Genomic DNA, 71,545 nt, shown 5'->3' on the forward strand with positions numbered 1-71,545 from the left:
TAGTTAAATATAAAACAGAAAAAGATAGTTGATTTACTAAAAAAAACCTACTAAAAATAGAAAAGAAGAATGTAATTTTGAAATACTAAAATAAAAAGGAAGAATATAATTTAGGGACGGAGGGAGTATGGAGTATCATGATCTATAGTACTCCAGCAGTATATAATACTAATTGCAATAAACACAACATCAAATATCAAACACACATTTCTATAATTTTATAATGGTGCTTACTATGTCAATGGCATCTTTGCTAACTCCATCTCCCACTTTTCCTCTTCCAAATAAGGTAATACTCTTATCTAAACTCATTAGTGATTATTATAATGTGCTAATTTTGTGTATATTTTTTTTATTTTTATTTTTGATGTTCCCTAATTGATGAATCCAAGTATCCAAATTTAAATACTTGCTTGCGATTCTGAAAAAAATTATAGATTAAAATTTGGATTTTCGAAAATTTCTTTTCAATTTTTATCTAGTTGCTGAAAAGCCATCAGCTTGAAATTGTAATTATAAGCCCCAATTGTTCCAATTAGGTATAATTGTTGGTTAGGGTTAATGATTGGGATAGTTTAATTTCTGGGTTTACTCCTGCTTATGAAATTTGTTGCGGAATTATATGCTAATGAGAACTTGAGAAGGTTATTCAAAAAATTCGAACAATTCAGTTTATCCAGGAATTAATTTCAAGAATTATTTGTTGTAATCTTACCTGTGATAGGTTTTTTGAGATATTATGCTTAGTACACTAAATTTGGCCCAACACCAAACTTTAAACCTTTATTTGCAAAACTTTAGATAATTAGTTCGAGTTTGGAAAACATCTTAGAAAGTTAGAAGTAAATGTATTATTCAATCACCTCTGTGTCTCCTCTTATCCCATATCAATTTACTCCAGCTAGCACGTCGAATTTCCGATTGTTTTTCCATGCTAAAAGTTGCCAATGCAAGTTTGGATTCTTAAGCTGAATTTGACTAGTATAGCTGGGCATTAATTCTTCGCAAATGTGCAATGATCAGAATAATCAAATTGATTGAAATGTGCAATGATGGGAAGTGTTAAATGATTAAATGATTGAAATGGTTTGGATTCTTAAGCTGAATTTGACTAGTATAGCTGGGTATTAATTCTTCGCAAATGTGCAATGATCAGAATAATCAAATTGATTGAAATGTGCAATGATGGGAAGTGTTAAATGATTAAAGGATTGTTGATGATTCTGGGAAAAACATTTTTAATTTGTGGACTTGTCTAGTGATGGTTCGGCTTTTCTTGATAAATTATTACTACCACTTGATTTATGTGTTTTTTTGCTTATCGTTGATTTCTCCATATCAGAGAATATATCACGGTGAGAAATATCCACTCACTATCTTATCAGTATCAATTTCAAGCCCATCTATCGTAAGAAGGGGTAGAGGCTTTGGGAAATGTTCAGTATCAAGAGCTACTTCCATTGAAAACGATGTTATTCAAAGGGATGCCCATGGGGTTGATAAAAAGGATGGTATGTCTTCCTACTAGCATGCACAGATAGTGGAATATATACACCAGAGTCCGGTAGGCATTGTCATGTCATTTACATAAGTATAAGCATGCAGGCACACGTCTGAAGAAGTGTAGGTTCAAATTTTATCATACACTACAATTCAAAATTGTGTTCTTTATCCTCTTCCTTCAGGATTTTATATTGGAAATTTACACAGTATACTAGTATAGTGAATACGACCATAGGTTTGAAGTTTGCGGTTAGTTATTCAGCAAAGTTCATGATATCTCTAGCCTGTTAAACCTTATTATAATGGGATTGTCGAGCTAGGTTTTCCTTTTCTTTTCCTTTTCCCCCCTTTGGGTGATGAGGAAGCGAATTGGCACTTTCCCTTAGAAAATCTCCTTTCTTTCAAAACATTGTTTGTCTATCAACAATTAATTTTCCTTTGCTTCAAACTGTGTCATAGTCAGATGAAGCGTTTTGTAAATCGAATCAAATTGCCTTTGGTTTGCTGTAGTTTCTTAAACAGTTTTCTTTTTCGGTGTTGCCTCATCTGTACTGAGTTGGAGCTATTGATACAGATTTTGGAGTAGTTGGTATGCACCATGTTGGCATTCTTTGTGAAAACCTTGAAAGATCACTTGATTTTTACCAGAACATACTAGGTACGTATATTGCTATATTTCCAAGGAATATTTTCATGTCTCATTTTCATTTCAATGCTTTAATACGCCCATATCTTGGCAGGTCTAGAGATAAATGAGGCTAGGCCACACGACAAGCTTCCCTATAGGGGTGCATGGCTGTGGGTTGGCTTGGAGATGATTCATTTGATGGAGCTTCCAAATCCTGACCCATCGACTGGGAGGCCTGAACATGGCGGCCGTGATCGTCATACTTGTATTGCTATTCGGGATTTGTCAAAGCTTAAGGATATCCTCGACCGAGCAGGTAGCTATATACTTTCTCTTTTGATTCAGGAATATGCCTAAATGATATTAAACTTTTAGCCTCTGCTGCGATCAAGGGAAACAATTTTACTGATTGTAAGTATTCAATCTGGCAGGTATACCATATACCCTCAGTCGATCTGGAAGACCTGCAATTTTCACTAGGGATCCAGATACTAATGCACTAGAATTCACGCAAGTCTAGTTGTGAATTATACATAATTTTCTGTTTTGATTACTTGATATACAGGTTGTAAATAAGTTAAACGATCAGTTGTATTTAGAATACCTGGGTTTTTAAGTTGATATACTAAACAGAACAACACTATAGCGACAGTACTCGTGTTTCAACTATTTCTGTTTAAGGTAGAGTTTAGATCAAGCTGGGTTTATCCCATCAAGTTGGCATAACTTTATAGAATTGGTGTTCATTTAAAACATTTTTCAACTTTTCAAGCATCAATAATGCCAACTTCTTGTATGCAGGATTGCAGGTACTCTGCAGTAATCAGGATTGTTTATTGTCACAATATAATTAGTCCAAAGTGCTTTATAAACTAATCCATTAATCTGGATTGATTTTTATATAAAAAAATTGGGTTAGACTTGAACCCAATTCTTTCAAAAACGGATTTTTGTACTAGAGTTTACTTGAGAGTGTTGAGTTACCAAAAAAAAAAAAAAAAAAAAAATTAAATTAAATAAAATTAAAAAAAAAAAAAAAAAATGCAAATGGCCCAAACTAAAGTAGGCCCAACTCATCAGCTCCCAACTTCAAATAGCCAACTTATCAATGGCATAATATTAAAACAGTAAAACAGACATCATGAATAACACGTGTCATTTTCTGGTATTATTTTATCTCTCCATATTTTTTTTTTAAATTTACTTTGTAAAAAAAAAAAAGTTCATTTCTGTATATAACTAGATGAAGCCCGTGCGATGCACGGTTCGATCTATTTTTTTTTAAAAAAATATTTTTCATATTTATGTAATTACATTTGTTATTTTATTAGTTGTACGTAATATATTATTTTCTCCGTATTTGTTTTAAAATATTAGATAAAATTCCTAATCTCAAAAGATAATATTTCGTATTTAATTAATGTAACCATTAAAATCTCATTGGTCAATTATGCTTATGTGGCACTTGAATTATTTATTGGATATAACTATAATTTATAATCCTACGTGGCACGTTAACTATTGAATAATCTCAATTTTAGTGGGTACTAGATGAAGCCCGTGCGATGCACGGGTTGATCTATTTTTTTTAAAAAAATATTTTTCATATTTATATGATTACATTTGTTATTTTATTAGTTGTACATAATATATATATATATATATATATCATTTTCTCCATATTTGTTTTAAAATTCCTAATCTCTAAAGATAAAAATATTAATCCTATGTGGCGCTCTAATAATTTTTTAAAAATTAAAATCCTACGTGGCGCTCTAAAATCTCGAGAAAAAACTCCCATATATATATATATATTAGATTAGTTGTACATAATATATCATTTTCTCCGTATTTGTTTTAAAATATTAGATAAAATTCCTAATCTCAAAAGATAGTATTTCGTATTTAATTAATGTAACCATTAAAATCTCATTGGTCAATAATGCTTATGTGGCACTTGAATTATTTATTGGATAAACTATAATTTATAATCCTACGTGGCACGTTAACTAATCGTATATTAGGTGGCATAATCCTATTGTAGCATTTTAAAAATATTAAGAGAAAAAACTCCCCTTTATATATATATATATTAGATTGTGATTCATTTCCTTTAAAAGAATATTCACCAAATCACATGATTGTAATTCACTTCCTAAAAAAATTATGCACATATTTTTCATATCTTTTATTGTATAAAATATTATTCTATTTCTTTTTTGAGGGGTATTTCTCCTGGTTCATCCTTTGGCTAATTCAGATTTGGGGCTCAGTTTTGAATACAAATTTAGATTCAAACTTTTTTTAATTTTATATAAAAATTTAAGGATTATCTTTTGATAGACTTTGAAACTAACATTATAAGTCGTGACAAAATTTTGTAAAACCCGTGCGTGGCTCGGGGCTTAATCTAGTCCTTAGTCTAAAGAAGAGTCCAAAGCATAGTCTTGGCCTCTTGGGAGAGACTCTAGTAATAGTGGCTATACTGATTAACACCAAGTTTGATATACGGTTATAACTTGTGGGAATGGTGATGAATCTATGTGTAAATTTGTGAAAAATAAAATGTGTATGCCATTACCAATGGTAACAATTGGTTATGTGTGAGGAGTGAGGGGATGGAGGGATGGTTAGTCCCTCCATCTCCCCCCCCCCCCTCCTGTGATGGGGGTTCGACTCCTCATAGCCCCTATTCTTGTGATAGGGTGGGGGCCCCTCCCTCGTAGGTTACCATTTTAAGAAAAAAAAAAAAAACAAAATAAAACAATTGGTAATGTGTGGTCATGTCTATACCCTCATTTTCTTTGTAAACTTTTGTTACCATCTATTACCATTTACATGATGGTATTGAGTGGTAATGAAAATTTATGAAGACATTCATATGTATGAGGTTGGAGACATAAAATATAGTGAACATAAAAAATAAAAAAAATAAAAATTTACCCATAAATTCATTACTATTCCCATGATTTATGTCAATGTCAAACACACATTTTAGAGGTGCTATTAGTTTGGTTATGAAGATTTAGGATCAAAAATACAAGTTTATTGGTGGAATTTCATTGACAATTTGACTTGGTAATGATCATATGATTTCCTTGTAACGTCAAAACTTTGAGAATAGAATGAGTCACATGTGATTTGGTGATTTATTTCATCAAACTAATAGCTCATTTAACCTAATCTAACATCAACTTGTACCCGATTTGACTTGATATCTAAGTCCCTAGATTTGATCTACGACCTAAACACAACTCGACATGTAATAGACACGACTTACAAACAACCCACCCAGGCACCCACTATCAACTAATTAACCTAACATTGATTTAACACAAGAAATAATTGATGACTTGTCATGGCTACTAATGGACCCAATTTCACCCAATTTGTTACAAGCTTACAAGTTACAACTTGATCTGTCACAAGACATGACCTACTACAACCTGACTTAGGGCCGTTCACTTCAGCTTAATTTCAGTTCTGTTCAGTTAAGCTCCAATCAGTTCAATTCAGTTCAGCTCCTAATTTCATCCTCTCATAAAATATTCATTTATGCTCTATTCAGTTCAATCTAGTTCAGCTCAATTTAGTAAATGTGAACATACCCTTATGTATATGATTTGGGGCCTGTTCTCATTGACTGAATATTTTATAAGAGAAGGAAATTAAGAACTGAACTGGATTGGACTGAAAATAATCGTATGAGAACAAGCCATTGATCCAAACAGCCAAATTTAATTACCATGACTAGAAAAAGTAGAAAATAACCAACTTAATGTGCTAATGAGTCGACACATAAGACCAAAACTGTCCCAATTGTGGGTCAACTTAATACCAATTAAGGATCCGAATTATCACCTTTTTTTGGAAGAAAATTAACATCACTTCCAAATTTAAAAGTGATTAAATAAAAATAAAATATAAAAATTAAGTTAAAAATTAAACCACCTACGAACTAACAGAGTCAAAGTAGGCAAATCCCAAATTCAGAAATTCTCTATTTTCTCTCTTTCTACGGTTTTGCCAAATCATATCATCGACCAAACTGCAAATTCGACTTTGCAAAATCGCTACAAATTTTGAATTCATCAACTGTAGGTTAGTTGATCTGATTTTTTTTTTTCCTTTTTTTTTTTCTGTTTTCAATTTCAATTTTTTGTTTGATTTTTTCTGTAATTTTCCTTTTTTTTTTCGAAAATTTCTTGCAACCTCTGTTTCTAACAGCATTAAATCATCCTTTATCTCTTTATTAGGTGAAAACGGTTTCTCCCTAGAAAAAAAATTGCATGAAAAAAGGCCAAGTATTGCGCTTTTCCAGGTCAGTTTTATAGTTCAATTGCTAATTAAATTAAAATTCTATTTTGTTATATTATTTTCCTTTTTTCTTAAAAAAATCGCATGAATTTATTGTGTGATGGGTTGTAGAAATGATCAATGTTTTGTGATTAATTGATTATTATTAGAAGTACTACCCTTTTGAAGGTTTAATGAATTTACTTGGTAATTGGTGTGGTTATTCAAGAAATTGTTCTGTTATTATAACTATGCTTTAGATGTTTAGTGAATCAGTGGGTGGATAATGTGGTAAAATAAGCTTGAATTTGGCCTCAACGAAATCGAAATTCAAGGGAAGTGTGTTAGACTAAGCAATTTGGGTTAAGATTAAGAATGTCTTACATGAGCTTATCTATATTTTATAAAATTTGATAGGTTTTCTATTTGATGCTTTGTTGGTACTAGGAGAAAGTTATAAGATTTGTGGTCATTCGGTTGGTTAGTTAAGTGAATACTTTGGTCCTTTCGATTTGATGTTGTATTGTTTACTAGTGCAAAAGTAAAATACGAAGAATTTCATATGTCATTAAGATTGGTTAGTTACGAATCCCCCGGTTCCATGAATTACTTAGTATATCATTAAGGTTAGTTACGAAGTACATAGTATCTCATTAAGGTTTGTTTGATTATTGCCTTCTATGTGAAGGTGCTACATTGAGTTATTGTCATACCTTTGTGTTTGGTTGGGTCCTTGGGTATGTGATGTTGGGGAATTGATTGATAGGGTCACAAAAATGGACAAATTTAACACTTTGAAGTGTGAACAAAATCACTATCTCAAAGTAATATTTTAACTCTAATTTACACACTAGGTATCACGAAATTACTAGGAGATACAACGAATACAATCACAACAGTGTGTGCAGTATGTTTGTGATCTAATATAATCAAAATTTTGGTAAATTATGATGATGGTAACTAGAAGCCTAAAGGTTTTCAAGGGTAAATAAAAATGGATTTTCTCTAAATGTGTGTTCATCATATGTGATTAACATATTTTTTATCAAGAGCAAAAAAACACCAAATAACATGAAAAAAACGGTCGCCCTACCGAGCATATGAATTAAATGAAATTTGTGACAAGAGTTACCTTGATTGTCTTGGGATTGACTAACATCGCCTTTCCCTCCCACCTTTAGTCTTTTTCTTGCTTAATATCTACTTCCAGATTGTATAATCCTTCTTAAAATGACCAATATTCCACAAACCCATCAAGCACGTGATTTTTGACCGTCACCACTTACATTAGGCTTTTTGCCCTTTTGTTTGTTTCAGTCATATCCCCTCTTCCTCTCATTGGACTTACCATCCTTCATCGGGTTAACGGTGGTAGAATTAGGATTTACCTCCTTTTGTTCTTCTTGAATTCGGATTAATCGATTCGAATGTGAGAACTTAATCCATCAAGATTAATATCATCTTTTTTGTTCTTTAGGGCATTTTTAAAGTCTTTCCCCGAGGAAAGTAATTTGTCTATTATAGAAGATACTGTAGAGGTCTCATCAATATTTATTTCATGTTGCCTAAGACTCCCTAAAATCCTTTGAACCTCATGATATTGATCCATGATCGGCCTACTATCAACAAACTTAAAATTGTTACATAAATTAACAAGGAATTTCTTGCTAAATGCATCATCGACCATATATTTAGACTTCAAGTCATCCCACAGCATATTAGAGAAATCATGAAACAAATAATATCAAACAACTCATTTGACATACAATTAAGGATGTGCCACCAACAAATGTAGTCATCATTCTCCCACTTGTTCCGTTTCCTAGTAGCCTCCAATGTCTCGTTTTCCTCCTCTGTTGGCTTCGAGAATATGAGGAGAAGGAGAAGGAGAAGATTGAGAACATATGTCATTACAAGTGATGTCAATAGAAAGTGTATCTTTTTGTGCCATCTTTGAATATCTAATCCTTTAAACTTGTCGAATTTGTCGTATTTGAGTGTGAAAGAATTGACATCAAATTTTCAAAAAGTGGACAAGTTTAAAGGAGTATATTTTTGAAGATGGATGTTTTTGTTGACAATTTGACATCACTTGTTGTGGCATATGTTCTCACATTCCTGAAGAGGAGGAAAACGAGACCTTGGAGGCTACTAGGAAAAAGAACAAGTGGGAGAATAATGACTACATTTGTCGTGGGCACATCCTTAATTGTATGTCAAATGAGTTGTTTGATATTATTTGTTTCATGATTCGCTAAAATGCTTTGGGATGACTTATAGTCTAAATATATGGCCAAGGATGCATCTAGTAAGAAATTCCTTGTTAGTGAATTTAACAATTTAAGTTTGTTGATAGTATGCCACTCTGGAACAATATCATGAGGTTCAAAGGATTTTAGGTTGTCTTGTGCAACATGAAATTAATCTTGACGAGACCTTTATAGTATCTTCTATAATAGACAAATTACCATCCTCTTAGAAAGACTTTAGGAATGCCTTAAAGCATAGAAATGATGATATTAATCTTGATGGATTATGTTCCCACATTCGAATTAATGAAGAAATTCGAATTCAAGAAGGACAAAAGGAGGTAAATCTTACTTCTACTACCGTTAACATGGTGGAGGATGGTAAGTCCAATGAGAAGAAAAGGGGATATAACTCATATAAACAAAAAAGGAAAAAGCCTAAATTAAGTGGTGATAGTCAAATATCATGTGCTTCTTAGGTTTGTGGAAAATCCAATCATTTTAAGAAGGATCCTACAATCTGGAAGAAGAAATTGAGCAAGAAAAAGACTCAAAGTGGGAAAGACAATAATAGCCAATCCCAAGGTAACTCTTGTGCACAAATTTCATTTAATTCATTTATGGAGTATGTGTGTATGATTTCGTAAATCAATTGTGTACTAGCTAGTACATTGATTCATGAGCATTGAGGCATGTATGCAAAGATAGATCATTGTACAAGACTTTCATGGAGGTTGATGATGGAGAGATTCTCTATATGGGCAATGACTCTACAGCTAAGGTGCTAAGCAAGGGACAAGTTTAGTTTTTAGTTTAGCCAAATCTCTTAATTTCACATTCCTTATCTATAACAATAATTTTCTGAAACAAACCTCAAAAAAAGATTTAAACATGAGACAAGAAAGCAAACCTTAAAATATTACTTGACATAGTGTTGTGCCAATGCACCATATGTTGGAGAATTAAATCATCATTTGACATAAAATACAACTTTTTATAATTAACATGACCAAGTCTTAAATGCCATAGTGAGAAATTGTCATTAACAACATACACAGTATCTTTAAAAGCATTACAAATACTTAATTTAAACATAACATCACACATATTTCCAAGTCTTACAAATTGACCAGAACATAGGTGAAATTTAGTGTCCGGTGCTTTCTTGAATCGTTTAGGATTTTAAATGGTGTTTGAGTCGAATAAGTTTAATTTGTCTAAAGGTGGTCAGTTTCACAATTTGTAAGACTTGGATATTTGTGTGATGTTATGTTTAAATTAAGTATTTGTAATGCTTTTAAAGATACTGTGTATGTTGTTAATGACAACTCTTCACTATGGCTTTAAGACTTGGTCATGTTAATTATAAAAAGTTGTATTTTATGTCAAATGATGATTTAGGTCCCCAACATATGGTGCATTGGCACAACACTATGTCAAGTAATATTTTAAGGTTTGCTTTCTTGTCTCGGGATTTAAATCTTTTTTTGAGGTTTGTTTCAGAAATTATTGCTGTAGATAAGGAATGTACACCTGACTCAATTGATAGCTCTATATGTGAGGATTTTCTTAGTTTTTTCTGTTTCCTTCCATCTTTTTTTTTGGTTGTTGTTGTTGTTGTTGTTGTTGTTGTTTTTGTTGTTGTTGTTGTTGTTTCCTTTGTGTTTTGTAATTTAGTGTTTTTGCGCTGAAGTGTGTGTATCTCCAATATCAGATCTAATTTTAGAAAAGATTGTTGTAATCAGGCTTTCTTATGAACTATTAAGGCACTGATTTAACATAAAAACGAATGGCAGAAAAAGAAAACTATATGGAGTAGCCACTGAGTAGGATGTTTGAAGCAAGTTGTTAGTTGTCAATCAAATTCCATAGTCTTGAATTTTTTTTAACCAAAAGTTGCAAAGTCATTTCTAGTTTGTGATGACATGGCCCTAGATTGTTGTGATTTTCTTTTTCTAGTTAGGACAAAATTATTTGAAACTAAGTGTATTCGATTATTCTAGCTCATCATCTTAGTTTTGGTTTCTTCTAATATTGCCTTAGGTTGTGCTCTCTTCACTTGAAATTCACTTATCTTATCTTAGTGGCCTTGAACATATCTTATTACTCATAAAACTTTTTGGCTCTTATTTTATCTAAACTTATTAACTCTTGTTTGAACTTATTAGCCCTTGTCTTATCGTCTATCGTATTATTCTCTTTTTGGGCATTATTAGACCTTATTGGAACATATTAGCTCTTGCCTTATCTTAGCTTATTTGAACTTATCAACCATTATACCTTCCCTTGCCCCCCTAATATTGCAACAAGGGAGGTGTGTATTGACATTAAGATGAGGAGAGAGATAGAGAGAAACAAAGACATAGACCCATTTGATGAGGAAAAAGGCTAAAGGCGCCCAGGCATTTCAGAGTTCCATGCACTTAAGGAGCGCCTTACTAGCATGTAATAAACAATAAATTTTTTTTTTGAAAAAAATCTTTGTGTGCCTCTAGGGTGTGCCTTAGTACGCCTGTGCAACTTAGCTGTGGATCATCAAAACCGCCTCGCCCAGATCACAAAAGACGCATGACCCCTAACTCCTAGGTGTGTCTTTTCAGATTCTAGTTGTAATATTTGCGTAACATCCTAGAATAGTAATTGTTGCAATATTAGGGGAACGGAGGAAGTATTTATCTTATTTTAAGTTATTAGCCTTATTATATGCTGAAATTATTATCACTTATCTTATTATATCTTATCTTATCTAAACTTAAGAGACTTGAAATAAGTGAAAATAAGGTTAGGAGAGCATAATCTTAATACCTCTATTTTCCTTGTGCCTAAAATTGAAATTTTCTTACAAGATCTCAGAGTATCTTCTTATTGGTTAGTAAAATATTGGCACGTGTGTGACGTAAAACATACTTGCCAAGTTGCAATTTTGAGTAAGAAGATTAAACTTTTAATGCTTGTCTGATGAAGTAGTTTATTAAGTTCGCTAAATAAATTGTTAAGCTGTTATGCGTGTAGTGATCAAATAGTTAATGCTTAGGCTACTAAAATCATGCTTTTATTGTCGGGATTTGATACTAAAAATATGAGATTCTAGAATCATAATAGAAGTCTATGCATAAAGATCCAAGTGTGATTTTTTTACTTGCTCCACACTACATCAGATCTTGTTAGATTGAATGTTGAAGATAAATATTCTCCTCACCCTCACTTAAAGAGGTGCATGGTTTTTGGGATACTTTTGGTTTTAATGGTTTATGATGTATCCCATTAAGCAGGATTTTGATTTCTTTTTAAGCTCAACTATCCATTATAGAAGTGTGGATGTAATGGTCCCAAACCCATTAGTCTATCTTGATTTGACCAAACATCCTGTGTGTCTATACGTTTAATTATTATTCTGTACTTAGAAGTAAGCCCAATATCTTAATTGGTATTAGCTGAATTTTATAATTACCCCAAACAATCGAGTAAAATCTATTATATGAGTACTGGATACATGATTGTAGGACATCTCCAACTTTTATAGCAGGTGTGCTATATATATAGTGTGCACTGAGGTGGATATATTACTCCGGGCTAAGTCTAGTCTTTGGTATCATACTTTAGAATTTTAGAGTAGTTTGGGAGTGTTTGGACTTTGATTAATTTCCTGCAAGGAATTTAGGAGCTAGGTGTAAGTAGTGGCTTCATCCTTTGTTTCTAGTTAGTCCTGGAATCAAGTATTGATAAGAAGCATCTATGTAAATGAAAAAAAAAAGAAGGAATAAATAAATTTAAAGTGCATGGATGCTCCTTGGTTGAAATTATGTAAATTTATTGAGTTTTGTTAGGTAATACTCCTGCTGTTCCAAAATAAATGCATTACTTGCTTTATTTGTCTATTTCAAAATACATGTATTATTACTAAATTGGGTAACTTCAAGTCTTCAACCATTTGTTTTCAATTGTTTCTCTCTTTCCATTTTTTTTTTTTTTTTGGACAGAATTCTCTCTCTTTCTATAATCCCTACTTATTACTTAATATTGTATAAATTCTTTCTCAAGGTCGTCACTTAAATTACTATATAAAATAATTGACACTCTCTCACATTCTCTCTTTCATAGTCATCATTTTTTTTTATTAAAATAAATAAGCTCCACTTTACCACTTATACAATATAATATTATTACAAATAAACTCTTCTAAAACTCTTTGCAGTCCCAAATAATTCCATCCCTTATTTTTCACGTATTGTTGGTTAGCAAGTCCCAATTTTTGTTCAACCAATATGTAAAGTAGCTTGATTTGTTGTTTTATGGATTGTTTAGTAGGTTGTAATAAAAGTTGAGAAAATGATTTTGTATGTAGATGTAATCCCATGCCAATGCCCATGTTAATGGTACTTACCCCATAATATTTTTCATCATGAATTTTCATTACTATTGATAACCAATTACCACTTGGGACGTGGTATTTGGTGTTAATAACATTTTATGAAGAAGCATGTAAGGGATGATCCCAATTTTTGTTCAACCAATATGTAAAGTAGCTTGATTTGTTGTTTTATGGATTGTTTAGTAGGTTGTAATAAAAGTTGAGAAAATGATTTTGTATGTAGATGTAATCCCATGCCAATGCCCATGTTAATGGTACTTACCCCATAATATTTTTCATCATGAATTTTCATTACTATTGATAACCAATTACCACTTGGGACGTGGTATTTGGTGTTAATAACATTTTATGAAGAAGCATGTAAGGGATGAGATTGCATTACCAAGAACATTGACATGATACTTTCTTTCATACTCACATTTAAAAAGTTTATTGCCACCTACCAAAACCATATGCCCATGAGGGTAATACTTGAGTAGAATGATGTGTGTGTGTGTGTGTGTGTGTGTTTTTTTTTTTTCAATAGAGGGCATGAATGGATTCCACCAAATATCTAGATTTTGTTATTCATGTTTGCTAAGTGTTTTTGCTTCATAATTGCATTCTTGTGGTATATTGGAGCTTTCCTTACTTCTATTGTTGCTTTAGTAACTTTCTCATCTGACTTTTAAAAGCTACTCCCTATGTCCCCATTTGTTATTTACGTTTTCATTTTGGGTATTCCTATTTATTCTTTACATTTAAGATTTTTCTATTTTAAGACATAAAATTTGGACAAGTTTACCCTTGCTTTATTTTTTAATATCCCATGTTGTCCTCAATTTTGCATGTGATAGTGTACTTTTTTCCAATTTTATAGTGGATGAAGTACTAATTTCAATGTTAATTATTACTTTCGCTCTGCTCTTCAACCTTTTCTTTTTCATTCTTTGGTAGTAATAGTCCCTTTTACCATCTCCCGATGAATTACGATGACAAAAATGATTGAATGTACTCACTTTATCAATTTTCCTAAATAACCGCACATAATTTTAAACGTAAAGAACAAAAGGGAACGGAGGGAGTAGTAACTTATACCATAAAAAAATTATGTGGCCGTGTGATAGATTACATGTGATTTTTGTTTTTGTTTTTTTTAAAGAAAGGACATGTTAAATGTGTTTTGTATCTTATCTAAACTTAGATGGCATCGAAGAAGAAAAGAGACAATGAAGTTGGGGGCAAAGATTTGAGTCGGGCTAATTGGTCCAAAGAAAATTTACACCTATTTTGTGATTTGTGTATCAAATATGCTGAAAGAGGAAAGGGAAAACATGGTGCTATGATGTGTCGAAGAATGCCATGGAAAACACTCGAGGTAGAGTTTCGAAAAAGGACAAACTTAGCCTACGATAGAAACAAACTTAAAAACAAGTGGGATTGGATGAGAAGTAGATGGAGCCTTTGGAAAGCATTGAAAGGAGAAGAAATGGGTTTGGACTGGGATCATGAAAAAGGAACTATAACTGCTAGTGAGGATTGGTGGAAGAAAAAGATTGAGGTTAGTTCCTTTACCATTACTTATTTAATTTCATCACTTCAATTTTAGAAAATTGGTGAAATAAGTTTAATTTAGCTCCTAGTAGAAAAAAAGTTTGATTCCATTAACCTTTCTTTATAGGAAAATATGCATTTCAGAGCATTTAAAGATGAAGGGATTGAACCCGAACTTGAAAACAAGATGGAACAACTATTTGGAGTTTCAGTTGATCAAGGATTGTATAGTCATACTCCGGTCATCGATTGTTCACAAGGTGTTCAATGTGAAAAGGAAGCAGTTTCTATCCCTTCACCCCCAAGTTTGAATGTCGGTGATGCACCATACAACTGTGATGATGAAATAAGTGAGAATACTGCTTTTAACTGCAGCCTAGATGATATGGAACAACAAGAGCCTCATAATGACCATACCCCAATTCCTTCTCCAACTCCCCTTCAATGTAGAGGACAGGGAAGTGGAAGTGGTAGCAAAAGAGCTTTCGAGAATGGTGCTTCAGAAAGTCTTAAGAGCTGTAGGACTGAACTTGCCACAGCAGTAGGTGCTAGAATGCTGATGGAGAAGCTTGATTCTATGGGGAAAGCTGTTACTGATAGGAATATCAAAGTTATGGAGTTAATGACTCTTGAAGCACGTAAGTTGGTTGATTCTTCTCATACACTCGTTGAATCTCTAGCAAAGATAGTGTCTATGCCCGGGTTAGTCCCTGGTAGCCCTGAATTCTGTTTTGCATGCACCTTAATTGAGGATCCTCAAAAGAGGACAATTCTTCATGGCATACCGGATGACTACTCAAGACTTCAATGGATAAAGTTCTTATACGAGGAGCATAGGAATAAATAAAAATCCAACCAAATTTATTTGACTTAATAATTAGTTCTTTTCTTATATATAGTTAGTATAGTCAATTGTTAAACTGATTCATGAAGATTGAAGTCATGGATTCATTGTTCGCCGCTCACTTAAGAGCTGTGGTAATTTTGATTACAGTTAGCTTGTCCAAATTATAGATTGTAAATCAGAAGTAGAAGATGACTATCAGTTGTGTTAATACAACTTTATGATTGTTGCGAGTATATAGTATAGTTTGGCTGTCAAATGTTCTCTTAAGATTCTGATGTAGGGTAATTTCATGCCTACTGTATTGTGTGTAATCATGTTTGAAGAGCAATGAAGTCCTTTGTAGGCACCGAGATGACAATGAATTTTCGGACTTGGTTGTTTGTGCATTGAGTTATACGAGTACGTCTTATTTATATGTCATTTTACACTAGAGAAATTTTAGTTACTGTATTAGCTATGTTTTACCAAACTTAGTTTATAAATTTTGAACTGATCAAATTGGTTAACTATACAACTAATGCAATCATGCCTTGTACTAGGGGGTTGAAAAGAAAGCGCCATTATTTTTGATTTTTTTTTTAATCTGAGGGATGGTTTCCTCGTATAATTTAGATGATTCAACACCGTTAAAACGCAACTATTAGTGGTCAGGTAAACATAAACCCTACTTAGAGTACTTACAGTCTATGATAGTCTGAATTCTTAAACTGTTTGTATGATAAAATGATGCAACCTTTGAAGTTAGACATAACTAGTTACTCTCTGCAAATGCTTTCTTTTCATAGTGCAAAGACTTAGCATAACAAAAAAAATCGAAGCATAAGTCAAGTGATTGCTTCAAACTCGTTCAATACTTGTAAATGTACAAAGTATGTATATACACTCATTAAAAGTTCTGTAAGAAGAGCAGCTGGACATGGAGATTTTTCTCCGAATTATGTGATACAACTACTATTGCGGTTCAACCAGCTACTCGTATATACATTAAGGTATGTATATAAATGAGGATGAAAGTAAAAAAAAAAGTTGATGGTAGAAAAGGAAACCCAAAGAATAAAACTCAAATCTTTGCGAAAGCTATACAGTCATTAACGGGTTCACCTTCTTCGTCAGGGATGTGTAGAAGCCAAACGAGATTTCCACTCTTGTATGGCGGTAAGCAAGGTCATGTTGGGAGTAAGATTAAAATGAGTCATTTTTTGCTTAGTCACTGGAGAAATGTCATGCCTTTCGAGCCATGCTTCTATTGCTCTACGCTCATATGTAAATCCGTCTGCTGCAACATGTGGATCATCCATGATTTCCTGCAACATGACACAGAAGGCTCAATGATGATCTAATACGGAGTTTATAGCTGTTTTGTTAAAGTGCTTGTGCTTGAAAATGTTTCTGTTTAAGCTATTAGCTCGTTGCTCTTGTCAATGGATGCTGTTGAGAATACAGAAGACTACTGTCTCAGACCATTTTACAGTTAGAGCCCCAATTAAGGGCGCTTTCATGCAGAGTTTTCTATCAAAATTTTGCTAAGTATGTAGCATTCATCAAAGCTTTTATGTCAACTAGCAAAAAAGAAGGAGAATTCGGAGAATGAAACTTACATGAAGAATAGGGCAGAAGTAGTGACTGGGTGCAAAAATGCTGTTTCGTTCGACTTTCATACTAGCATCAGCAACATCAGCAAGTTTCCTCAGAACCGGAAGAACAACTGTTTCAAGGTCTGGTCTATCTCTGCATCTGAGCTTACAACATTCTAATGCAAGCTTAGTCAACTCCTCTACCTCTGCAAGTGGCCAGTCCTTAATGGAATCATCTAGTATATACGGCAAGGAACCACTAGCAATCGCGTTCTCCATGACCAATAAAAGCCCATTTGGACTTCGAGCTGTTAATAACTGAAGAAGTATTATCCCAAAAGAATACAGGTCTGATTTTGGTCTGACAGTACCAGTTCTTTGATATTCTGGATCGATATAGTATAGGGTTCCGGCAAGCAAGGAGTTACCAAACATTGTAACTGAATCTGGAATGTTATCAGATACAAGTTTGGCTAACCCAACATCACTGATTTTAGTCACATAGTTTCTTCCTAACAGGATATTCCCTGGTTTGAGATCACGGTGTACAATGGGTTCAGGTTTTCTGCGATGTAAGAATGCAAGGCCACAAGCAATTTCAAAGGCTATACGGAATCTGGCAAACCAAGGAAGAGGTGATCTTCCTTTTTGGCGGAATATAAGCTCTTCTAAGCTTCCGTTTTCCATGTACTCGTACACAAGGCAGCCCATTTCAGAACATACTCCAAGTAGTAACACAATGTTTGGATGGCATAGTTGGCTCAAAATTCTGATCTGCAGAAGATTATGCAGAACATCATGAGACTTTGCAGGGGCAACCGGTATATAGAAAGGAGTTGATGCAAACACATTCGAAAATTTTAAGTTATTGAGAAAATATGAAAATGGGTCTGTGCAATCTATGAAGGTGGAAATTTTGACCTTTTACAAACCCAAAAAAAGCTTATAAGGTGGTTATTTTCTCTCGTCTTTTGTAATATGGGGCGAAACAAAAGGGGAGACGTACCTCTCTGAGAAACTCTTCCTTCTTGTCTGTTGCATCATGCTCAAGCACCTTTATTGCAACCGGTGTGTGATCAAGCGTACCTCTATAAACTTTACCATAGCCACCTTCACCAATAATTTTCTTCTCCGAAAAGTCTTCTGTTGCCACTCTAATTTCATCTGGTGTGTACCTTCTAATTCTCCTTTCATTTGAAATGAGTGCGTCAACAATTTTTTGTCTCTCCTTGAACTCTTTCAAAGCATTGAGTTCTGCTACCTGCCTTTCATAAGATTCTTTGGCTAGTAAATTTTTAGCTGCTTGAGCATCTTTTTCAGCTCGCAATAGCTTCATTTTTTCTTGCTCAGCAATTTTCTTCATGGTTTCTTCTCGTTCTGTAGCAGCATTTATCTTCTCTGCTTCCACAACACATTCCGAGGAAAGAATTCGTACCTGCAAATTTTAGCACATAATCATTTTCCCCTGATGCTGATAAGTGCAGTAGACTTCAGCTTTTTAACACGGCGTGTAATTTAGTAGTGCAAAGTTAAATATATATGATGGAAAAGTATGTAACTGCTGTGTCAAAAATCAGACTCCTACCTTCTTTTGAGCATGGACTAGATCTTCACAAGCTCGATTATACAAAGCAAGGGTAGTTTGTAACTCTAATCGCAGTTGTTCTACATCATTATGCAAGTCAAACTGCAACAAATTGACAGTAAAATATACAGTATGAGAACAGTTCAGAACAATCTTGAGAACAAAAGGTGCAGAAGAAAGACGAGTAACAACTATCCTGAGAAGAATCACAAAAAAAACACACCTGCTCATAAGACACAAGAGTATCAGCAGTGGACATTTGTCCGATTGAGGAAGCATCTGTGTAGGCAGAAGTCGTGGAGCTATGACTAGTATTGCTTCGAGCATTGATTTCATTACTGTTAGACCCTCGACGTACATCTGATAAAGAGATTGATTGACTAAATTCTGATTGTGAGTATCCTGTACTAGGCTCAACTGATGAGGAAGAGTGTAGAGGTGTCTGCCCTGTCGTCACCACTATAGGTAATTTATTCCCACCGGTTTCTGTTGACACAGTCTGATGTCAGTTAAATTTACCTCTGGAGGATTACAGATGCAGCAAGATCACCCTAGCATTTTCGTAAGAAAAAGAAGTAAAACACATACCGTTTGTGGTCATTGAACTAGCAACTTTAGTCTTCACTCTTCGTTTAGATACAACAAATATGTCACAAATATCAGGTGCATTTTTTAGCACAAGTTGTGGTATTCCATGGCCTTTTATCCTCCTGACAATCAAAATGCTCGAAACTGTTAGCTTACAGAACATACAGACATTGATGACAGGAAAACTGCAATCAAATGCTATAACTCTGGACCTCAGTAGTAACCATTTGATCAATAAAGAGTGTAATATGAGCTAAGATCACTAACTAATAATTAGTTCTGAAGCCGTGTTTACCTCCAAAAGCGATTCAGTGATTCAGACCCCAGAACTAAGCTTCTGACATTCGCCTTCAGTATATAGTCGACAAGTCCAGCAGCAATGTTGTCATACTCTATCAGCAAAGTCTCAAACTGCATCTGAAAAATATATGAGTTCAACATTTTAATGCTAATGGATATGTCACAACTTCACATTTACTACAATAATGGAATGATTATCATCTACTTCCTCCGTTTGGAAATAATCAGACATCAGAAGGAGACTAAGCTAGGAAACACTACCTCGCCTGGTTTATAGAGTCTTCTGTATTGCAGGAACACTGCTTGAGATTTTTCTCTAACATCCTCCATGTACTTTGCCACAACTTTTGTGTCTAACTCTGTGATTGGGATACTATTTCCGGCTGAAATATGAGATAAAATAATCAGCAAGAGATTAAGAAATACTTCTAGTTTTTTTCAAGTGCAAGTGTTAGAATTTGGGATTCCAAATGCATTGTATAAGAATTCAATCGATCCATAGCTTTTCTAGAATTTTCGAGTACTTTATCTGTTCCTTTTTATTTGCGACATTTTTCTTTTAAGCCTTTTCTCTTTCTTATTTACCACATTTTCATACGAGCAATAAGTTTTCATCTTTACTTTTTCTCTAAAATTTGAACTCACATTCACCCACTCATTTTCCCTTTTCTCATGAGTCTTGTGGGGGATTTTTTTGTGATTTCAGTTGATGTAGCAAATAAAACGGGACAGAGAGTTTTTTTAATACAAAAAAGTTCGAAAATGCCAATTACAACAATGCCCCCTTACAACATATCCATGTGAAATGCGTCATTGTATGTGATGCGGGGAGAAAAAAAAATGACTAACACACACAAAATAGAAAAAAAAAAAATAAAAAAAATCAAAACATCCCAAAGAGGAAAAAACATTATATTTTAAAAAAATAAAATAAAATAAAATAAAAAAACAGAGGAAATGCTCTATAGTCTTCGATCAACCAACTCTTCATAATATGAAAAGCTATGAATAGAAAGTATAATTTATGTAAGATATAATGAAAATGTATTGATCACAAATACACATATTACAATATTTAGTTTACATATCAAAAGCCAAGTTTGAGAAAGAAATAGTCAACAATAAGGATTTTAACAATATTTTGGTTTTGTAAGGAAATTCTCAAATGATCTACAAATTATGATGCATAGCTAAAAAAAGTTTGATTAAATTTTGGTACAAAAATTAGTTTGGATCATATTGACATAAACCCATCAACCACATAAATCCAATTTTCTTTTCTTTTCTAAATGATGAATAATAATATTGGTAGATTAAGATAAAACTAAATAAAAAAATGTTCATTTCATGAGAGGAAGAGAGGCATTACATGGAGTTGGTATGTGGGTGATGGTAGGCATGACATGAACTAGGACAAAGTGATCAGCTTGAGACAAGAGATTTTCGACCGCCCATTTAACGGCGCGTTTGCTTCCATTGCCACCTCCATTACCACCGATGTCAACAGCCACCGCGATGGTGGTCATCGGCGCTAGCTAGCTTATCTCTTTGCCTGTAAAAGGATGACTATATATGGTGGCCGATTTTCTTCAGCCTTGAGGTGACCCTTTTAAATAAGAGCTCACTCTTTTTATTTACAAAAAATGCAATGAACATACAAGTTTTGTTTAGAGACGAAATGTGGGATGAGAGGGGCACGTAATAATAATGCAATAGGGGTCGTTTGACTTTTATGAAATGGACATATATGATATATCACAAATATAAAGATTTGGGATTTTGGCTCAAGGATATAAAAGCTTTGAGGATTTTGGCTCATGGTCTAATTGGTCTTATGATTCGTTTCCTTTATATATTAGTGCTTGAAAAACAGTTTTAATTAGGTAAGGTAGACTTGCAATAATTTATGTAAATCGGTTTTAAAAATATAAAAAATCGCATCTTAAGTTTATTAAGGAAGACTTGAAATAATTTTATGTAAGTCGATTTCAAAAATATAGAGAATCGCATCTTAAGTTTAATCAAATGTATTAGTTTCACAAAAAATGTAGTTGACTTCTAAAAATCTCACATTAAGAATTTTAAGGTAATGGATGGAATGGAAACCTATGAGAAAATAAGTTGACTTTATTTTTTCGTTGGCTCTTCTTCTTTTAGTAAGGCAAGGGATTATCTGTCTAAAGGGAATGGGGAAGAGGAAGTGATCTTTTGATTTTCCAATTAACCTTGCTAAAAATTGGGGATCTTAAAAAAAAAATGTGAACCAAACCGGATGACCCACCTCAGACCAGACCGATTTTTTTTAGTCTGGTCTTCGGTTGAGAAATTAAAAAACTGTCTTTAATCCGATCCGATTCAAAACTCCTTAAAAATCGGTCTTGGACCGGAACGGTTTAATTATTTATAATTTTGAATAAAAGCTATATAATGCTTATTTTATACCTTTAATATGATAGAAATAGTATATTTTATGTTAAACATTCAAAATTGTTAATTACTAATCATTTTTTTTATTATGTTAATGTTTTTCACATTTTTTTTTTTTTTTTTTTTTTTTTTTTGGTTTTCACTTTCACTTTTTCATAATGCTATAAAAACATTTGAAAAATATAGTATTGTTTGGTATTGAACAAGTACGGGCAAATTACTTTCCTGCAGAGATTTAATTTCCTCGTGTGTGTACTATCAGACTCTTTATCCCTTGATTAATGGATTAGCTTGACTTTTTCCTCAAAAAATAAAATAAATAAATAAGGGCTTGTTTGACATTGTTTTTTGTTTTCAGTTTTCTATATACATATATATTTTTTTTTAAATTGAAAACCAAAAACATAAAACAAAAAAAATGTGTTTCCACTTTTCTATTGTCAGTTTTCAAAATTATCATGATTTTAATAAGTTTAAATAATTTTTAATTCATTATGTGACATATATTTTATGATTTATAAAATAAAAAACCATAAAAGAGAAAACCACAGTGATACCAAACAAATCCTAAATAAAGCGATTTTTTTCACTAGGATAAGGCGGCATAATTAAATACAAGTAGATACCTTTTGTATATAATTTAGTGCATCATACATCCCTGATTTTTACAATATTTGCAGAAGTATGATGTAAAGAGAAATATTAGACAATAGTATTTGCCGGTATTGCCTAGACCTGGCAAATGGGTCATTTGGTCGGGTTTGGGTCGGGTCACTTTCGGGTAAGCTCATTTCGGGTCAGCTAACATTCGGTCGGGTCGATTCGGGTTTCGGGTCAACTTTGGGTTAGGTATCAGGTCGAGGCCGAGTCGGGTCAATTTTTGGGTCGGATTTGTTCGAGTCGGGTCAATTTTGGGTCAAGTATATTCGGGTCATGGTCGGGTTGTTTCATTTTTGGATCAAGTTCAAATCAATAATTTTATGGAGAGCAAATTTTAGCTTATGAGCTTAGCTACGGTTGAAAATGAACAATTTGAGTTATTTTTGGCACAAGACAGTTTTTGTTCAATTATAAGGTAATTTTAGGCCGGGGCATTTCTGGTATTTGGTCTGTTCGGGTCAATATCGGGTCAGTTCGGGTCAATTTCGGGTATCAGGTCTATTCGGGTCAAACACTTTGGGTCAATTTCGGGTCGGGTCAACTTCGGGTCGGGTCAGTTCGGGTGTCGGGTCAGGATTGGGTCAACTCCATTTTCGGGTCGGGTATAGGTCGGGTCGGGTCAACTCGGGTTTTGGGTCATTTTCGGGTCAACGTTTTTGTGTCTATTTCGGGTCATGGGTCGGGTCATTCGAGTCGGGTCAACGGGTCAGGGTCAGGATTGCCAGGTCTAGTATTGCCACAAATTAACACATATATTTTGAGAAAGTAGTTTTGTAAATAACATAAACTTTAATAGGATTAACTTATATATAGTTAAATGATTTTTTATTTTTTTACTATATAGTTGTACTCTCAGTCTTACCTTCCCCCCCCCCCCCCCCCCAAAAAAAAAAAAAAAAAAAAAAAAAAAAAAAAAAAAAAAAAAAGGGAGATACTCTCAGTCTTACCTTGGATAATATGCAGTTTGCTAACAAAGTAACAAGCTAGGTAAAAAGATAGTACCATTTCCTCAAAAAAAAAGAAAAAAAAAAAAGATAGTACCATTAGATAGTTTATTCGTATTATTAAACCTTGTAATGGTATTATTAAGCCTTCTAATGACACACATATATTGTTCTAAGTTTCTATTAATACACTTAAATATGTAGATGATACACTGTACTCTACTCTATGGTCTAATTGTGTCAACAATTTTTCAATGGTACTGTACAAAATACTCCATCCGTCCCCTTTTGATAGTCCCTTATAGATAAATTTTAGTCCCAAAATATTCACCCCATTTGTTTTTTCCAACAACCATTATTATTAATTTTTACCAAAATTCCCTTCAATTTGCAACAATACTTGTGGAAATTTAAATTTCTCATATAAATTTTGTTTTCCCATGTATTTTTATTACTTTCTCTCTCAACTTTTTTGCATACCCAATGTCAATTTACTTTTTTAATGTAATTTAACTATTCTTATATGTGTTTATTAATTCCCGTGAAAAATGCCCATAAGGGACTATCAAATGGGGACGGAGGGAGATCTTTATTGTATCAAAAAAAATACCGTTAGAATATTCAATGACCTCTTTCAATCTCTCATTTTTGTCAATAATTTCTTCAAAACATCGTGTGAAAAGACAGCACTAAACGATATCTATGATGCTCAAACATGTTGAGTATGTAACTTGAATTACTCTCGATATTATGGAGTAAATTGCATGCATTGCATTTTGCATCAAAACTAGTTTTTGGCCCGGGCGATGCCCCGGGTCATTGTTTGTATATTAAAAATTATAACAATATAAAGATATAAATTATACACCTAGTTAATTTCAGTAAACTACACTATCATGGTATCATTAATCGACAATTGATTTTGAGATGTAACATCAATAAATCTTGTAATCACGTAGTGTAACTTTCTAATTTTTTTTTTCCATTTTATGCATGTGCCTAATTAAGCGTGTGACATTTTGAACCATCTCACTTTTGAAAGTTTCATGTAAATACTACTCCGTACTTTAGCTACTACTCCCTCCGTCCTCAAATGATAGTCCCTTATGGCCTATTTTTAGTCCCAAATTGATAGTCCTATTTGCTTTTTTCAAGTACCATTAATATCAATTTTTTATCAAAATTCTCTCTAATTACAACAATATTTGTGCAAATTTATCTTTCCTATATAAATTTTGCTTTTCAATGTACTTTTATTACTTTCTCTCTCCATTATTTTACATACCCAATGTAAATTAATCTTTCCAATGTAATTTTACTACCTTTATTTAAGTTTCTTAATTCTCGTGATTTTTGTCCATAAGGGACTATCAAAAGGGGACGGAGGGAGTATAAATTTTTGGCCTTATGTGAGATTATTACGCCGCAATGTATTGAGGTGGAAAATAAAATTATTATTACATATAAAATTGTCCTACCATACTTATATTAAGTGCTTAAGTCCAAAAAAATAAAATAAAAATAAAAAATTAAGTGCCTAATAATGTTGTTAATTATATTAAATTATGTCATTTTTGTGGTATTTCCCCTGAAAAGTTCTAGTATTGATTCAACATTAAACCTCCAAATATATAGAGAACTTTAGAAAATAAACTCTAAGTAGGTCCAAGATATTATTTAATTATAGGTTGATGCAATGGACCAAGAATATACGTATATTATTAGTATAATTTAATAGTTTAATACTCATAATTAATTAAGATTTTATTTAGGCTGCAGGCTTCATAGAATCCCGAATCGAGCATGAAGAATGCGGGGAATATGCTGTGGATGGAGATTATCCTCGAAAGCTACCATCTTTTTTAACTCATTTTTGGGTCTATTAATCATTTTGTTTGATTTTATTTATTTATTGTGCTTAGGGCATATGAAATTGACACATACAAGGCCTTTACATCTTCGGCTGTTAAACGCGGGTCTGGGCCGCACCCGCAAACCAAGAGAGAGAGTTCACTTCACAAGATCAAAGAAGATTCCATCCCAAAACCATATGACAATAGGAGAAGTAGCCTTTTAGCCTTATAAAGTGTTTAACTCTCTCTTCTTTAATCAATGTGGGACTCTTACATGTGTTACTTGGTGGGATATACTTCAACATCGGCTAAAGCTTGATTATCCTCACATTATGGGTATTACTTCTTTTTGTTAAAATCTGAACAAATTATGAAGTATAGATCTCAAACTGCACCTAATTTTTTCAAACCGCACTAAACCGCACCGTAAAATGTGGTTTGGTGTGGTACGCTGCGGTTTACAGTTTAACCATATTTTTTTAAATTATAATTATTCTTTTTAAAACAAAACTATTATTTTATATTGTAATTACTAATTTATAATTCAAATATTAAACTCTTTTTTTAAACTTTAAGTAACTAATAGTCAAAGATTAGCTCATATATTTTAGTTCTTTTATATATTTTTTTAAATAAAAATACAGTATAATTAAAAACCGCAAACCGTATTAAAGTGCGGTTTGGTCTAAATATTTTTGTAAACCGCACCAAACCGCAAATCGCAGTTTGGTCATTTTAAATCCGCACCTCAATTTTGAAATCGCAAACCGCACCAAACCGCAAATTGAGGTTTTGTGCGGCCTAAACCGCACACTGTATAGCCCTAGACATACATACATGTATCATAGCATACTAGTAAAATTCAAATAAAAAAGACTAAATAATTAATAAGGGCATGTTCATATATATTTATTGAATTGAGCTGAATTAAACTGAATTGAACTGGAATGAGATGAACTGAACTGAACTAATTTGTATATGATGTAAGGAAATTAGAAATTGAACTGAGCTGAATTTAAGATGAAATGAACATGCCCTAAGTCCCGAAAGATTTAGACTGATGATCATTTCAAAATTGTAAATTTTAGACCACGTTATCTCAAATAAGACTACATGAGTGCTCTTTTCACCTCTATATTTTACTGATTTGAACTCATTGACCGACTTATCAAATCTAATACATCCTCCGTTTCTTTTTAGTTGACACGTTTCTTTAGTCACGATTGTCAATGCACTTATTCAATCATTAATATCATTAATTATCGATAAGCAAAAATTATGAAAAGTTGATACTTTGAAAGTATATAATGTAACGAATCTAACAAGATCCCACCTGACTATATTTTTCATTACGTATAAAGCACAAAATACGGTCAAAGGGAGGTGGATGAATAGTGCTAAAGTTAAAACATGTCAACTAAAAAGAAACGGAGGTAGTATGAATTTATTATAGTTGAGAGCTGAAAATGGATAGACTTTGTTACGGAAATTGAACTTATTTACTATGAACTTAACATATCTAAAGACTTATAATCGCATATTTAACGAAACCTCTCTAAACTCACTTTTCCACAAGTGTGGAAACAAACCTAGGATCAACTATAAAAAAATTGTTATTATTTTTGTTTGTATTGTGCTTTTGACTACAAGTAAACAATTATTTTTAGGCCTTTACTCCCCCAACTAAATATACACCTCAAGAACCTTCATATAAGAATCATTTTTGTTAATAGAAAAGACTCAAAGAAGAATTAATTTTGGATTAATATGATGGCAATGATTAATATATGGGTAATGTCAACTGCATAGAATTGTTGCACCAACCATATAAAAATACAAAGTATTACAATAATTTGAATATTTATATGGTTTGACCAAGTCAATTAGGTTAACTACTTCCATTAATCTGAATGTCTCCATTCTGTCAGACAGATACTATTGGTGAAGCAAGAAGATTACACAAATCAAAATTATAACTTGTAACTGGCAATATATAGCTGGAAAAATATATTTGAAAAAGAACTATCTTTACATTCATGAATGTGAGATCATGATTAGAGGTGTCAATTCGGATAACCGGATGGAGTTTGGGTCGGGTCTGTTCGGGTCGGGTCTGCTCGGGTCGGATATGTTCGGATCAAAATTATCCTTTTAACTCGGATCGGGTCGGATCGGGTCAAATTCAGGTCGGGTCAAATTCGGGTCATGGTCTATCGAGTCCGAGTCAGATATGGGTCGGGTCAACTCCAGATCGGTTCACTTTCGGTTCGGATAAATTTGGATCGGGTTTAAAACGGGTTTAACCGGATAACTTCGGGTCGGATGAATTTGGGTCGGTTGATTTCGGTTCGGTCAAGTTCGGTTTGATCAAGATAAGGTTGATCCGTTGATTCATTAAATGGTCAGTTTCGATTCAATTCCTTTTTGTGTTTGGCTAGATTTTGGTCGAGCTGACCAAATTCATATCCAAATAAGGTTATTTTTAATCTAGAGTTATTATTGAGTTTTTACCTTATTATTGGTTCAATATGATTATTAATTATGAAGCACGAAGTTTTAGTTTTCTCATATGATCAAGTTATGTATAATTTTTATCTTAAAGGAAAATTGAGATTGAATAATTATCGATAACTTATCATACCTATATAAGTGAGACCGAGCTAGTGATTGATGAGTAATAATAGTTACATATGGTGATGTATACAAAATAGAATATCAATTTTTTAAGGTTATTACAAGGCTACAACTCTTCATCAATTGTACAATCTTGCGAGGTTATGAGTTCTGTACAATTAGTTTAGTTTATTACTAATTCAATTTGTATAAGATATTTGTTAGAGTTGTTAGAATTACTTTATTACTAATTCAATTTTTATCTTAAAAACTTGACATTATACATAGTGATAGTTAATTGTTACTACGTACATTCTTTTTATTTGAGCATAAATTATTGCATATGTATGTAGTGTGTATATAACCGTACGATATATAATGCCTATAATTCTAGGATAATGCACAGTTGTAGAGGAAGTAGTAATGAAGGAATGTTATGTATTTGTAAATACATAACAACGATTAAAATATTCTAAAAACACATGGTAGAGAGAGAAAAAAAGGAGAGAGATAGGAAGAGAGAGTTCTTTATATGGACCCCACCTACTTTTTGGTCAGATTGTCTCACGTGATGGGTTTGTAGTAAACTTAAGACTTCAGACTATTTCTTTGTAGTAAAAAAGTTAACTTATTAGTAATTAGTAAATATATAGTATAAGAACTTGAATAAAAAGGTCAATAATCAATCATGGTCGGGTTAAATTCGGATCGGGTAAAAATCAAATCGAGTTAAAATCGGGTCGGGTTAATATCAGTTCGGGTCAAAACAGATCGGATCTGATCGATTATTTGTCGGGTCAATTTCGGATCGGGTTGAGCTTGGGTCGGGTCAAATCGGTTCGGTTGAGTTCAGGTCGGGTCAAATCGGATTCGGGTTGAGTTCAAGTCGGATCAAATCGGTGCCGGGTTGAGTTCAGATCGGGTCAAGTTCGGATTCAGGTCGAGTTCGGTTCGGTTACAGATCGGGTTTGGGTCTTGAATTTCTCGGATCAAATCGGATCGGTTACAGTTCGAAACGGATAATTTTTTTCGGGTCGGTTCGGGTTTGACACCTCTAATCATGATGTAGTCACAAATAATGTTTTCTTATTCTTCAAGGATACAAATTTTATTTATGGTTTCTCACAGAGATTATGGGTGTGTTCGGCAATAGTGTTTAGGTAGCTATTGAGTAATTTTAGTTTTTGACTGGGTCAAAACACTACCTGATATGACTATTCCCTTTTATTTTGTAGAATTCTCCTTATTTATGTTGGTCGAATCAAAGTTAGGGTCTATTTTGTTCACCCTATTTTCACTTATTTTCACGTAGTTTATTAAGTTCTGATAAGTTTAATTTAGGAAAAATAAGTTCGGTATTTCTGAGTTATTGATTAGTTATGCTTCTTCATCAAGATGATGGTACTAGAATAAGCTTGCCTAAAGCGTATATTGATCTAATTAAATGAAAAAAAAAAAAAAAGCATGGCACAACATTCGTCCAAAAAGGCTTAACCCAACACAAAATAATCCTAGTAAGTATTAAGCTTTCTTTGGCCCCTTTTTCTTTGGTTTGGGCACCATTGACACGAAAATACATTTTTAAGGTTTAGTCAAACCTCCAGCATTTTCCAATGTCATCTTTACTCAAGTCCGACACTCCTCCATGACAATTGACAAAACATTACCAAAATACAAGGCATGAATTCCACCAAGACCAGCATTGACTTCCTAATTTGTAACATTGTAAAAGACTAAAATATGCATGCTTTAAGCCCACATAAACACTATTAGTGATAGAGTATAAAACATATAAGGTAGGATAATAAATGGTCACTCAAACAACCATCGATGGCGCGCTCGATCTCTAAAGGCCAAGAGACGGCGCTACGACGGCTAGCCACCATCAAAGCACCACCGGGGAGATGACGAACCATACAAAAATGGAAAATAAAATAAGGGAATAGAGAAAATTTTAAATAACAAATTTGGTTTATAAAAGTTACGAAAGTTTGGCTTGGTCACACCACCCAAAATTTTAGGAATTTTTTGCGGAAAATTTAAAAAAAAAAAACGGTAGAAAGAAGTTACTTGAGACTGACTAAGCAGCATATTACCAAATATCTCGCTAATTTTCAAATTTTAATTTTTCAACCTAGCATATTACTCAACTACTTGCTTCTTTCTACTTAATTTAATTCCTTAAACTGCTTAGGTAACAAAATACAGTTCAACCTTCAATCAACAAGGTAAGATATTAATGATTTAATTTTCTATTTTCAGTTCATATTCATTTTTTGTTTATATTTGCTAAAATTCTGTTTTTTATGGTGTATAGAGGAGCTTTAAATAGTGATAATATAGACGGGATTTGATACCAGTCTTGAAAGTGTAAACAACTAAAGTAGTTGACATCCACGAGTTTGGTTTTTATAATGGCTCGTATTTTCTATGTGTTTGTCTTCTTCGGTTATTATCTGCTGTTGGGTATGTATTAGCTCTGATTGTACATAGACACACTCGTGTTACGATGAGAAATGAATGATTATATGTCTCTAACAACTCTGAGTAGGTGATTAATGATTGTAATTCCATTTTACTAGTTTAGATTATGTTACAACTTGTGATATCGAAATAACCATTTGAAAAGAAGTTCAGTATAAGCATGCCTCTCTATAAGAAAATCGATCAGCTTGTTTTATAGGTTTGTTGTTTAAGGTTTCGACAAAGTGTATCATTGATGTGAAAAGGATATAGAGTGATCGACATAGATTGGTTGGTTAGACAGACGAAATATAATAGTCAGTGACCCTTGCTGCCCTGAGACCAGTTGATTCATTTACTAGTTGATTCTGACAAAACTCGAGTTCATAGGTACTAATTGGAGTATTTGTTCTTGAATTGTAGCACAATTTGTTGCGAAATAACTTAATTACTCTTTCTTAATACTAGTAGAATCAAAGATAAGCATATGTAAATGCTTGTGTTCAGCATTAACAGGAACTTGATTTATTTCATCTAAATAGTTTTGGTCAATCCATTTTTTTTGAAATCTACAATTGATTGCAAACACTAACTGTTTTTTCTGTTTAACAGGTACTAATTAGGGACTTATTTAACCAATTGATAACTCGAATTGCATCACCAAAGGGTACATTGCTACAATATGGTTCCGGCAAGAACTAAAGATTCATCATCTTGGTAATATAATTACTTTCATTTCACTTCCGAACCCACACCATATATCTATCACAAATATAATTAACCAATTTTCTCATGCTCATTTTTCAGGTGTTTGAAACACACAAATCCATTAAATAGTCACAGCTCAGTATGTGATGCCACCTTAAAATTAGACCAAGTAAGTATTCTTTCACCAAAATCTTCCGAATTCTTTACTGAAATTTTAAATTTATTAATTTTGTTCATTTTTTTATCTATTGTGGACTATCTAGGGACTCTTGGCTAGTAGATCAGCAACAATAGCCTCCTTACTAAGAAACAACCCTTCGGAAAACCTCTCTGCCTTCATCAAAGAAATACCATTAGAACGCGAAGCCTTAGAGCTCATAGCAAGATTTTGCCATGGATTGGATGTCAAGATGACAAGTGAAAACATAATCCCTGTCATCTGCCTTTCTCACTACCTCGAGATGACTGAAACTCACAGCCCGAATAACTTACTCCACAATGCCATCACATTCTTAAAAGATAAAATCCTTCCTAGTTGGGACCAGACTGTAATATCTCTTCGAGCATCAGGGTCTGCATTCCAGCAGGCTGCAGACAATGGGCTTTTGAAACTCTGCATTGAGGCTCTCACGGACCGTGCACTATCTGACCCTGCTCTCCTGGGACAACCCATCATGGTTGAGCGCGACAGCAGTAGCAGCAAACACTTGTATTATAAAAATTATGCAACGAGGAGGAAGCTCTTTGCTGGTGCAGATCATTCAGATACATCATCTGAAGATCTAGCCTCATTGCCGGTGAAAATTTATGAGCCAATCATCAAGGGGATGATACAAGCCTACAAGGCCAAGTCCGACAAGAGAACATCATCGGATCTTTATACCAGTACTTCAAGAAACATGCATCTGATGTCGAAACCATTGAAGCCATTGAGAGACTGTTGCCTGCTAGTACTTTTACCTGTAATAACAAATACCCTCTGTACCCTTACACCCTCCTGTTTGAGATGTATACCTCTGCAGTCATCCATGGCGCGAATGCAGACTGCATAGCTTCCTTAGAAAATCGAATTGGTAAGGAGCTATACCGCGCCACAACTGAGGATCTTCTTAAATTAGACCTCGATGTTGAGAGCCTAAAGCAGATACTGAAGGCATACTACGCCAATTTCACTGAGGATAACCCTGCAGGACTAGTTGCAGTGGCAGAACTCATGGAAAACTACTTAGTACAGGTAGCAAAAGAGAGGGAAATAGATGTCAGGAGCTTCACAGAACTGGCTCATATGGCAAGTTCGACATCCAATGTAGGGGATTACCGTTGCTCAGATGGGATATACAGGGCAGTGGATCTGTACTTGGATATGCACAGAGAGTTAATTGAATCAGAAAAGGAGGAAATATGCAGAGTTTTGGATTTTCAGAAGATGTCATCAGAGGCTTGTCAGCACGCGGCCTTAAATCCTAAGTTGCCCTTGAGGGTGGTGGTGCAAGTATTGTTTGTGTCGCAGTTGCAACTAAAAGATAACATCAGCAAAGCTGTTGTGGAGTATCCTAGTATTAGCAGTGTAAAACACGGACAACAACGAGGAAGCGAAGAGATTAGAGTAGTGGAGGATGATCAGGAGTTGGATGATGAAAGGGAAGAGATTCAAGGGTGCCATGAAAAGAATTGTTGTGGGAAGAAGAGTAAGAAAAAGGTGGGTTTGTGGAAAGGAATGAAGAGGAAGTTTGGGTGTATGGGAAGTAATGATTACGAAACTTTGCATGATTGTAGCTGCCAAACCACAAAGAAGAAGAACAAAAAGGAGCACTCTTGAAATATTTTGTTTAGTTTAATTACATAGTTTAAAACTGACTTTTTAGGCCTGTTTTTCAATGAGTTTAATGAATGTTTGAATTAATTTGGATAATGCCATTTTCATGTAATGATTTTGTGAGTAGTAGCATTATTGAACTGTATCGGTTTCCTTTTTGTTCGTCTCATTTGTAATATTTTTTTTTTACTTTTTTTTTTTTGTTTATTTTCACACGGATTTTTTTTTAGGAGTGTTATTTGATTCATATAAGAAAAAACACATTCATACAATCTTGTTAGATCATTATGGTTTCAAAATCTATACTTTTTCTAATATGTAATTGAAAATTTTAATATAGAGATGTGGAACTAACAGTAGAGTAAAAAGTTTAAAAAACACAAAAAAACAAAAAAAAAAAAAAAAAAAAAAAAAAGGCAAAACCAAAACGTCAAAAATCAATTATCAGTTAACTAGACACTGTCGATGTTTGCCATTCCTTCAATTTAGTATATGAAGGGAAAACTACCTTTAGACATATCAATTCTAGTGATTTTACTTGCTTTACATATCATATTAAAAGTAATGAAGATTCATGCAATGTATAATATGATTACAAAAATAAGGCCAAATATTAACTTTTAGCCCCCATAATAAGTAATAACAAAGAAGCTTCCAATTGGCTCTTAACAGAATAGGCAGCTATGTGTAACAAACAAGTAGCTTTCTCTACTCCCTGCCGGATCAGATCTAAGAAAAGCATCTACTCCCCACAGATATCTGTAACCCGATGGCGAATTATTTTTAGGTAATTGTTAAGACGACTACCATATTTACATGAACAGGCATCTAAGAAAAGCATCTACTCCCCACAGATATCATTCATATCAACAAGTTAAATGGAGGGCGTAACACACAAGTCCGAGGAGCCTGTGGAATTGTAGAACAGAGGGCGTAACACACAAGTCCGAGGAGCCTGTGGAATTGTAGAAAAGTTGGTCTTTAACGAAGATCACTAACAAGATTAGTTACACGGAGAACGCAGCACAGGTTTGAGGAGCCAGTATATTGTAGAATAGTTGGTCTTCAACAAAGATCACTAAACAGATGAATTCTAAACCAGGAACAAGTTTGGACACATACCTACAAAACCTTTTATTCGTTGTACCTTTTTTACACCAAGATGATCTTACTGTATTACTGTCATAGTGTCATGTAAGTTCTTATCATTGTCGCTCCTGTAGGATCGGACAATAGATGCCTTATAAGACCCATTCTCAGATCATTCGGAGCAATAAAGAACATGTAAAAGGCAAACAATATGAGATCAGCTGAAGAGAGATTAGAACCAAGGAATCCCTCCCACATCCTGCAAAGGAAACACGAAAATCTGCCTCAAAATCTACATAAAGATGGTGGTTAAAGAAAACAAAAGCTCAAGACAAATGATGCAAGTAGATAGTATGATTAAAAATACTTAAAGCATTTAGGTAAATGTAAACGCGCAGACAAACAGACAGAAAGGCTCAACTTTTCTATGTCCGAGACAATCCCAATGACATTTAGGACTATGTTTCATGATGATGCTCACGTCATCTATATGATTATTTGATCAAATGTTTGATACTTATGGCTTGCCAAGATAAGTATTCTGCAGCTGGAGTCATTGATTGCTGAATCCAACTATGTTATGTAGGACTGCAGGGTAATCAAATAAATCAGCATCTACTCGAGCTACTTAATTATTTTGTACTGACATCAAATCATTAATCGAATATCTGGATACATGATCAACTTAACATTTGCACCTTTTGCCAACAAGCTTACAGCAATACAGCCTTCTATATACCCTGCTAATGGGTAATGCTATCAAAGGTTCAACTGGTTTTACTTTCTGAAGACTAGGGTTTTATTTCAATAACGGACATTAAAACTAAAATCATACTATGTAGGTTACTATTATAGGAACCAAAATGTGAATTTACCCAATTTATGACATGTGACTTTTCCTTTTCTTTTATAATGATGATTTCAGCAGATAGGTGTACTGCAGTGCTCCAGGATAGGTTCTAGTCAACTAGTTAGGTGGTCATTCAAACAATCATTAGTACAAGGTTGCAACTTTGCAGCATTGATACTGTTATGAAAGATAGTCAGACACTTGAACAAGCATGGCCTAAAGAGATCCACAAGCTGTTTAAGAAGGCAAGAGCGATTAGAGTTGCTCTCGTAAGAGTCACTCTTAACACTAAATAATAGTGAAGTGCTAATATAAAAATAACAAGATGAGAAGGAACAGCAACATAACATACTTGCATTTTTATATCATCTCCACCAAATATCAGTCTTTTTACCATTGGCCAATGGCAAGGTTCATGCGCTTTTTCTCATATACAAAGGAGGAGGGTAATTCGTAATTAGTAATTATTAATAGTAGAAATGGCTTCATATTCAAAAGAGAAGCGTCAAAGAACAGGGCCTTACTGTTTGATTTCTCTAATTTTATAAAAACACTAAGCAGTGAGTCACAACTTCCAAGATGACCCAAATTCAGTTGAGTGATATCATTAACTTTATGTGATTATAAATGAATTCTCCGGTTGATGAGAGCATTTACAATACTTCCTGTCTGGTCAATGACTTCACAGTTGTGGTCAACTTGATGAATTAGACAGGAAATTCAAACATTCTAAACATAAAAGATTTCGTGGTTGAACCTTCACATTGTCTCTTGATTAAAAATCAGATAAAGTACACAAATGTAACCGATTACTTTTAGTTGTTTGCTATTTAGCATCAGTCTCCATTAGATGATCATGACTCCAGTTGGTAAATGGCATATTCAGAGTTATTCAAGCAAGATAAACAAAATGCAAACGTCATTGACTGTGGATGCCAAATGCAATGAGAAATGAACAGAGATGGCATAATATGCATCAATTACCATTTTGGCACTCGGAAAAAGGTTCGGAAGAATGTCCTGATACCCTCAGTATCAAGCTGAACTATAAGTGATAGACCAAACAGGAAGAACGCTCTCTGACGTTTCCTTTCTTGTGGCCAAAGAGTATTCCAGGCTGCACCAATGGAAAAAAGTTAGCAGCAAATTTGGATTTACCAATAACTAATTCCAAGAAACTACTGATTAATTTTATTAAAAAATAAAGTTAGCAAAACTAAATAACAATCCCCATTTTGTATCTCAATTATCTTCCTGTCAAAAAATGAAGGCAACTTTAAGCCTTCAACAAGTACCTCATAGGTTTTCTTAAGTAGCGTACAAGATGTAAATATTACTTCTTGTGCACAACATATACCATAAATCATGACCTTCCCAGAACATTTCGCATTGAATATACAGTTCTTTACAATTTCATTAAAGGCATGTCATCCATTGTCCTGAATTAAGACACTTCAAAGCATCAAAAAAGCAAAATCATGACCGTCCATTGTCCAATGATGCCGAAAATTGCAAAAGGAATATTATATATAGGAATAGTATTGGTTATATATAACCAATACTATTCCTATAATTTTTGTGAATCATGCATCGGTTTTTTTAGCTGACCTTGTCTTTCAAACACATTAGTTTATCAACACAAAAAACTAAAAACAATAACTTAATGTTTCATTGAACTATATACAATACCGTTAAAACATTCAATTTTAATGCATTAGGAAAATTAGAATGTACACACCTTGCATTGAGATATTCTCCACGTTCATCTGACGCAAAATTGCATTTTTTGAGAGATCATTCTTGATCAAGTTTGCAATTGCAGAAGCATACTTTGGAGCTTCTGACAAAGATCTTACAACTGAATAACCTGTGGGAGAAGCCAAAGAAAATGGAAGTTACATCACTTCAGAGCATATAAATTTCATAAATCTTAATAGCTTTTAAGATGACACAAGATTATTGCATATTGTTATAACATAACAGAAATCCAGCTTGTCTTACCTGTGGCTGGATGCACCATGCTTGCAGCAGCACCAAATGCAAGGTTTCTTTGCTCTGTATTTGGTAAGGACCCGCCAACAGGTATATAAGACCACTCCTGCATCAAATAGAATGACTATTACAACAATAACATGGGTGATGTTAACAAGTAGAATATAGTATCAAAGTAAGCAAGATATGCAAGTGACAATGTTATAAAACAACAATAAAATTGTTTTGGTAACCCCTATACCCTGTTCACAAAGATGATAGAATTTTCAATAACCCTTAAAAAGAGCTTTTAGTAAAAGAGCTACATAAATTAATGATGAAAAAAGAGCTGCAAGGTTCAAGTACTCAAATGTAAAGGTGTTATTAGAGACTGCAATTGAACTGGATGTCTCTTACTCTCTTAGAGCCTTAATTTAGGGAGACATCTTGCCATAGAAGAGGATGAGAGGTCAATGACTCAATGCACTTTCAACCTTGTTGGCTGTTTTAAATCTTCAATACTGATCATAAATCGACAAAGGTTAAGGCAAGCTGTAGAACCTTCCAGCATTTATCATCAGTCCACTACATCAGAATTATATCAGTTTCAAAAGGGGCAGAACAGGAAATCCACCTCTTAATTTTTTCCTTGTGATTGCTCAGTGCAGAATCAAAGTTTTTCACTTTCCAGTACAAGGACATGTCCAATTATGTTTGGGAATACATGTATTTTCTTGGTACATATGGTCTGCTTGGATGTTTCATGGTATCCTTAACAAAATAGAAGAAGATTGGTATGATTCTACACGTTTCCCCGAGTGTAATGCAATAAACTAGCCTAAAAGAGGGAGGGAACGTAGGCAGCATAATTACTTGTTAGAATAAGCTCGGAGAATTTAGTCAGTTGTTAAGACTTAGAAATGCTATATAAAGAAAAGATAAGTGGGGAGAGATCATGGAGAGCAATTTTGAGAGTTTTCCTAAAATTTGTTACTCTTGGAGAAAATAAGCCTCATGAATGCTTGTGCTTATCATATGCTTCTGTAGTTTTCATTTAGCCGATCTTAATTAGCAATTTTTTGGCTCTTAATCATCATCTTAGTCTGTCCAAGCTTTATAATCAACATGTATACTTAATTGATTTCAGAAACTATATTAGGAAAGGATCGGTGAGATAGGTAAAGGTGATGGCTAATTAAACTAAGCTACATTCATGTTATACCTATGTAAAAAAAAAAAAAAAAATAAAAAAAAAAAAAAAAAAAGCAAATTCATGTCTCTGGAGCTCAATGAGCTGGCAGATAATTGGAGCCAGAAAAGTGTAAAAACAGAGCAAAATTATTTGCAGTAAACATTCTACACAAACACTAGTCCTTGCAGCAATCTTGCTATATGCCACACCCATCTAAAACTAGATCTTTATAGGGTTTCTAACCTCCCATAGAAGTGAATTTACTCAATTCTCCCACTAGTCTCCACTAGTACCTAGTAATTTTGAAACATTTCAGGAGGGAATGACAAAACATTACAGGTTCACTTTTTAGCCTTTGCTTCAATTAACCGTCAATAATTCTGTTATAGGTTCCAGTCAATAAACAATTTTACTTGTATCATTTCCCTTCTTTTCTTTTTTGTTGGGCCATTTGAATGGAAATTATTTGACTATTTAAACCAATAAAAGAGAAGAGTAGTTGTATGATGTATCATGTAAATATCAACAGCAATAATACCTCTTCATATGTTTTAATGATACGAACACCCATAGTTTGTAATCTTGTCATAAGTTTTTTCTGGAGCAGATCAAAGGGCATTGCATCTGCTGAAGCCAAGCAAGTCTCCTGCATTTATAGTCTTGAGACAACCATCATAGAGAGGGAAAAGAACACAATACACATATACAATATAGAAGGCTAACCTCGAAGAAGATCCTAGTCGGCGACAATGGCATTGCATACAAGAATGTTGGATATTTTGCCTCCAGAGACTGAAGGCTCTGTTTAGAGTGGTCTCTATAGTCCATAAACACCATCAAATTGGGATCATAAGGACTGTTTTCCACCTATAATCACAAGGAATTAATTTATGAAGTTGGATACTATGAACTAGAGAGCGATTCAAAATCCAGATTAAGCACGTGTGTCATTTGGCTTGAAATCTTTAGTTTGAATAATTAATTTTTTTCCAAAAAAATTCTCAAATGAGTGAAGAGAATAATTTATAAGGGTATAACACAAATCTACCCAAAAAATACTTGTGTTCAATACAATATCTCAAGCTATATACAACATACCTCCACCTCTACACCATAAGCTGTTTGTACACAAACCCTTGGACCACCCACTTCATACTCCAGAAGTTTCCCTGAAGCTGCTCCAGAAGCAACAGTTACAAGCCTAAAATGATAAAATGTCAATAAGTATGTACATTACAATTCTACTACAATAAACAAAAGAAGAAAGATATGCACCTGCAAGGAATAGTGATATCGCGTTCACAAGCAACAAGACTATGTCCACCAGGTCCTTCCATAATCCTTTCGACTTTTGCATTCAGATAAGAGACACCTGACTCCAAACACCTAACAAAATTAATAAATTACATAACTATATAAAGCTGGCAAATAAAATCAGGCAGCAAAAGCTAAATACCAACAAGCAGATTATGAAATGACCAAATGTGGTTTTTACCTTTGCACCAACTCGTTGTGAAGTAAATGTCGGCTGACTCTTCCATAGGATCGACCAATATATAAAGGATCATCATCATCAATATAGACAATGGTATCACGCCAAACCTGCTCTATACAGCCTCCAAGTCCCAATGCTGAAATATGATGTATTGGTTACACATTCAAACTTGAAAGTGACATTTCTAGCAAAACTAAATTAGACAAAGGAACAAACAAATTAAAGCAAACACACACTCACAAAAGAAAGACATCATCACTAATTTGGTTTCCTTATTAAATTTTACAACTCAGATGGATTAGTATATGAATGAAGAAGACAGAAATACCTCGAAATTCATCTTCCCAAACGCCGTAATTATTTGTAAAAGGAAGATCAGGACCAACAAGACCAACTTTTAATCCTAACTTAGCTGATTCTGCTGCCAAAGCTAGACCAGCTGGACCACAACCAATAACCACCATATCCAGCAATTCATTCACGTCTGAAATTTGAGGCAACTGCAAACAAATGAACACGAATAAGCTCACAAAAACGCAATATCGAGTACGTTTAAGCATTTGGAAACAGCATACAACATCAAGATTTATTGATCTTCCAAACAATGTACAACCTAAAATATCAAAAAAAAACAACAGCAAAATAACAGAGTCACCAAAGTTTAACATTCAAACAATGCTAATCCAACTAGAACTTAAGAACCTTACACCTCAATTTTTCGAGCATTGATTTCCACTAATTGGCAACAAAATGCAACAAATTAAAACAATCAAACATAAATTCATTTGATTCTACCAATCAGTATTCATGATTTTCATCATTTAATCAACAAATAAACAACATAAACACGATTATAATTGAAATTTCAACTTCAAAATCAACATTAATTTCAAAAAAACAGATTCCAAAACACTAAACCTTATCAGAAATTCTGGACTGAGTTTCCATAACTTTAGTCTGCTGCATTTGAACATACAAAAGCTCAGAACCACCAGCTTTGATGAAATCTTCTTCATTCGCAAAATCTTCAGGCGCAACAACACAACTACTCTCACTATTCGCACTCCTCAATTTACTACTTCCACTCCTCCTACTACAACTGCGACTACTAGAACAATCTACAACATTTAAGCAAAACTTCTGGAAACTTCTGCGTTGTTTAATCATCTTATACCTCAAACTATCGTAGTTCAATGGTGTAGAAACCGCCATTGTTGCGAACTTCGAAGCTCCGAGACAATAATACTCCATTACTGCAGAATAAAAGAGAAGTATGAAGATTGAAGATGAGAGGATTAGTGTGAGTTCAATAATGGAGGTGATAGTGATTGAGGTTTTGCCATGGAAGAATGTGGAAGGTTTTGGTGGATTTTCTCTCTCCTCGTTTTCTGTATGGGAGAATCAAGAATGTGTGGGAGATTGTGTGGTGTAGTTGATGCCATGAGCATGGTTGTTTCTGACATTTTGGATAGGGCGGGGGATTTGAGCAACCAACTGTCTGATTTCCAAGTGCTACGTGGCAAGTTCTGATTCATTCGCACAAAAATTGAGTAAAATCTTCCGGATATTTAGGATTGTAAATTTTTTTATTTTTTTACCGCGAATTCTCAAGGGTTAAAATTAAAGATCAGTCATTGATGTGTTATGTAAGGGTGTGCAGTATAGCCAGTATTTGAATTAAAAGTTTAAAACCAATATCTGTTCAAATTGAATTATTAGGACGACATTTGATTTGAAATTTAAATCAAATTGAATTAGATTAGATTGAATTTTTTTTTTTTTTTTTGTAAATTTGGATTCTTGAATTAGATCGGTATATATGAATGGGGAGTGGTTTCCCTAAATAATGCTAAAATACAATTTATTCCCTATATAAGTCGATTTAAAAACTATTTTCCACAATATCGTTCACGTAGGATCGATTCCTAGTTTTGAAATTTGGCAGTATAGAACCGCTAATAATATTAGTGATTCTATATATAGAACCGCTAATACCAATAGACCAATAGAGGTTCTATATAGAACCGCTAATGGTATTAGAGGTTTTACGTAAATAACCGCTAATACCAATAGAGGTTCTATGCATAGAACCTCTAATACCATTAAAGGTTCTATGTTAGCTAAAACCACCAACAATGTTAGTAGTTTTATACTTGCAAATACCAAACCTTAAAACTGAGCCTACGTGGACAGTGTTGCGGGAAATAGTTTTTAAACCAATGTACATTAGGAATTAGTTTATATTATTATATTATTTTGGGAAATCACTCTATCAATGAGTGTATTATTTATAAATATTCGTCCCATTTCTGCACACATAGTTTTAAGGCGAATAGTAAAAAAATATTATTTTAAGATGAAAATGAGGTTGATTTAAGAATAAAAAATTCTAAAAAAGCCAACGTAATGACAATTTTAAAAAGCCAATATTCATGTATTGTTCGATCAACGTAAAAATATTATTTTAAGATGAAAATGAGGTTGATTTAAGATTAAAAAATTCTAAAAAAGCCAACGTAATGACAATTTTAAAAAGCCAATATTCATGTATTGTTCGATCAACAATAAAATTTTAAGTACCGTCGTTGTTACATAAAATTTTAAACAATTAGATGATTTTCATATGATTTAACAAGGGATAATTTGGTTGTTATTGAATAAAAGTTTGTCTTTATGATATTTAATTACAAGAACAAGGGCATAAGAAGGTACTTGAAAGCAAGTCCTAAATAAAAGACGAAAATCTACACAAATCCTAACTAAAAAAACTAAAAACAAAAGAAAAAGAAAAGTTTTTCACAAACTAGCTAAACGCCTTAATCAAAGCGTAACTAAAAGCCAAACATATATAAGCTAGAGGTGATCAAAATGGATACGATTGATTTTAGGCTCGTGGGCTATGAACATTAGAATTCGGCCTGAAGTCTTGTTGGGCCCATGCCCGCCTTAATTTTTTGGGCAAGCCATACACAAGCAATTGCCTAAATGTATGATCAAAGTGGGGTTCAAGTTTTGGATGCTTGAAATAAAGGGCTATAATGACGTCATAGTTGGGTTTCATGGGGGTTTGGTAGTAATCGCAACATCTTAAAATTTTTTGCGGTAGTAATTCACAACTATTTTAATTTGCGGTAGTAATTTACAAAGTGCTATTAACTTGCGGTAGTAATTGGCAAATTATCCTAATATTTATGAAATTTTGATCTCTTTTAGTAGCACTAGATGAAACCCATGCAATGCACAGTTTGTTTGAATTTTGTAAAACAAAAATTTTTTAATTAATGTGCTAAAATTGATTTTTATTTATATAAAATTTCTAATATCAAAAGATAATATTTTATGTTTAATTCATTTAAATTTAAAGATCACATTTGCCAATTTTGCTTACGTGGCATTTAAATTATTTAATTATAATTTAAATTTTAAAATCTCATTCACAAATTTTGCTTATGTGGCATTTGAATTATTTATTTATAAAAGATTTTAATAATTTCTTATTTAATTGGCTACTGCTAAAATTTATAATTCTACATGGCACACTAAGAAAAATAGATCCTATTTAAATTTAAAAATCTCATTCGCCAATTTTGCTTACGTGGCATTTGAATTATTTATTTATAAAAGATTTTAATAATCTCTTATTTAATTGGCTACTACTAAAATTTATAATCGTACATGGCACACTAAGAAAATTAGATCCTACGTGGCTTTCTAAAAACTCGGGAAAAAACTTCCCTTTATAGTCCGTGCGATGCACGGTTTGTTTGATTTTTTTAAAATATTTTTTTGTATTTATGTGCTAAAATTTGTTACATATTTAGATAAAATTCCTAATATCAAACGATAATATTTTATATTTAATTAATTTAAACTTAAAAATATCATTCGTCAATTTTGCTTGCATGACAATTGAATTAATTAATTCTAAAAGAAATTAATATTCTCTTAATTTAATTGTCTACCACTAAAATTTATAATCTTACATGGTATGCTAAGAAAATTAGATCCTAAGTGGTTCTCTAAAACCTTGGTAAAAAAAACTCCCCTTTATATATATACTAGTTTTGTACCTGGGCAATGTTCGGGTTGTTTATTGAATTTTAAGATAACATATTAATCTATATGTTAAATTTTAAGACATATCATTGACACAAAATTAGTTAGGAATTGATGTGTTTTTATGACGATTTAAATTATGTAGTAGGCCTGTAATGACTAATAATACTAATATTGGTGAAAAACATTTCTTAACCCGTAACCTGAAATAATGACCCTGTCATAAATGACCCGACCCGATTGACAAGTCTACACACAATAATAAAATTATATTAGATTGTGAAGTATATTATTTTAATTGATTAGAATATATTATAAATAATGGATGTGGTACATTTTGAACTAATTTTCTTCGCTCCAAAAAAATTTTATGATACAAAAAATAAATTTATATGATAATTTATGAGAATTAAAATCTAATTATTTTTTGAATGATATTATAATTCAGTATGTACATATGAAATACTAAATGTAAGCCCGTGCGATGCACAATTCTTATAATATATTTACCCAAAAGCGGATATATGTTTAAGGTAATGGGGTCAAATGACCCCATTTAAATTTGTAAAACAAATATTAAATTGTTTAATATAAGAAAAAGTTATATAAATTTATAATTAATTTAACAATATCAATAATTTTATGTGTCAATAATATCCATTTTTTTTTTGAAAACATGTCCAATATAATATATACGTAGTTTTATGTAATTTGTTAATTTATAAATAAGTATAATATAATATAATTTTTTTTATTATTTGAACCCTTCTATAAAATGCTAGATTTGTTTATGATATTCTACCTTTATTGCATGTTCTGGATGCTGTATCTTTTAAGGGTACTTTATTAATTGTTTAATTCTTTCTTTGATTGTTTTTTCACAGGTTCTCCCGACATTCCTCATGCTCTAGAAGAGGATGAGGAGCCAGCAGCGGAATCTGATCTCCAGCAGGGAATGATGAAGAGGATATGGACTATGCAGCACTAGTGGATGCTTTAGCAGGGAATGACGAAGATGTGTATGCATATATTGAGAATTTTGATGGTGAAGGTAAATTATTACAGTTGTAATTTAACTTAGTTTGAGTTTGGGTTTAGTGTTTATCATATTTGTTTTGGGTGTTTTTGTCCCTCGGGAGAGTTACAGCTCGAAGACTGGTCCGATGCGGCCTGTACCTGCAAGACAAATGGAGACACCAGTTGGTAGGTGCTCCGCCTCCGACGATCAAGTTAGTAACTTGAAAGGAGAGAAAAAGGTGCGGAAAGTTAGGTGGGGATCTGCTCGGATTCCTAGCTCAGTTGTCTCTATCAAAGGGACAGTTTGTAATAAATGGTAAAATGTGTTCTCCAAAAGAGGGGAATCTCCCTATTTATAGGGTCTTTGGGAATTGTGCCCCTGATTAGGTCATAGAACCCTAATCAGTGGTGGGCTGCGCCATTTTACGGCTTTCTCGAGATTTGGGCCTGAAGGCCGTCATCCTCCAAATATCTGGGATGACACGTGTCAAGTAGGGATAGTTCCACTTTGGACCACCCTGGGGCTGACACAGTGACACGTGTCACCCTCTGGTTGGTCCACATGGCGGGGTAAAATTACCCTAAACAATATTATTTAACAATGTTTTGTTTGTGTTTCAGATTACATTGAAAATGACCAGCCCTTAGTGATGACAGAGGTTACTGAATGGGTAAAATATTTTTGGACTCTCAAGAACTCACGTCGACTCATCCCTGAGGCAAGGGCCAAAGAGGTTGCCGAGCATGCTACAAGAGTTGCCGAGCTTGCTGCAGAAGCTGCTGCATGCCACTGAAGCAACTGTCATTGCCACTGCTAAACCTGCTGCTATTGCAATTATTGATGCTGCTGCAGCAAAAGAGACGACACAAATATGGACTGATATTGCTTCTCTTGTTGAAGATGATGAGCCTGCAGCAGCTGGGGCAACTCTAGAAGATGATGAGCTTGTGACAGTAGGGGCAACTCCAGGTGGTTTTGTGACAGCACCCTGATGTACTCCAATGTCTGAGATTGAGTTGGTCCATCATACTGATTGTGTGGTGTAGTTGATGCCATGAGCATGGTTGTTTCTAACATTTTGGATAGGGCAGGGGATTTGAGCAACCAAGTGTCTGCTTTCGAAGTGCTATGTGGCAAGTTCTGATTCATTCGAACAAGAATTGAGTAAAATCTTCCGAATATTTAGGATTGTATTTTTTTTATTTTTTTTACCGCGAATTCTCAAAGGTTAAAAGTTAAAATCAGTCATTGATGTGTTATGTAGGGGTGTGCAGTATTTGGATTAAGGCCCGTCCTTTAGAGCTACTGCTCTGCTCAAACCAAATCTGCTCTGCTCAATAGAAATCTGCTCTGCTATGCTCTTCTCTATTTTCAAATAATAATTAATAATAACAACAATAATAATTAATATTCAATAATAATAATTAATATTTTATTGATGATAATAATTTATTATTTTAAATAATTATAATAATTATTAATATAAAAAATAATTTTAATAATTATAAATATTAATAATAATTAATATTTATTAATCATAATAATAATTATACATAATATTATTTAATAATTCAAACTATTAAGAATTAATATTTAATAATATTATTAATTAATAATTTCTAATATATATAACAATTCATTGAGTTGAATTGTTTTTCAAATCTTTCCACACATTTTAAGAATTAAAAAATAAAAAAAAGGTTGTTTTCAAGTAGTAGTTTGCATATTATTATTATTTTTAGGGTTAAAAATATATGATTAGGACAAATTTATAAGTAAAATCATTATTGCTCATTAAATTATTTTATTTTAAAATTTTTGTAAAATAAATATAAGTAAACCGTTGTATTTTATCTTTAACATATGTTAAATATGGTACACATATATTTATTTTTACTCACTTAAATCGTATATGCACTTTATAATAACAGGGCCTTAAAGTTTAAAACCAATATTCAATTCTGTTCAAATTGAATTATTAGGACGACATTTGATTTGAAATTTAAATCAAATTGAATTAGATTAGATTGATTTTTTTTTTTTTTTTTGTAAATTTGGATTCTTGAATTAGATCGGTATATATGAATGGGGAGTGGTTTCCCTAAATAATGCTTAAATACAATTTATTCCCTATATAAGTCGATTTAAAAACTATTTTCCACAATACTGTTCACGTAGGATCGATTCCTAGGTTTGAAATTTGGCAGTATAGAACCGCTAATACCATTAGAGGTTATATATATAGAACCGCTAATACCAATAGAGGTTCTATATAGAACCGCTGATGGTATTAGAGGTTTTATGTAAATAACCGCTAATGGTATTAGAGGTTTGACGTAAAGAACCGCTAATACCAATAGAGGTTTAGCATAGAACCTCTAATACCATCATTAAAGGTTCTATATTAGCTAAAACCGCCAACAATGTTAGCAGTTTTATACTTGCAAATACCAAACCTTAAAACTGAGCCTACGTGGACGTTGTTGTGGGAAATAGTTTTTAAACCAATGTACATTAGAAATTAGTTTATATTATTACATTATTTTGGGAAATCACTCTATCAATGAGTGTATTTATAAATATTTGTCCCATCTTTGGACACATAGTTTTAAGGCGAATAGTAAAAAAATATTATTTTAAGATGAGAATGAGGTTGATTTAAAAATAAAAAAAATCTAAAAAAGCCAACATAATGACAATTTAAAAAAGCCAATATCCATATATTGTTCGATCAACATTTACTGTCGTTGTTACACAAAATTTTAAATAATTATATGATTTTCATATGAGTTAACAAGGGATAATGTGGTTGTTATTGAATATAAGTTTGTCTTTATGATATTTAATTACAAGAACAAGGGCATAAGAAGGTACTTGAAAGAAAGTCCTAAATAAAAGACGAAAATCAATACAAACCCTAACTAAAAAAAACGAAAGAAAAAGAAAAGTTTTTCGCAAACTAGCGAAACGCCTTAATCAAAGCGTAACTAAAAGCCAAACATATATAAGCTAGAGGTGATCAAGATGGGTACGATTGATTTTAGGCTCGCGGGCTATGAACATTAGAATTCGGCCTGAAGTCTTGTTTGGCCCATGCCCGCCTTAATTTTTTGGCGAACCATAGACAAGCATTGCTGGTAATGGTAAGAAGAAGATCCGGGCAAAGAAAGAAGGTGGAGATCATAGGAAGAAGAAGTGCAAAGCAGGAAGGAGAGGATCTAACATCTTAGGATAAAGAGCTTGAGACTCCAAGAGGCTGGGTTTGAATGTTAGTGAGAGGCGGAAGTTATACAATTCTTTTAGGGTTTGCGTCAGCAAAAGAAAGGTTGAGATAAGATTTTTTTTTTTTTTTTTCCTTTCTTTTCTACTAAAACAAAGGGGAATTCCCATTAGTACCACTCTGGAATTGAATTTTTCCAGTAATACACTTTAACTTTTTGTCTTTCCACTTGTACCCCCATAGTTTAGTCTTATTATTATTATTATTATTATTATTATTATTATTATTATTATTATTATTATTATTATTATTATTATTATTATTTTATCCTTGATTAACAACGTTAGCTAATTAAGGAAAATACTATAATACCCTTTGAAACCTGTAATGTCTCGGTTTGTGTTACAAAAATTGTTTGATTAAGGTTTTGGGGGTCAATTTATCCCTTAAGGAATCAAATTATTTAACCTCGAAATTAGCAAAAAAAAAAATAACGCAATGTCTTAATATGTGTGTAAAAAATGTCTCAATTTACGTATCATTATTTTTTTGCGTACTTATAATTGCTCGTTTAGGGTTTTAGGGGTCTGTCTAGACTATTATGGATCTAAATCGAGCTTGAAATAGGTGAAAAAAAATGCTTGCCTAAAATGTGAGCGCTTTCCATAGATAATGCAAAAAGAGATTAAAATTTCATAAATACGCTACATTTGAACAAAAATCCCTACATACCGTCCACGTTATCGATTCATTAAACTAAACTGCTAATTTAGGGTTCGTTTGGCATCAACGTAGTTTTCTGTTATTCAAATTTATATGATAAAAAAAGTGGAAATACCTTTTTTCTTATTTTCTAGTTTTTGGCCTTTTCTTGTTTTTTCATTGTTTTGATTTTTTGTTTTTTGTTTTTTTTTTTAAAAAAAGAACACCGAAAACAAAAAATGGTGTCAAACAAGCCCTCAATTAGCGGTTTATATTTTTCACTCTGGCATGTACTTGAGCAAGATCAATCTACAAAAAGTTATACAGTAAGGTTTTGCGCGTTGTATCGAATTAAACCACATGCTCCGCCGCTTGTGCATGCTCCCATTTAAAGTTGTAAAAAAAAAAGGGGAATGTTGCTCGCTCAATTGTTCTACTATTGTGGTGTGCATACGACACTCAATGCCATCACGAGTTCTGCAACCACCACCTACCACCCCTCGACGTCGGCTCCCAACCGCAGCAACCACAACATCAACAACCAGTTTCTGCAAACAAATGTTAGTTTGCCCTAATTTGATTTTTTTAAATAGATGTATTGTTGTAATTAGTTTTGGGCTATGTAACATTTTTAGACTTCATGATCTGTATTGATTCGTTTGTTTTATCTTATGTTAAACCGTTAATAAATTACCGATTTTGTTTAAAAAGCAAAAAAAATAATTTTACAATCACACTTGCTGACATTGACGGTACATAGGGCCTGTTCACATTTATTGAACTGAGCTGAACTGAACTGAACTGATTGGAGCTGAACTGATTGGAGCTGAACTGAACTGATTGAAGCTCAACTGAACTGAACTGAAATTAAGTAAATAAGAACAGACCCATAAATTATTTATTTAAAATGTACCGTATTTATGAAATTGATTTTTTTTAATAGCATTTTCTACGGAAACCGCTCAAAAATGTTAAATTTTAATAAATGACAATTATACCCCCAGACTATGTTCCATTAGTCCAAATACCTCGCCAGCCGCCACTCAAAATAAACTGCAGAGGGAGGCTGAAATTGAGAAGAGAGATGGGAAACCCGAAGCAAAAATGGACGTCCGAAGAAGAAGAGGCGCTACGAGCAGGTGTCGCTAAACACGGCCCTGGTAAATGGAAATTGATCCAAAAAGATGTCGAATTCAACAAATTTCTTCATTCTCGCTCCAACATCGACCTCAAGGTTTTAATTTTTTCTGTCAATTGCTTTTTGTTTTTCGTTGAATCTTGTTTTTTGATGTATTTTTTTAATTAATTTGATGTTTTTTTGTTTTGCTGTTGATTTTCTGTTGAAGTAAGAAATTTTGGTGGAATTTCGTTGTATGATTGTTGTTGGAATTAAATTAGGTTTAAATTTTTGGTTATTCATTGTTTTATCTCTAATTTAACGCTTGTCATGCATTATTTCGATCATAATGTCTTTAATTACCAATAATAAGTAAAAGTTATAAATTGTAAATTGAGGAAAATCTAATTAGATTTCACGTGACTATATAAATGATCAAACTCGGTCAAGGTGGAGTATGTGAATAGTCTAAAAGTTAGTGACTAGTCTAAAAGTTAGTGACGACAGAGGAAGGCCTTGTTCACTTCACCTTAAAGAAATACGATATTAAGTAAAAATTGTTTTTATTTCATATGCGATAAAGTAGATTAATTGATTTACTATAATAAACTTTGATTTTGCAAAATAATGATGGTTGAAAAAACCGTTTTTGCATCAGGCTTGGAAATGATATGTTTGTATTCCTCAACTGTGATTCTCTAAAGTTGCTGGGTTTGAATCAATGTGTTTTTGTTGAAATTCGGATGTATTTTTCCATAGTGTTATCAAACAGTTTATGCCACCATAAGCTAGAATATTGGAACTAGGGTTTGATCCTTCAAATAATAGAAAATTTTGACAATGCTAGATATGTTTGTTAACTTTTGATTACGTAGTAGTTTCAAATTTTTAATTGCTTAGATGATAAAGCGGCACATCAAGATTTTTAGCGTACACTTTTTTTGTTACCAGCTTGTCTCCTTTTAACTTTTGTATATCTTGCGTAATGAAACTACTCTAGTTAGGCATTTACACTTGTGCTGATTAATTAGGTGTGATAAATTAATATGTTGTATTGCTGATACAGGACAAATGGAGGAACATGAGTGCTGCAGTTCAAGGCTCTAGGGACAAATTAAGGCCTCCGAAGCCTAAGCCTGTTCAAGATGCTCCTGCTACCCCTGTCCCCATGCAGGCTCCTGCTACTCCTTCTGTCCCCGTGCAGCCTCCTACTGTTCTTCCTATGCCTGTTGTACATGAATCACCAGCTGATCATGTCAAGGATGATTTTGGCAAGGACTTGCCTGATGCAAAAAACGGTCCCAGGTACTAGCAAATGGCATAACTTTTCAAGATTGTGGTTGTTTATTGGATTTTTTTTTTCCCTATTATATTTGTAATTTATGTCAACAGACTTGACGATTTATCTTCATGCCCCTCCTTGATATTCATATCTATGTTAGTATGTTACTATGTTACTATGTATAGTTATTATTATCTGCCATGGACAACCAAACTCAGATAAAAATTGTTCTCTATTTATTTGTGGAAGATGGGACTGGCAGGAACTTGGGTTTCTTCTCAGCTACCCTGATCATAATCATCATATTCTATAGATGACCTCTGTTTAATAAACTGTATGGATTGTATTACCCTTCGCTTCTGCGAGAGAAAAATAAAACTCCGTAGATAGCTTGTATTCAGCCATGGTTTCGATATCAAGCTAGATGAAAAGTTATGTCAGCAAGAGGCTGATTGCTGATTGTTAGCAAAATGGGGCCCCCTTTATTTCTAGAATGAGTGGATTTTCATTTTGGAAGGAATTTGCATCAGAAAACCATGAAAGAATTTCATTCTTTGTGAAGATGGTTGATTCCAAGATGATTATGAGAGGTAGGATCTTTTTGGCAACTAGACTAGACACAGAGATTCGGTTTGGAACCTCCTTAGACACCAGCAGCTTTGAGGTTTGAGTGAGCAGGAGGCTGGGTATTTGTGCAGTAGAAACCATCATAACTAATAGTGCTAAGACTGTTAGTTGCTGTAGTGGTTGAATCCAGTAAGTAAAAGACGGTTCATCTGGACAATACATTGGGCCATTCTGTTCCAAATATGCAAAATGGAATGTTTTATCTGGAAGAAAACAGCTGCTAGTAAAACTATTTGCTATCTGTAAGGAATTATGTACAATCTGACACTTTTGCTCCTGTAACAGGTACAATGAAATGATCTTTGAAGCCCTTGAAGAACAAAATGGAATGGATATTAGTTCACTTTTAGCTCATATTGAGGTGTGTTCCAGTAGATCCTTTTTTTTTTTGTTTTTATTTTTTTCTTTTCCCTATCATTCTCTTTCACCTTATTTTTAGTATTGCACATTCTATAAGCTGACCTTGCATCATGCTTCGTTTTTTTGATGATCTAATTCTGCTGCTACTCTTCCTTCTTTGCGTCAAGATAGCACTCACTGTTTTGATGTATTATTTGAATTCTCTTTACTGTAGAAAATTGTATTTTCTTTGAACATGCATTACGAATGTCAAAATCATATAGAACCTAGAGTATGGCATGGAATATTTCACCTCATTATCTTCTACAAGATTTCTTAATAATAATTAGAAAAAAATATCTCAAGATGACATAGGCTGTCATATCATATTCTACCTCCATTCGTTAATGTTTATTATGCTTTCCACATTTGTCCGTTCCGTTCCTTTATATTCTGTACACTTTTTCTTTATACCATATATTATGAATTGTTAAGCTTTTACCCCCTTATCTCTGGGCCATTTTTTGGTCTGGAAAGTACTGAAATCTGGTCTGGAAGTAACCTTTTTCTGTATTTTTCTTGCCTCTATGGTGTTTATCAATTTTTTTGGGGATAGTCTTCTTCCATTATAGGTGAACTTGCATAATAGAGATCTAGGGGTTCTTATCATCTGTTGGGTTTATCTAGAGTCTATCTTTTTGCTGGTTCCTTCTGATCACACTTTCAGAGTTCACAATGTGATTGGTAGATGTCCAGAGGTCAAATTTTCACCCATCTCGGAAGGTTGTTTATTGTGAACATTTTTTTTTATTGAAAATGCAGATTCTGGAGTCTGAGAAAATGTTTGTCGCCTATATCTCGTGTCATGTGTTTGTGGAAGCAAAGCTATAATTTTCACCTTGCTAGTACTTTGTACTTACATGTCTTTTTTTGAAGATTGTATGTTTCTTTGTTACTTAGGTCTGTTGCTGTGTTGGTGTTGTACCCTCTGTTATACCTGTTCCAGACATGGGTTTGGTCTCTCAAACTTAGCTGTGAAACTACGGAAACTTCAATGCATTACATCTGAGTCCACACTTTGGCCATTTCAAAAAATACCCTGTCTTATTATTTTTTTTCTCTCTTCATGTTTTAACACAGATCTTTTCTAATTTAAAAAAAAAAACATAGTTGCAGGTAGAGAAGGCTGATTTTCTGCATTTGCAAGTATCTTATGTGCGATTTACAAGATATAATGGGTTTGGGTTTTATTATTACAGAGGACTGCTAGAACCTTTAGAAATCTGGCAATCTAATCGAACTTCATTGTAGCTAAATTAGCTTGACATGTTTCTTTTTGAACCCATGTTACAATGTCCATCTGGATGTAAATGGTTGGTACTCAGTTTTATGTGACATTTTGCTAGTTGGATAGGACTGGTAATCTAACCAAACTTTATTGGGGATTTGTGGGGAATTAGTTTTTTTTTTAATTTTTAAACGATGTAGATGAATCATTTTGGAAGGTACATTTACATAACTTTTGTCAAACTGGATAAAGTTCTGTTTTATGTGATATCTTGATGTTAGAGGAAGCCTGGTCCTCTGACTCCTCTCCTTATCTATAGTGTTTTCTACTTTTCTTTTTTTACCAAATCCCCCCCCCCCCCCCCCCCCAAAAAAAAAAAAAAAAAAAAACCTTTCATCGTATCTGTACATGGGCTGGCCAAATGTTTTGAAGGGTTATGCTACTCGGATTCGCCAAAAGTTTTGTACTCTGATATGACTAGAATTTTTCTAGGTTTTTTATTTTTGAAGGATCACACCGTTGTCTGACAGCTTACATTCCAAATACTCTGTACTACTTCTGCTCTGCTTAAAGCCTTGAAAGTGTTCGTTTCCACTATTCCAGCTTACTTTCAATGCCTTCTTTCATCTCTTTAATCAATACAACATTGTCAGCAAACATCATGCATCGTGTTAAATCTTGAATTGAACTCATCAGTTAGTCCATGACTGGTTAAAAGAAAAGGGCTGAGTGTGGTTAGATATCGTTGTGTCTACTGGCTATAATTAGATTTCTGATAAACCAGTTCTCCATCATGCTGTGGAGAACAATATGCCGCACAGCATGTCCGTATTATTGTGGAGCCATAATACTTTCTGAAGTTGAAGCTAATTAAATATTTACCGTAGTATTATCTGTTGGTTGAGAAGTGTAACTCTATCAAGAACTGAAGAACCTAATTGCAGCAATATTATGGATATAGTTTGCCTTAGGATTCATAGTCTTATGTTCTTATCAAAAGCTTTTACATTCACTTATGTAAATAAAATAATATATTTTCCTTTATATAATTTGTGCAGAAAAGGAGCGATGTTCCGGTACCGCAAAATTTTAGGAAACAGTTGGGGGCAAGGTTGAGAAGACTCTGTTCTCAGGATAAACTTGAGAAGGTAAAACTTGTAATCAGTTATATGCTCTTCTTTGGGAAAAAGAGTTAAGATTTTAGACATAATGTCTCTTTCCCAGTTATATTGCACATGTGTCACTGCATTCCTCATTTCTGTTAGCTCTTAGATAAAAATTATTAAGTTGCTGAATTTACAAAGTTACAGGGCACGTGCTTTAGTTTTTTTTTTATGATCATTTTTGTTTTTGCATAATATTAGCTACTTCTTTTCCCCTTCATACCCACCTGTAAATATTCCAAGAACAAGATGGCTGAACTATATTTTTTTAGTTTCATTCAAGAGTTTGTTATTGTAGTTCTAGTGTTTAACCTTCTGTGTTTTTACTAACTTGTGACCTATGCTGAGAAATTTGAACAGGGGTATATCCAAGTAGTTGAGATGTAGGATGTATGGAGTAATTATGATGATTGTTGTCTTTTTTACTAGAGTGTCTGTATAGTGCCCTGGTTGAAATCTGTATGGTTTGATATTGCAGGTTGATAGCCACTTCAGGCTTAAAAATAATACGATGGAGACAAATGCTAGCGGTCAGAAAGGCATTTGGGCCAGACAGCATCCACCCATTGTCTATTCTAAGGCTGGTGAGTCGGTAGAAGAAGCAGCAAAAACTGCAGCCTACAAGGTTGTTGAAGCAGAATACACTTCTTCAATAGCAGCTGATGCTTTGAAGGATTTAGAGAAATTCTTAAAGATGGCAGAAGAAACAGATTCAGTTCTGCAGATGGCAAAAGAGGTCTTTGAAAGATGTAAAGCTTCATTTTTTAAGCTCTTCATTTACTCCCTTCCCCTCTTATGCAGCGCTTCATCTTCTTTTTCTTGGTTGCAGGTACTTCTGGTGAACTCCTCCTTGTTGCATGATATGTCAGAGTGGAATTTACATATTGAACCGATATCAGCAACAGTTACTTGAGTAAATATGCAACAATAGCATGTTTTCCAGCATAAAGTTGGAATGTGGTGCATAGTTCGCAGCTTCCTGTCTCTCAAGGAGCTGCAGTGCTCTACACAGTAGTAGCATGCTCCTTAGTTGTGTTAGAGAACAAATTGCAGTTGAAATTTTCTTAGTGAGCAGCACAGATGACTGTATCATCTAAGTGTGTAAATATAAATCGTAGTTGGAAGATCAGGACAACTGCATATCTCGGTTTAGTCCAATTTTATGCGATTTTTTTTTTTATATCAGCATCGTGCTATTAATCTGGTTCAAGAGTCATCTATTGTTTATTTGTTTTGTTTTTAGTGTCCACTTAGTAAATAAATTAGTGTGCACTTTTACATAAAAGCTAGAACTCTAATCAAGTGTTAAAATTCTTAGGAAATTTTCCAAATTGTGAGTAATTCATCTCCATTACACAATGTGAAAGGCTCAAAATGACTTGCGTATTCTTAAATTGACCAGACATCCTACTAAAGATAAGTAATCAAAAGAGTTAAAGATCTTTGTATCTTAGACATTTATGTCACTTCGATTGACCTTTGTTCGTCCTTGGTAGGGCAAATAAACAATTGAATTCTTGAGAGTGAATTCTTGAGTCAGTTTTCAATAGACAATTGAATAAAAAAAACAAAGTTATTGTTAGTAGGGCAAAAAAATTACAAATAATTAAAGATAGATTTATCATTAGTTACTAGACACTACTTTACTTAAGGGCTTAAGGCGAACAAAAGTTGAGTGAGATCATTACATGATTACAAGCCAAAACCGGACAATCATCCCTCAAATGAAAATAAATAAGAAATTGTGACGATACATTCCTAACAAAATTATATATAAATACCTCATCTTTATTATCTAACACACGAATTGATAATTCTCCCTCTATCCCCTTTTATTTGCTCTAAATGGGAGAGCTACATTTTTAATTTTGGTTGAATTGAGTTGATGAGAGAGAAAAGTGGTGGGGTTAGATGTAGTGATTGTGAGAGTAAAGTTGTGGTCTCCTAAACAAAAAAATAGTATGAGACAAACTTAAAGGAACGGATTAAAAAGGAAAATGGACAAATATTAAGGGACAAAGTAAGTACCCCTATTTAGCTCAATAAATACAAAGTCGTAACGCTTATGAGATGTCTCCACTTTAGGTACATTGTACAATTGAAGTACAACCTAACATTCCCTCAAAGAAATGGAAAAATAGTAATCCTTACAAATGCTACACTTAAAATCATACATAGAAAGCATCAATGTATTTTGTAAAAGGGTACTACTTATCTATGGACGCTTTAGTAAAATATCTACATGGTTATATATGTTTGCAAATATATCAAATAACAACATATTGAGCATAACAATACCCAACCAGAATGAATGTAAAGTAATCATTGTTGATTATTCTCAACTGCTTTGCTGCTTCTGTATGTGTTTATGTGTCTGTATGAAAAATGCTTGAGTGGATGTGATGGAGCTTACCATTCTTCCTAATTGTACTAATTACATTGTAACAAGCTGAAAATGCAACAACGACACGACACACCCAACTGCCCAAGCATGAAAACATAACCAGTGTGAAGGTAGATTGGATTACAATGTTTACTCTTAAACTCAAACGAGGCTAGCAATATTCAGACTGACTGATATGGATTACAGCATTAGTATAAAAATAAGCTATGTAATACAGCTAATCAAAGTCTGATTTAGCTTTTCCCCTTCTGAAATTATTAGGCAATTGACCTATATCAAGCATCCTCAGACAAGCTGTACTTCTATATATATGTTCAGAGCAGAAAATTAAGAGTTGTGTTACAAAAAACCAGTTGATGATGCATACAAAGAGTGATATAGCTCTGATGACGCGCATTTAAATTGCTATGAATTGGGGATGTAAGGCAGAGCTACCAGCAGCATTATCCCATTCCAAGTTCTCCCACCATTCCTTGCTGCAGTAAACTATCGGAAACTCTGACAAGTTATATGCTGCAGATGGTAGCTTTTTAAGCTGTGGACACTCAATCAGAGCAATTGTGTTTAGCACAGGAAAGGAAAGTGCTACTTTGGAAATGCTCTTCAATTTAGGGAGTCCTCGAAAAGATATAGTCTTAAGACTAAGGAATGCTAGCTCTAATGAACCTCCTGTAACGTCGTTTTCTCCAATTATTTCTTCTATTTCTTCACAGTAGAATACATAGAGTTTCTCAAGCCTTGGGAGTTGAAGGATCCAGGAGAGATTCTTCAACTTGGGGCAGTACCATATATTAATGTATCGAAGATTTTTGTGACATTTTGGAGATGCAGAGTTCCTCCAGATGGTAGTCAAGTTGGGAAGAGCATGTAAAGATAAAACCTCCAGGCTTGGAAGCCAATCTTTCCCAGCTTCCGAGCCCAAGTCTATTTCTTTCAAAGTACAACAGTCATAGATGTTTAGCCGTCTTAACCTCTCTCCGCCACCATAGACTGTTGCTACCATTAAATAAATCAGTCCTTCACATCCTTTAATGAAAAGGTACTGAATACAGTCTAATACATTGTAGAAACTAGACAGCTTCGTCAAGGCAGAATATTCAGTCATGGTAATACCGAGAGCAATTAGGTTCAAATGTTGCAAGTCTTCAAATTTCATCTGCCCCTCATCCTCATTGTGTGACATATCCCATTCTCCATAACTGTAATACAAATTTAGGACCCTCAGATTCTTAAGTTGTAAAATTGCCTTTCTCGGAATCTTTCTTAGTGAATCAGTTCGCTGCAAATCCAAGTGCCTCAACTTTGATAAACGGCCTATGTCTTCTGGGAGTGCAGTTATCTTAGTCCTTGACAGATCAAGATAACGTAACTCAACCAATTGACCAATACTTGCTGGAACTTCTTTGATACTAGTTACTGATAAGTCCAGCACCTTAAGGACCGGCATATAATGGAAAAATTCATTAGAGATTTTGCTTAAACTACGATTCCAATGTAGCAACAAAGATGATAAGTTAAGGCAAGCAGGCCCTGCTGATAGGATAATTATCTCATTACCCAACAACGAAATCTTCTCAGCCACTTTCCACTTGTTAACATCTGGCAATTCCGATAGTCCACTGCAACCTTGCACCACAACCTTCTCCTTGTTCTTTCCTTCATTTGATGCTATCCATACAGCAAAGCTTCGGACAATGTCATGCATTTTAACCTGGGTGTCATCTTCACCGCATTCTAGCAAACACGCAACCTTCAAAGAACCAATGACAGCATGCCCCTTGTTATGGAGACTATCTTCATTTGATCCATCTAAATATCCTTCTCCAATCCAATAATCTATGAGTTGTTCTTTCTCAAGAGGATAGTCCCCAGGAAATAAAGCACAATACAAAAAGCACATCTTCAAAGTATCATCTTGCAAATGTTCATAACTAAACTTCAATATGGTAAAAACATCTTGCATACCTCGCAATTCTGATGGGGCATTGTCCAGTGCTTCGATTGCATATTTCCATTCCTCCTCCGTCTTCCTGTTGGCCATGGCCCTTCCTATAGTGATAAGGGCAAGTGGCAGACCCCCACATCTCTTGACAATGGCTTCAGCATAAGGCTTTAAATCAGAGTTGTCGATTATATCTGTCTGATTCGCTTTCTCACAAAAGAGGCACCACGAATGCTCCTCATTCAAGAAGTCAACCTTCAGCTTCGTATCTGCATCCATATCACTACAAACATCCATAGAGCGAGTTGTGAATACCACTTTGCATCTGTTTGTCTTGTCAGGCAAAGGTATCCCTATATTTTCAAGATCAAGTCTTCGCCACAAATCATCAAGCAGGAGCAAGAACTTAATCCTCCTCATGAAGTTGTATATCCTTGAAGTTAGCTGCTCTTGACATTCTGCTGCATCAAAAGACAAGCCCAACCTTGAGATAAGAGCGCGTTGTATCCTTTCCAGGCTAAAATCCTGGGAGATTGTAACCCAAATCACTGCCTCAAATTCATCAGTCCTTGATATATACTCATTGTTAATCTCTTTCAAGAGTGTTGTCTTCCCAACTCCTCCAATTCCGTAAATTCCAATCATTCCAGCTTCATCATCTGCAATGATTTGGACTGCCATCTCCAGAGCTGAATTCAAGCCCACAGTTGGCACACACGGTATAGGGTCAATCTGCGACGAGCCTTGAACAAGGACATCCAGAGTTGTCTTTTTAGTGATCAGCTCACTAATTTCTGCTTCCTTCTGCAAGAATTTTTTGCTGAGCCTGTATCTTGATCTGCAACTTGGCTGTCTACAGCATATTAACTGCTTTATAGGCTGTGCAAGAATCAAATTTGCCTCAGCTTCCGCCTTTTCTACTCTTTCCAGCCATCCTTTGATCTGTTTAGTGCTCATCAATCCCTGGAACTCGGCTCGTTCAATCTCCCTCTGCAAGTCATCCCTTGTATCCTTCAGCTCCTCAAGTTTATCCACCATTCTCCGGATTCTCTGATGGAAATTCTTGTAATGATTTACCCTTTTAGCTATTGACATATATACACTGTCAGTAAAGCTAACCAAAGGGGTCAGGAGATTCTCCATTTCTAGACTTTATTATCAGGAATCACAATTCAGAAATGAAGGGTATTACACTAATACTAAGTCAATCTGCTATTCCTATGAATAGTTAATCTCATGCCAACCCTGCTTAAAAAAGTAATATCATGATATGTCTGAAAGAGTTTATACAATTATTGATGATATTAATAGGAAAGTAATATCATGATATTTGTGAAGGTGTCTTGATTATTACTACGTATTATAATGCTCTCAATGTCAACTTCTGAGTCTTTGAAGATGTCTAGTTGTCTACAGTCACTGTTAACTTACTTAGCTATCAAGCTTGGAAGGCGCTTGGAAAGAACTTAGAAGGCTCTTAGCCTCTTAGAAACATACAATATCCATACAATATCCATATCAGGTCACATCTTGCCTCTTACAAGTTACAACCTACAAAAGCTGACTTGACATGACAACACGACATCAAACGAATTTATATAAGAAATTATTCAACCTTCATGGTGGAAGGAAGTCCTTCCTCATTTTTGACTCAATCAAACAACATATTCTCATTAGATTTACCAAAAACGACATTTTAACCTTCCTCAATTTTTACTAAACTAAACATTAAATTTCACCAAACGCTAATAAAAACTATTTTTTGCCGAACATGCATGTGGACATTGTCAATTTCAGAAGGCCTTAAGAACACTCACATCGGTGAGCATTTTTTTGCTCATGAGCAAAAATGGTGAGCAAATTTGGTAGAAATGGTACTACATCAATGAGGAAAATGGAAAATGCTCATGAGCATTTTAGAATTTGCTCATAGGATGAGCAAATTTCATGATGAATATTAATCTCGCGGGCCCCAACATTCATCCAAAATTGATGAGCAAAAATGGTATAAATGTTACTACATCAATGAGCAAAATAAAATATGCTCATGAGCAATTCAATTATTTTTTGATCACTAGTGGGATAAAATTTCCTCACCAAAAATGCTCATGAGCAAATTGGTTGGGAAGAGAGAGAAAGTGGCTAGAGAGAGAATGAGCAAATTTTTTTTTGCTTACTAATGTGAGTGCTCTTACAAATAAGGTGTGAAAACTGACCCGAAAAATATTCGATTCATATATCGACTCGTGTGGACACAATAATGTATTCAGCATGACTCGATTATATAAATTAAGTTATTAATTAACCCGACCCGACCTCACCAAACTCAATCCTTACACTCGAATTGACAGCCCTTATTTTACATTACATTTTTACTACAGTTGAAGAGTAAAAACGAACATACTTTAGACCGAAAATTAAGAAACTGAACAATAACCAACAATGGTGATGGACGCTACCAACTGGGACGAAGACGCTTACAGGAACACCATCCTCCATGAAAGAGAAACTCAATGTCGAACAGTTTTTCGAGCCATATTTGCTCCTTCAAACACTAACCCTAACCCTAATCCCGACATTGTTGTTGCTGCTTCAAGTGATGGTTCAGTCGCCGCTTATTCTCTCTCCTCCATACTCTCTTCCATAGTACGCTTCATTCTCTGCTTAAATTCAATCCTTCTCCTCTATTTCATGTAATTTTGCAGTTAATTTTTGGTTTTTGTTTGCAGGAATCGCGCTATGGCGTGCCGAATCCTCAACAGTGAGTTTGATTTATTTTGTTGATGATTTATTGAACTATTTTTTGGATGATTATGGTTTTTGATGATTATATTGGTGTTATATTTATGTGATGATTGATTTTGTGAAATTTGGATTGTAGAGTGTTTGCTGCTGAACCTTACTGCTTTCTTCAAGCACATGAGGGTCCTGCTTATGATGTTAAGTTTTACGGCGATGATGATGATGCTTTATTGTTGAGGTTTGTTTTCTTGAGTTTACGCCTTTTTCGCTCGGGTTTTGTTGATGATGATATGTTGTGAATGTCAATGTTTGATGGTTAAGATAGTTGTCAATTACTCAGGAAAATGCTACTTGGAAGTATTGTTATACATGTAGTTGTGCTATATGTTAATTTACAATAGATCATGTTAAATAGAACAATGAAGGTGAATCGCACTATGTTGTCTATGTAAGAATCGTGTTTGTGCACAGTTGTTGCTTTTGAAGCATAATATGATTATGAATTTTGCTTAGTATTTAGTTTTTGCTATTACTTTATTAGTATCAATCTTCTGCCAGTATCACCTAAAATGTCTTGTGTTAGTTTCAGAAAGCTGCTATGATTTTGAATGTAACTCAGCATATTCGTTACCAACTTCAAAGTCTTTTTTATCAAAGGATTATAAATACGAGTAGTGAGTAATTTTTGGTTCATTAGATGAACATGACAATATTTGGCTGTATTGGCCCTTCTCTGATTTCAATAGTTTATTTGAATTACTTATATTAGAACTGAGGACAGAGGAGCTAATTGCTTCAAATTACCCTTTTTTTTTTTTTCAAATCGATTGATTACCCTACCAAATTACTAATGCCATTAATTACGCTCTTGCAAAATAGTTAGGGGGAGAGGGGGGGGGGGGGGGGTGGGGTATTAAACATTAATTATGTATTGTACCCTTTGAATCCCAAAGCAGATTTCTTCATTGGGGGGGTTAGCATTAGGAAATGTGTTTTCAATCATAAATATGTAATGACATATTCATATGAATAGTTTGCTTTTGTTCCTGTGTGATTTTGCATTTGCTTGCATTAAACGTATACCGAATGGTAACATGAGAATATGGGCTCAGAAATTTTGAATGAATTTTGGAATTTACAATCCAGCTGTGGAGATGATGGTCGGATACGAGGGTGGAAATGGAAGGAACTTGAAGAGTCAGAGACACCTATACATAAACAAGGTATTGTATCTGTATCTTGCTTCCTTAGTTCCTTAGGCTTAGATAACATGTTGGTTATGCGAAATCTTTTTACATGAACAACTTGCTGCTTTTATTTGATGAGCAATGAAATCTTGCAAACTCTTTTGTGTAAGGGGAAATTTAAACATTGAACATTTGTAGTGAAAATGGTCAAAGTGTCTTGTGTTTTCTATTATTTTATGGAGAAACTGATAATTAAATAAACTTTCTTTGGCAATTGAAATTAAGAGGGATCAGTATTTACTGTCCTCAGTTTTTAGGAAGTGGTGAAAGAAGTAACTCTTCTTATACCAGGAAACCCAATTATAAAACCAATCCCAAAACTAGTACAAAGAGACCAAAAGTAAGCACTACATACGGGACTGAACTAGAATAAAACTTAGCTTAGCATTAATAATGAAACTAAGTAAGCATAGTGACAAAAGTAGCTGCTTTAATTAATCATTGCACCGGCAGGCATCCTTGCACCGGGCTCATCTGACAAATATGAATCACTAAACACTTTGTTACCTCTTGAAAGTTGGACAAGAACATGTTAAATTACATGCATTTTCTTTTTCCTTACAAGATCCTGCTAAAGAATGGTTGTAAACCTTTCTTGAAAAATTCTTTCCGCTAGTCTTATTGGATCCATTAAGAAAGAAATCTGTGGTATTAGACAACATGCTTCTGAATTACTTTATGAGTATTGGGAATGGTTTAAAAAATTATGTTCTTCTTGTCCACAACATCAAATAAGTGATCAACTTTTAATTTAGTAGATTTATGAAGGTTTGTCGCCACATGATAGAAATATGATGGATGCATCTAGTGGAGGTGCATTAGTTGATAAAACACCGACAGAAGCTAAAACTTTAATTTCTAACATGGCTTAGAATACACAACAATTCAGTACTAGGAATGATGTTAGGAAGTTAATGAAGCTGATTTAAGTGGTGTTTATAATCAATTATAGGAAAATTGCACAACAAATAGTTGCTTTGACCACTTTCGTGTTTAAGATTATTCCTGGAAACAAGTCTAAAGCTAGAGTATGTGATATTTGTTCTTATTTTTCTCATACTTCTAATAATTGTCCTGATTTGCAATGTGAAGATGTGAATGCATTAGGTGGTTTTCCCAGTCAATCAAATAGAAAGTATGGCTCTTATTCACAAACTTACAATGAAGGTTGGAAAGACCACCCTAATCTTAGGTATGGAAATAGACCGCAATTATTGCAAAGTAATCAACCTAGGCAGTTTAGTCGGCAAAACCCCTCTCCCCAATCTCAAGGTCCGTCATTAGAGAGTATGGTAAAAAGTTGGCGACTCAAATAGGACAAGTACATAATCAAAACACTGAGTATCAAAGTAAAACAGATTCCCATCTTCAACAACTTGACAATCAAGTAGCCCACATATGCACTTCCTTTGCCTATTTCTATTTGTGATCAGATTGAGGACCTTAGAGGAACACGAATGAACTTCTATTATATGAATTGTGCTTGGAAATGTGGTGAGTGAATTAGTTGAGGATGGTGTTGTATCCAGTGTATGAAAAAGCTTGCTTATGCGCTGAGGCCTAGGTACTAGGCGATTGGGTAGAGCGATTTTTTCTTCTCTTTTTTTTTTCATTTTTTTTTTTTAATTTTTTTTATAAATCTAGGTTATGTACATTCTTATAGGTGCATATCAACCATAAAAAAAAAGTAAATAAAAATTATACACTATGCCTCATTGAACTACACCCAAGGCGCACGTAGGCATAACAGGACCCTATCACCTTAGTGTGCCTTGACCTTTGTTAAGCACTGGTTGTATCATTGAGTGGTATCAGTGACCAATCACGATTCTGACCTTTTATCGGTGTCTGCCATGGTGCCTGAATGTTGAATCATGTTCACGAAGCATTACTGCAGTAATGTAGCTCTTTCCCATAAATATTGTGGGTGAACAATAAATTGCTATAACTTTAACATAATAACTTTGTTTGTTATAGATAGTATTGCTACACCAACAAAAGAAATTGTTGTAAGAAATTCAAATGATAGCCAATAGCATATACTACTTTACACTAGATAGACTGAACACTTCATTTGAGAATCTATAATAAGTTTGAAATGCTAACTAGGTGTTCAAAATAAGAACATTCAGCTTAGATGCTAATCAGTTTGAAATGCTAATCAGACATTATTAGCTTAAACAATAATAGCAATGAGCTATGGCCTGGTATGGGTCCTGGCTGGAATTAGTTTTGCTGAGTTTCCCATTAATAATATATATATATATATATATATATATATATATATATATATATATATATATTTTATAGAGCTTGGTAAAATCCATGTATTTCAGAGGCTTAAGAATCACCGTTTTTCTTGATGATGTGCAGGCTCCCATGCAAAACCTTCTATAGACTTGATGAATCCACAACACAGGTATTACTCAAAATTAAAATTTGCAAATAATATTGTTTCACTGCATGCGTTTACCTGACACCTATTAACTCGTATTTTACCATCATAACATTGTTTGGCTTTGCGTGTGTTTGTTTTGAGGATTCAAAATGTATTCTACAATCTAACTCATGAGAGCATAGATATCATTGTTTGCTCTCACAGTGTGCATGCAAGAAGACTTTTTGGGAGTTCAAATAGCTTTTCCTCTGTATCTGTTGATGGTAACAAGAGAAATCATTTTCCTTTAAACCCAAGTGGCATATATCAATAAATAGTATAATTATTGAATTAAACCCAGTAGTTCCTACTTCCTAGATAGATTTTGAATTTGAGATAATATTCTACTTCGAAACTCTTGGCGAGCTTAAGATTTGGATCGTCTGTTAAGTTAGGTTTCAGGTACACATTAGGTTTTGTTCTCCTCTACTTACTAAAATAAGTTTTGGCATAAATAAGTTAAAATAAGTAAAAGCAAAAGTAAAGTTCAGCAAAATTCTAGTTAAGGCTTTATTTGGTTCATTTGATAGTTTAATATGTAACTGTACTATTTGAGCTTATACTACCTCCGTTTCATATTATTTGCAACGATTTGACATAAAGTAGAGAGAAAAAATGTCTAATTGTTGCAAATAATATGAAACGGAGGTAGTATGAACTTTTATTAATTTGTCTAAACTTGCATTATTTTGTCTGAACTTGTCTGGAATAATTTGAAAGTCTGAACTTGTTTGAACTTATGTGAAATTAATTTTTTTATTTTGAACTTATTTTATCCAAAATTATATTGTCTGAACTTATTTTTTCTGAAATATGGTAAAATAGGTGAAAATAAGATGAAACAAAAAGGCCCTAAGCAAAAGTTCAGCAAAAGTAAGAGAAGTCCAGCAAAAATATATCAAGCTCAGCAAAAAATGGTTTAGGATAACAGAACCTTACACTAGGAATATGAAATGTGTCACTTTTTGCAACACTTATCATTTTGATGCTTGGTGCACGTTTCCATTTGATAGGCTTCCCTTAGATCAAAATTCATACTGCACATGGTAATTCTATCTTTTCTTATGCTTGATTTCATTCTTGAATAATTTTTCCTTTATTTTGTACTAGGGGTCCGTGGTATGCTACATCTCCAATATCGGAGAACAATGCAATTGCTGTTGACCACCAGGTTTTCAAAAGATTGTCTTGTTTGTTTTTCAGTTAATGTTGTTTTTTTAATTGATGGGGTTTGTGTTTTATGGTTACCATTATCTCTTTATACCAATTTTCAAGGCAAGGACTGAAATACATACATCTCAATATATCTGTTCTATGCTTGTTGCACCTTAATGGGATGCATGGTTGAGCTCAAATATGGTTGCTGGATTTGACCTCTTGGGTGTGTATTTAGAGTATGACATTAGGGGGCATTTGGTTCGGATAATGGAAACGGAATGGAAAAGAAACAAATAAGAGGGGGGAAAGGAATCATTTAAGTATTACCTTTTCATTTGTTTGGTTTGACCATGGAAAGGAATTGCTTAAACTTTACTCCCTTTGTTTGTGTTTGAGGAGGGTAAGGGTATTTATTACCTTAAGTTTTTGAGAGGTAATAAATGAGAGGTAACCATTACCCTTAGACAATGGTAATTGCTACCAAGTCTTCTAACCAAACACTTGGTAATGGTATCGATTTAATCGAATCCGTTTCCAATCCAAAAAATACACTAACAAAACATGCTCTTAATCTATCTTGCTTGACAATGGAAATGGGGTTTCTAAGAGCTTGTAGCACTAGATAGAGCGTATGCAAGAAATATTTGTGGATGATTACTTGAATTCTTTCTTGGTTCATGCAACAACTTCATCCTTTCGGGAACAAGGATTTGGTTTGTTTTGTGTGTGTTTGTTCTAATTTATTAACTAAGTGGTTAAAAAAATTAAGTTTTTATGAGAAATAGGTGTACAAACTAAATTAAATATTTTTAAAAAAAGAAGATAAAAAACAATAAGAAAGAGTTGTGACATATGAACCTGACCATACTACTCACAATACAGTACCCACCTATCTTTCTCTTTTATTGTTTGTTGCATTGTCTTCTCATCTGCCACCTTCCTTCTTTTCTTTTGTTAGCGGAAAAGCCAACCTTCTTCTCTCTAGCCACCAACCTGTGCAGCCACTGGAAACAAAGTTAATACTTGAATCACTTCTCTCTTAGGATGGAAATCCCTTAATTTTCTTTCTTCTTTGTCATCTGGTTAGTCAATTGACTTATTTTTATCTAAAGGATTCAATGTACAACTAAAATTGAAATATATAAATTGAGCCTGAGGTACTAGAGAGATGGATGATTAATGAGGCTGTTTTGGGATTATAGAGAGAGGAGGTAGATCTGATTTCAGTTGATGAATGCCATGCCTTATTTCTTTTCCTCTTGTCGGTCCCATATCTTTTGTCCATACCAAGGTAATGTCTTGTCAAGTTACTTTGGGGCCATCAGCCAACTTGGTGAGTCCAAATATCAAAGGTTGACTTCTGATGTTGTTAGGTTATTAATATGGGTTTTTTGAGTGGCAATCTTTCATTAAGACAATTTGTTGAATTCAAACCTATGCCAAGGTGCCAACCGAGGTAAGATTGCATTTCTCAATGGTTAAGTCATTGAGCCTCGGAGACTTTTAACACTTCTGCTTATTCACTATGGTTTTTGACACTAATATATGAATATTTAACTAGATGACTTCTTTTTACTCTATCTATCCTACTTTGTTGTCTACTTCTATTTAGGGTTGCCCTAAATTTATGTCTTCTAATTCCCATTACATTAGCATACTTCATACGAGTATTATTAGAACGTTAACTTGGATAAAGTGAAGACATTTAAGAGGGAGATTCATCAGCCATTTTGTGTATCACAATATAGGCTGTGCTGTTGTATACTTTTTATTTACTTTTTTATATCATTCTAGTTCGCAATTTGATTGAATCATCACTTCCTGTAAATTAATTTGTGACTAATTGGCTTGCTTCTAGTCATCCTCCCCGTAATTTGATCTTTTCTTCATATTATTGACACCTCAATACATTTCGCTTTTTCCAATGATGTTAATGTTCTCTTTTTCTTCTATATCAGAGAGGATCCATATATGCTGCTGCTGGTGATTCCTGTGCATACTGTTGGGATGTGGTAATTATCTTGTTTCTTAAATGACACATGAAACATGTATATTTGTTCTTCTTTGAGTTTTCATTGAAATATAAGAATTTTTAATATTCACTTTCTCTTTTTATATCTTAAACTTGAGGTTATGTTTTAAATTCCAAGTATTGGTGCATTGTTAGTTTCATCCATTGCTGAGTAATTGAGTATATCTGATGTGTCAAAATACTCCTTTTAGCTGTTCTGTATCTTACTAGTCCATTCTATATCTTTCTCAGGAGACAAGTAAGATTAAGACGGTGTTTAAGGGACATTTGGGCTATCTGCATTCCATTATTGCTCGAACGGGCAGCAATCAGGTAAGAGTTTTTTATGCCAAAATTTAAATGTCTTCACTGTTTGTGAAGTGCCCTTTTGAGCTCTTTGTTTTTCCAAAATTAAAAGAATAAAAAGAAAAAGAAAATTTTTATCATATTGCACAGTTGCAAACCTGACTAGTGCCACTGATTGAAATAAATTGATAGGTTATATCTTACATCTGTATGTTTGAAATCCTCATTGCATGTAGATAGATAGATAGATAAAGTAGGATACTGACATTTGTCTGAAAGTTTGTGTCTCATTGCTCCTGTTTGGGTTTCAGATCATAACTGGATCAGAGGATGGTACAGCAAGGATTTGGGGTATGATGGCAAATTTCTAGTCATGCTGGAAGATGCACTCAATTTTTTGCCCTTTTCTTGAGTGCCATGTGATTATTTAATTTGTAAAAGAAGTTAATATGAACTGATTTTTTAAATTTTCTCCTAGACTGCCGAAATGGAAAGTGTGTTCAGGTTATATCTCCAAAGCGAGAGAGTCTAAAGGAAGTTTCCAGTGTTAGCTGCATTGCTCTAGATGCAAGTGAGAGTTGGCTGGTAAAGCTTCTAGTATCATGCTCTCTGGTCATGATATCTGTTTTTGAAGTTTGCATTCAGATTTATTACACCATGAAATTTGCACGCATGCTCCAACAGAATTATGAATTTTTGATGTATATATTAGACGCATCACTTTGTTTGCCAGAAAATTCCAGATTACCATTCAGTATTCTAACTATGATATTTTCTAATAATATTGACTAATTGAAATATTGGTATTATGTAATGAATCTAAATATAACTTGTGTTGGTCTGACATTAAATAGTGATTAGCACCTTGCATTTCTTAATATCTCATTGGCAGTCAATCAGAGTGCAGCATTAGTACCTCTGCTTCCATTTTAAACGGTTGTTCTTGTTCTGTTGGTTGTTTTTATGAATAGATTATTTTGACTTTTTATAACAAAATATATCTATACTGTGTGTAAAGTGCAAGTTTGAAGCCATATAAATGGCCTCTGTAGAAAAGGATCTGCAGCCCAAGTACTTATCATAGTTTCAAATTATTGTTATGACGCTCCTGTCTGCCAGGCTTCCTGCATAAAGCATAATGTAACATTTCTCTTCTGCAGGCTTGTGGTAGCGGAAAAAGTTTATATGTTTGGAATCTTCTGGCTTCAGAACAAATTTCAAGGATCAGTACTCCTACAACTTGCCAAGATGTAGTTTTTGATGACAATCATGTAAGATCTTTTTCTGGTTTGTGGCTGGGTACTTAACCTGCCATGATTATATTTCACCATTCCAAGTTGAACCTAGCTGCCTTAACATTCTTCCATTAATATGAACTCTAACTGAGAATTTTCAACTCTGGTTGTGCTTGCATGACTTGAAGTGGTGGTAAAAATTTAAACTGAAGCTTGTTGCTGATTTGTAAATGTTTTCCATTGAATATGTCTGTGTATCCATTTTTGACTATGATAAGAAACTCATTGAATGTTTGATGTCTTTGTTTGACTTCTTGTCGCCTTGAATAGTTCTGTATGTGGTTTAAATTGCCTTTTCATTGGTGATTGCTGTTGCTAATGACTACTTTCCTGTTTGAGTTGGAGTGTTGGACTTCTAAATAATTGTGGGCAATTTAGTTCTGTCTAAATGTTTTCATCATCACTGTATTCCTTAAGTAGTGGTATGGGTAGGGTTAGGTGATGGCTTACCACTTGTCACTTTGGGTGACAGGAAAAAAAATTTAGCATCGTAAATTTTGATCTCCAATCTTAGGTGGTCTTCAGCTTGATTTAATCATTATCAATTCCAACTTGGCTGGCTTTAGATTTAGTAACACCTTGTTACAGCTTCTTTTATTATCTATTAGAATTTCTTGGACTTTTATTTAACTAATATTTATCCTAGATATAGGACACAGCTCATTTTGAAATTTTCTTCACTGATTGTTCATTTCATTATATTTTTCCTTAAAATGTTAAGTTGTAATTTTTTCCCCCTTTAATTTATCTGTCAGCTCATTTGACTTAGCTATTTAGCTGCATTTGAAAGCTCTGTTGTTGTTTAAGCTAGTTAATTTCCTGTTCTACATTCATATAATCATCTGAACCGCATAAACTAGATCCTGGTTTGCATTTTTTTAGGCTGCTTCCATCAAGGAGTTGTAAGTTGACCAGAAATTAGCCTTTTCACTTTATGCATTAGCAACTGGTGCGGACGGTCATTTAACAGCCATTCGCTTCACTGTAGCTATTTGGCAGATGTATTGTGTTGTGTTTTGCTTTATATTTATATCTACTATGATATATCAGATATTAGCAGTTGGAGCTTCGTCAATGCTTAGTCGAATGGACATGAATGGCAAGATCCTATCTCAAATACGATGTGCTCCTGAGTCGGCATTTTCTGTCTCCTTGCATCAGTCGGGGGTATGTTCTGTTAACCTTATAGTTTTTGTCATTTATAAAACCCCCTTGCAGCTACTGCTATAATACGCAAGGCTTATCATCATCACCTATTTATTTTTTGATTGTTTAAGCATTTAATATTGTTTTCTTTAACAACAAAGCCTTAGTCCCAAAATGAATTTTAAATTAGCAAATTTTTTTCACTATTTCTGCCCTGGCAATGTTGCATTCCCAGCAAATTGAAGGGAAAGGGCCAAATTTGCCAATGCATCCATATTAAATCATTCCCAGAAAATTGAAGGAAAAACTCAAATGTCACTCTTTAAGACCGAGGGAGCTAGTTTTGTGGTGGTCTCACTGATGAATGGATCAGCTTTATGGAATTTTCGTTGCATCTTCTGTCTAACTAGTTTCTATGTTATACGTAGTATTTATATGCATGAGAGTTCATGTGTCACTTACTGATATGATGAGATAGAAAAGGGCAAT

At 33.7% G+C, this 71,545-nt stretch overlaps 6 protein-coding genes and 2 pseudogenes across 8 annotated transcripts in view; 5 read left to right on the plus strand and 3 right to left on the minus strand.

Moving 5' to 3' along the window:
- Positions 1-203: 203 nt before the first annotated feature.
- LOC145611795 (uncharacterized) lies at positions 204-2,886 on the plus strand. Its single transcript, XM_081667162.1, has 5 exons — positions 204-289; positions 1,343-1,511; positions 2,078-2,161; positions 2,244-2,447; positions 2,563-2,886. Exons 1-5 carry the CDS (start codon positions 224-226, stop codon positions 2,649-2,651), a joined length of 612 nt encoding a protein of 203 aa, XP_081523288.1. The 5' UTR covers positions 204-223; the 3' UTR covers positions 2,652-2,886.
- A 3,188-nt stretch (positions 2,887-6,074) lies between these two features.
- LOC145611424 (uncharacterized) lies at positions 6,075-15,808 on the plus strand. Its single transcript, XM_081666756.1, has 4 exons — positions 6,075-6,232; positions 6,388-6,452; positions 14,232-14,588; positions 14,709-15,808. The coding sequence occupies exons 3-4, from the start codon at positions 14,232-14,234 to the stop codon at positions 15,426-15,428; spliced, it is 1,077 nt and encodes a 358-aa protein (XP_081522882.1). The 5' UTR covers positions 6,075-6,232; positions 6,388-6,452; the 3' UTR covers positions 15,429-15,808.
- A 729-nt stretch (positions 15,809-16,537) lies between these two features.
- LOC145611423 (U-box domain-containing protein 34-like) lies at positions 16,538-21,001 on the minus strand (annotated as a pseudogene). Its single transcript, XR_014106379.1, has 10 exons — positions 20,845-21,001; positions 19,737-19,858; positions 19,471-19,592; positions 19,176-19,297; positions 18,989-19,106; positions 18,811-18,880; positions 18,588-18,689; positions 18,009-18,437; positions 17,027-17,776; positions 16,538-16,732 (listed from the first exon to the last, which is right to left on the minus strand). The product of XR_014106379.1 is annotated as a U-box domain-containing protein 34-like (transcript).
- Positions 21,002-31,081: 10,080 nt separating this feature from the next.
- LOC145610517 (BTB/POZ domain-containing protein At3g03510-like) lies at positions 31,082-33,042 on the plus strand (annotated as a pseudogene).
- A 329-nt stretch (positions 33,043-33,371) lies between these two features.
- LOC145610302 (lycopene epsilon cyclase, chloroplastic-like) lies at positions 33,372-40,987 on the minus strand. The gene is made up of 11 exons (XM_081665627.1): positions 40,475-40,987; positions 39,885-40,056; positions 39,557-39,692; positions 39,337-39,447; positions 39,160-39,262; positions 38,785-38,928; positions 38,600-38,707; positions 36,900-36,996; positions 36,637-36,765; positions 35,883-36,015; positions 33,372-34,307 (listed from the first exon to the last, which is right to left on the minus strand). Exons 1-11 carry the CDS (start codon positions 40,805-40,807, stop codon positions 34,142-34,144), a joined length of 1,632 nt encoding a protein of 543 aa, XP_081521753.1. The 5' UTR covers positions 40,808-40,987; the 3' UTR covers positions 33,372-34,141.
- An 8,535-nt stretch (positions 40,988-49,522) lies between these two features.
- On the plus strand, positions 49,523-55,553 carry LOC145611470 (telomere repeat-binding factor 4-like). The gene is made up of 6 exons (XM_081666801.1): positions 49,523-49,786; positions 50,736-50,974; positions 51,864-51,939; positions 54,264-54,353; positions 54,847-55,117; positions 55,198-55,553. Exons 1-6 carry the CDS (start codon positions 49,538-49,540, stop codon positions 55,227-55,229), a joined length of 957 nt encoding a protein of 318 aa, XP_081522927.1. The 5' UTR covers positions 49,523-49,537; the 3' UTR covers positions 55,230-55,553.
- Positions 55,554-56,875: 1,322 nt separating this feature from the next.
- LOC145611484 (disease resistance protein RPS2-like) lies at positions 56,876-60,024 on the minus strand. Of its 2 annotated transcripts, XM_081666813.1 has the most exons (2): positions 58,738-60,024; positions 56,876-58,581 (listed from the first exon to the last, which is right to left on the minus strand). In XM_081666813.1, exons 1-2 carry the CDS (start codon positions 59,855-59,857, stop codon positions 57,170-57,172), a joined length of 2,532 nt encoding a protein of 843 aa, XP_081522939.1. In that variant the 5' UTR covers positions 59,858-60,024; the 3' UTR covers positions 56,876-57,169. The 2 variants fall into 2 exon arrangements, with proteins under 2 accessions (XP_081522939.1, XP_081522938.1); XM_081666812.1 differs by having other exon boundaries at positions 56,876-60,024.
- Positions 60,025-61,132: 1,108 nt separating this feature from the next.
- The window catches only part of LOC145611542 (THO complex subunit 6-like), a 10,906-nt gene continuing 493 nt past the window's right edge, over positions 61,133-71,545 (plus strand). The window contains exons 1-12 of the mRNA XM_081666881.1: positions 61,133-61,360; positions 61,444-61,475; positions 61,596-61,694; positions 62,603-62,679; positions 65,077-65,122; positions 66,251-66,311; positions 68,257-68,310; positions 68,562-68,642; positions 68,927-68,966; positions 69,094-69,200; positions 69,776-69,886; positions 70,961-71,077. Of these exons, the coding sequence (XP_081523007.1) occupies positions 61,157-61,360; positions 61,444-61,475; positions 61,596-61,694; positions 62,603-62,679; positions 65,077-65,122; positions 66,251-66,311; positions 68,257-68,310; positions 68,562-68,642; positions 68,927-68,966; positions 69,094-69,200; positions 69,776-69,886; positions 70,961-71,077 (1,029 nt within the window). The 5' untranslated portion in view covers positions 61,133-61,156. The remainder of the gene's footprint in view (positions 61,361-61,443; positions 61,476-61,595; positions 61,695-62,602; positions 62,680-65,076; positions 65,123-66,250; positions 66,312-68,256; positions 68,311-68,561; positions 68,643-68,926; positions 68,967-69,093; positions 69,201-69,775; positions 69,887-70,960; positions 71,078-71,545) is intronic.

The sequence above is a fragment of the Chenopodium album genome, chromosome 24 (genome assembly GCF_948465745.1).
Source record: "Chenopodium album chromosome 24, dcCheAlbu1.1, whole genome shotgun sequence".
Taxonomy (NCBI): domain Eukaryota; kingdom Viridiplantae; phylum Streptophyta; class Magnoliopsida; order Caryophyllales; family Amaranthaceae; genus Chenopodium; species Chenopodium album.

Coding starts and splice junctions, on each gene's coding strand:
- LOC145611795 (XM_081667162.1), top strand. CDS start 224: ATGGTGCTTACTATGTCAATGGCATCTTTGCTAACTCCATCTCCCACT. Junction 290..1,342: donor CTTTTCCTCTTCCAAATAAG/GTAATACTCTTA, acceptor TCTCCATATCAG/AGAATATATCACGGTGAGAA. Junction 2,448..2,562: donor GGATATCCTCGACCGAGCAG/GTAGCTATATAC, acceptor TCAATCTGGCAG/GTATACCATATACCCTCAGT.
- LOC145611424 (XM_081666756.1), top strand. CDS start 14,232: ATGGCATCGAAGAAGAAAAGAGACAATGAAGTTGGGGGCAAAGATTTG. Junction 14,589..14,708: donor GGTGGAAGAAAAAGATTGAG/GTTAGTTCCTTT, acceptor CTTTCTTTATAG/GAAAATATGCATTTCAGAGC.
- LOC145610302 (XM_081665627.1), bottom strand. CDS start 40,807: ATGGAGTATTATTGTCTCGGAGCTTCGAAGTTCGCAACAATGGCGGTT. Junction 40,057..40,474: donor AGTCCAGAATTTCTGATAAG/GTTTAGTGTTTT, acceptor ATTTGTTTGCAG/TTGCCTCAAATTTCAGACGT. Junction 36,997..38,599: donor TCATTAAAACATATGAAGAG/GTATTATTGCTG, acceptor TATTTGATGCAG/GAGTGGTCTTATATACCTGT.
- LOC145611484 (XM_081666812.1), bottom strand. CDS start 59,857: ATGGAGAATCTCCTGACCCCTTTGGTTAGCTTTACTGACAGTGTATAT.
- LOC145611470 (XM_081666801.1), top strand. CDS start 49,538: ATGACAATTATACCCCCAGACTATGTTCCATTAGTCCAAATACCTCGC. Junction 49,787..50,735: donor GCTCCAACATCGACCTCAAG/GTTTTAATTTTT, acceptor TTGCTGATACAG/GACAAATGGAGGAACATGAG. Junction 51,940..54,263: donor CACTTTTAGCTCATATTGAG/GTGTGTTCCAGT, acceptor TAATTTGTGCAG/AAAAGGAGCGATGTTCCGGT.